This window comes from Pyrus communis, chromosome 1, assembly GCF_041283825.1.
Source record: "Pyrus communis isolate YQ-2024b chromosome 1, ASM4128382v1, whole genome shotgun sequence".
Classification (NCBI taxonomy): domain Eukaryota; kingdom Viridiplantae; phylum Streptophyta; class Magnoliopsida; order Rosales; family Rosaceae; genus Pyrus; species Pyrus communis.
In genome coordinates, this window is record NC_142565.1 from 16,480,881 (window position 1) to 16,552,969 (window position 72,089).

Sequence of the window (72,089 nt, forward strand, 5' to 3'; positions counted from 1 at the left end):
CCCGTTTCCCTATAATGGGATTTTGGGAAGGCCCTGGCTAGTGAAACTAGGCGCTATAACCTCCATCGAGTACCAGAAAATTAGATTCTGCATCCTTGGAAGAGGAGTCAGAGAGATTAAATTAAACTAGGCTGCTCTCGATGATGCATAATGCAAATGCTGAATAAGCCAAATAATAAGTCCTTCACCCCCATAGAGGCTACTGAGGTTCAGAAGGACAAGCCTGCTACCAAATAACAACGACAACAGGTGGATCAAGATTATGGCATTCAGGAAGGCATTCCGACAGAAGAAAAAGGATGGAAGCTAGAAAATGACACCGAATACATCATTCTTGATCCCAAACAGTCGGAGAAAACGACTATAATCAGGTCACAAATAAGCTGGAAGGAAAAAGAAGATCTCACGACCTTCCTTAAGGAAAACTATGATGTTTTTGCGCGGTCACCCTCCCACATGCCCAGCATTGATCCCAAGATAGCCTGTCATAAGCTATATGTCGAACCCACTGCCAAACTAGTGATCTAGAAAAAAAGACACTTCACTCCAGAACAAGTAACGATCATTGAGGCAAAGATAGACAAGCTACTAGAGGCCAGATTCATTAAAGAAGTGGCACATTCAACTTGGCTAGCCAACGTCATGTTGGTAATGAAGAAAATAAAATGGTAAGTGGAGAGTATGCGTAGACTACACCGACCTCAACAAGGCTTGCCCGAAAGATCGATTCTCTATCCTTCAAATTGACTTACTGGTGGACTCAACCACAGGGAACCAGCTGCTCCTCTTCTTGGACGCATATTCAATCTACAATTAGATCACCATGTTCGAACCTAATAAAGAGAAAACTATGTTTATGATTGAGTGAGGCACTTACTGCTACAAGGTTATGCCTTTTGGCCTTAAGAACACAAGAGCTACCTATCAAAGGTTAGTAAACATGATGCTCAAGAAGCAAATTGGGGTTACCAAATAGATCTACATCAACAACATCATGGTAAAGGTAAATCAGCAGTCAGACCATCTCATAAACTTGGCAGTCTTAAAGTCTCCTTAGGTCAATTCTTAGGGTATCTCGTAACCCAAAGAGGAATCGAGGCACATCCCAAACAGATCGAAGCAATCTTGGAGATGAAATCCCCCACCACTTTGAAGGAGATCCAAAGTCTTACCGGACAAGCACATGCGCTCAACCATTTCCTTTCACGCTCAATCGGTCGATGCAAGCCCTTTTTCAAGGCCATCAAGAAGGCGCAAAGAGACAAGTGGAGTGAAGAGTGTGAAAAATCATTTCAAGACTTGAAGAGATATTTGACATCCCCTCCGCTACTATCTAAGCCGAAAGTAGCTGAGGAATTATGCATCAACTTGGCAGTTTTAGATTTAGCAATAAGCTCTACCATCATACAAGAAGAGATGGGGGCCCAACTACTAGTATTTTATACTTCTAAAGCTCTCCTCGATGCGGAAACAAGATACCCGAGGATTGAAAAGCTAATTTGGCACTAATTGTTGCAGCCCGGAAGCTAAGACCATACTTTCAGGTGCATACAACCGTCGTTATAACTCATTATCTCCTATGATCTATCCTACATAGTCCAGACGCTTCTCAATGAGTGATGAAGTGGGCATTAGAACTCGGTCAATACAGCTTGGTTTACCGACCCCGCACAACGACAAAAGCTCAGGCCTTAGAAAACTTTATAGCAGAGTTCATTCCCGGCTTGGAAGATGTAACAACATAGCCTAAAGACACCATCAAGCATGCCTTGGCCAAACCAGCCCTTTTTTACAATGACTTTTGGTGCTTACATGTCAACAATTCATTCAACTATAAGGGATATAAAGCAGGCTTGGTTCTTATCACCCTAGACGGCTTAATACTCGAGCTTGGAACCACTATAGACTTCAAGGCATCAAACAATGAAGCAGAGTATAATGCCCTATTGGTAGGCCTCAATATAGAGCAAGATCTGGTAGTCAAGAAAGTCGCAATCCATTATGATTCTCAGCTCATCACTAGCCAGACTACCGAGGAATATGCAGCAAAGCATCCAAGGATGACACTATACCTCGATAAGGTACGAAAGTAGCTTGTGGCATTTCAGACTTACATCATCACACAGGTACCACAGGCAGACAACACTCACGCAGAGGCCCTGGCAGCCTTAGGTTCCGTTTTGGACTACCAGTTTAGACGCTCCATCTCATCAAGTATTTGAGAAAGCCGAGCATAGAAAAAGAACCGGTAGGCGAGGTGTTACAAGTTAATACAACCCTGAGCTGGTAAGATTTCATCATTGACTACCTAGTCAATGGAACACTCCCTACAGAAAGATAGGAAGCTAAGAAGTTCCAAATAAAGATAGCACACTACTACATGCGGAATGGCATTCTCATCCAACTGAAGATCATTTTTAATGCCACATATCCGCTGCCTAGCGCCTCCTGACGACTTGAAAGTTCTAAGCTTGATCCATAAAGAAGTTTACGGAAACCATCAAGGATGAAGATCTTTAGCACAAAAGGTCTTCAATGCCAGCTACTATTATCCCACCGTGAACCAAGACGCTAAGGAATTTGTTCAAAAGTGCGACAGCTGCCAACGCTTTAAGCCTATACTCACATTGCCTGCCAGCGAGCTCTACCACAAACAAGCCCATGGCCATTCATGCAGTGGGCAATCGATGTGGTAGGGCCCATGTCGTCTGCTACTAGATGCAGAGGCATGATGATCATGGCTATTGACTACTTCACCAAACGGGTAGAAGCTGAGCCCATGACCACCACTACTCAAACAGACATAGAGTGCTTTATATGGAGGAACATCATCTGCCGAATCGATATCCCTCAATCTATCATCATAGACAATGGCCTGTAATTTGTAGGCAAAGATTTGGCGAAGTTCTTCCACAAATATGGCATCAAGTAGCACATGTCTACACCGAGGTATCATCAAGGCAATGGGCAGGTAGAGGCATCCAATAAGATAATCCTTGACTACCTCAAGAAATCCTTATCAGATAAGAAGGTAAAGTGGCCAGGCATACTTCTTGGTTTTCTATGGATGTATCGCACAACCAAACGACGAGCAATCAATAAAACTCATTTCTCCTTGACATTTGATTCAAAAGAAATCATCATTCTTAATGTCATCGTGCCGAGCATCAGCTCTCTACTGCCAAGCATTGAGCAGAACAGAAAGTAGATGGCCACAATTTAGATCTAGTAGAAGAGAAACGCGAGAAGGTTATTGCCCACATTGCAGCTTACCAGCAATAGCTCATCTCCAGTTACAACAAAATGGTAAAGATCTAGCAATTTCAGCCTGGAGATTTGGTCTTGAGAAGAGCCTTCATCACTGCCCAATGACAAGGCTCCAAATAGATAAATCCTATTTGGGGAGGTCCGTACAAAATAAGCAGAGTAAGCGGCAAGGGTAGCTACACGCTCACCACCATGACCAACAAAAAGATCGACATGTAGTGGAATGCCTACAACCTTTAGAAATACTACACATGACCTCCCACTTCACCATGAGCCCTGCTTAGATGAAATAAAGCTCGAAGACTCAAGTAGCTCGACGAGCACTACCTCGCAAGCTGAGGGTTATCCAATTGTTATGCAGTTTCTACCTTGCAGCTAAGTTTAATATCTTGCCTCTCATTTTTCAATGAAGATTTCCGAAGTTATTCATCACTTGGCTAAATTGCATATCTGCAACAATTGTCTACTACTGCTCTCATTGAAGATCAAGCCCAATCAGGGACTTACTGGAGGAATTGCACCCCATTGGGACCGACCATGGTCTTCCTTTGGAGAGGTGAACTACATACTCCAAATATCTAGACGTGGATGGGTCAGGCTTCCCTGGTGTACCTAAAGCATGATGGCCTGCGATATCCCTAGAATTAGCCATAATGATCTTTTTCAAGGATTAACTAAACTGATGGATTTTAAGCTTTTGGCTTGATCCGTAGGGACCCAGGTTTTAAAGACAAAGGAGGCACGTTGTACAGCTCACCCTTTGGACATTTGCCCATGAAGATGAACCGAAGTTGAGCATCCTTGATGTAACTAGTTGCTGGCAACCCCGGCTAAGCATCCTGTATGTGACTAACTAGCGATCTTCATGTTATGGAATAACATTCCTTCTATCCGTTAGAGGGACACCCTTTTGAGCATCCGTGATGTGACCAAATAGCATTAACAGCTGAGCATCCCTAGTGCAATACATAGGCGATCTCTATGAGGATATGCAATTCTAGCTCCAATTGACGCACGGGATTCACGCGGTTAAGCATCATTGATGTGACTAACTAGTGTAAGTAACTGAGCATCTTGTATGTGACCAATTTCCAATATATGCGTATCCCTAGAATCCTAAAGTCGTTGCTAATCCACCGAGCAGCCTACGGTTTCTGGAAAACTGCCTACGGTACACCCTTCGAGCAGTTAGCCGCATAAACCTATACAAACGCACAAACTTGTGAAAGGTTAACATGTTAGCATGCATATACACTGCCTAGCGCAGAATAACCCCTTAGGTTCACACTGATTCCTAAAGTGATGTCCTACTTTCTAAGCAGCCGACGAAATTGGTTAATAAAGTGCAAAACGTTATTTCAAACTACTACCCACAAAATTCCATAAAACCATGCACTTTTGATGCAAAAGGGTAAAGAATTTCGTGTCCTAACAATCTTTAGTATGTTGTGATGCAAGCCACGCTGCTCAAAAGATTGGAGAAATGACAACCATCTAAACAACCTATGGTCAGGGGCAACAACGAGAGATAAAGCTTAGCAGTTCAACGCCCTAGAAGATCAAAGTTAACAACCAAGCAATCATGCAGACTCGTCGTTAACAGCTTTGCAAAGGTTTTAAGCCTAGATCGGCAGTCACTTATGTCATGCAAGCCCGTCTGCTTATTAAAAAGCAACACGCTTCGCTAACGACCTAATGATTAAAGATCTAGTGGATTATCGATACGAAACATGCAACTACGGAGGTCATTTGGCCCTACAAGTTAGAATTTTTGAAATATGCCCCAACCAAGTGAATATTTACACCAGACAACCTGAAGTTAATGCCAAAAACAATGCAAATGGGCTTGACTGTTTTGTTTAAAGCAGCCTCCTTAATTGTTCATTCTACGGCTAAAGCTTGAAGCAAGGCAAAGAGACAAAGATGAAGTAAAACGAAGAAAAACATTTTATTAATTTCTAGCAAATTGGTAAATTGGCTCGAAAGCCAAGAAAGTTCAAAAAAAGGAAAAAAGCAAGAAAGGAAAAGAAAGTAAATCCTAAAAGTCTATCTAAACAAACTACTCCTTAGTAGCTTGGACATCTTCAGCAACCGCATTGCTCTCAATAACATCGACCTTCCGCACTTCATCTACCACTACCTTATTCTGGCCAGCACTGTCACCATCAACCCCTGCTTGGGCAACACCACCTTTGGTTACAGCAGCCTGATCTTCAACTATGGTAGCATCCACCTTCTGCACTTCATCTACCACTGCCCTATTCTGGTCATGCAAGCCCGTCTGCTTATTAAAAAGTAGCTGTTTTTCTCAACAACCAAACAAGCTTCTGCTACCATAGCTGCTGTTATCTCCTTAACAGCCTTGGTATAATCATGCTTCGTATGTGTGTACTTAGCTGCCAGGGCCATAAATTTATGCATCATAGTGAGCAGGAAAGCCCTCCGTGAATAAGCCTCATGCCTCACAAAGAAGCTGGAGTCGACAACCTTGCTTATGCCATCAATGAACTTGGCACATGCTTCCGTGTCCTCAAGTAGATTGGGATTCAACAGGGCATGGATCTCAAAAAAACTCCACTTAGGCTGTTCACGACTGCTCATGCGAGCAGATGCTTCCTTCTCAACAGGAGGGGTGAGCCTTAATGTTTCCTTGGTAGTGGAATCACCATCCTCGCTCTTCGTCGTTGCACACTCCTCTAAAATCGGATTGGACTTAGACACTGAATGTTGTCTTAACCCAGGCACAGGGGGACATAGTGGAACTCCTCTGTGCAATCCTGCCAGCAACTGTTCTCACCACCCTCTGAGCAACAGGCTTCACAGGCTCAGATACAGCAGCCTCTCTCTTCCCTTTGGAAGAAGTTAAGTCAATCGTAAGCCTCCCAGCAATGGACAGACCCTCGCGGACAACGAATGAAATCTTCAGCTTCTTCTTCATCGATGACTTTCGAGTAGGCGACGAAGATCTCTTTCTCCTACCTCCACTAGCAACAGGTCCACGGTAACGATCGGACGAGCAAAAGCCTCATCCTTGATCTTCCTGATCTCATCCTTTTAGGGGCAGCCCACCTTTCTCCTAATGAAAAGGACTCAACAGCAAGCGCCACTCTCGATATTTAACAGGGATCCCTAAAGCAATGTGCAAATTCTACATAAATAGATGAGGACAAATCAGAAGGTAGCTCAACAAAAAGTATAAAGTGGCTTAGAGACTAAGAAACCCACTTACCATCGATGAAAGCAGTAGGAACACGCAGGCCAGACGAGGAGTTGGATTACCACTCTCCACTGATTTTTAGAGTCTTTCTAGCCCATTCATGATCCCATTTGCTTGAGTGGTTGAAGAGTCTATGGAAGGTCCTCAGCTGCCCAACACCATTAATGTGGCCTATGGCAAAGAAGTACCAAATCTCGTTGGCAATTAGGTCCAAGTCAACGAACCTGCTCAAATTATAGAACCCCACCATCATGTGAACCATGTTCGAATAACACTGAGCAGGAGCACACTTCATGAAGCAAATCACCTCCTAGAAGAATCGAGGCATAGGAAAGGTGAACCCCATCACGAAGTAGTAAGGGTGAAACTTGATAACTTTCCTAGACCCACATGCTTCATGGCTGCTACCCTTATTAGCCCGCTTCACGCGAACCTTAGACGGAATTGCAAGCTTGAACATCTCAAGGAAGTCCTTTAATTGCTCATCGAAACCTACCTTGACATAAGCAGCCCTGAAGTAGCCTAGCTTACTTGCAAATCCGCCTTAGCGATACAACGACGGAATAAATTCATCTTCTTGTGGCTCAAAGAAGATGTTCGAAAAAAAAATTCTATAATGGCGCAAGGAATTAAAATGTTGCTTAAAGACGAAATTGAAAAAATAAAAAATAAATAAATAAGGAAAAAATTACATGGAGCAACGCACCAAGTCGCAACCCACCTAACTACCCCACAAACCCAGCGCACCATACCCTAGACACGGGCCCAGTATATCAGGCCCTATCTTCCTCTCAGCCTAATAGCGGCATGTCACCTCCAGCCTCTCTCACAGCTTAACGTCCTCACGATACAATCCAAGTAAGGGGGACGGCGCCCTTGCTCCTCCCTCTCTCTCCTACATCTTTCAACACTATACGGGCCTAAGCCCAGCAACCCAAGACCGATGACCTAGCACCAAGGTCCACGTGCACAAGCCCAAGCCTAGCGCTCTTGGCCCACGCCAGCCAATAGCCGCCAACCTTTAGCCTGTGCCAAGCTGAGCCACCTGCAGCAACCTAGCTACCACTACAGCAGCCCCACGACTGCAATGATTTGTCCTACTCCTGATGCTCCGAAAAATTCGAGCCCTGATCCTCCGAAATATCAAGAAGAAAGAGAAAATTAAATTTTTCTTACCTTGGAGACAAAGAAAAGCAACGAAACACAATTCTTTGAACGGACAAATGAAGAAGATTGCTAGGGTAAAGGGAACAAATATCCTCTAGATTTTTTTCTTTCTTATAGGAATTTTAATTTATCTCCAAGTTTATTTAATATCCTACTTAGGGCAGGCTTAAATAGATTTTGGTGGTGATTAAAATCTCTTTCCTAGAAGAATTTAATTTCTAAGTCAAAGTGGGAATCTACATCAAATTGGGACACAAACTCCATGTCTACCCATGCAGCTTTGGATTACTACACCTCCTACCCTTTCCTGGGAGCAGCCCAACAGGTGTGGGGGCATTTGTGGAGCCAAAAATTATTCCAAAAATCATGGAGCTAACACGTGGATTATTTCCCAAGAAGGATAAGACTGCCCCTATTGAATGAGCAGGAAGCATTCTCATTCACCACTCGCAATTGAGGTAGAGCAGGCAGAGATCAACGACTGCTCAAGGCACCCTTGCCCATAGAAAATGTCAAAGGTATTTATGATAGAATAATTCCTTATTCTTATCAAAAATACATTCCTAATCGGAGAAGACTTCTTTTAAGTAAGTAATCATAATTCCATCTATTTAAGATAGGAAATATTAGGTTCCCATCCCTATTTTTCCTACTCTATTGATTAAAACCTTATTCCTTTTCAAATTTTATCAAGGTCCTTAGATTTTAATAAAAGTCATTAATTATTTCAATAATAAAATATTTTTTATTTCTAAATATATTCATATAGTATTAGAAACGTTACATTTGTCATATTTATATTCATGGCTAAATTTTTTATCATATATTTTTCTTTTTAGTTAGTACCCATTTTTAATTTGCAATTTTTTTTTTAATTGTACCAATTTTCTTTTCAGTTTCAATTTGTACCCATATATTAATTCCTTTTTGTGTGACAGCCCGTCCCGGGAATTTTAAAACGTACGCGTGAAAAGACGATTTTACCCCTAGTGCGTTTCCTTTACGTGTTGTGGTTGTTTTGGGTTTTTGTTGGCATGTTTTGGGCCACACACACACTAACTTACACCTACACACTTTCCCTGCCTTGTACCCCCTATCCCGTGCCCAGTTCCCTTCCCCATTCCTCCTCTATTGTACGGACACACACACAAACACACTAAACCTTCACAAATCGAAGAAACCAAGCACATATCCATGCTCGTGAGGCTCGTAGGAGTCCAACCATACCCATTTCAGCTTGTAGGAAGCTTGGTGAGGTCCCTAGGAGGCTCGGGGTGGTTCGTTTGAAGGTTTTGGACGTCGGGATCACGAGTTTCGACGTTGGCCAGAGTTGGGGTGATTTTTCAGGTGAATCCTATCCCGAGGACGAGCGTGGTCACTCGAGGCAGGGGGGTTACGACCCTTCCACATACCAGTGAGTGGGCTTTTGGTTTTCCGTATATACCTATATACTTATATTTTCCCAGAATTGATTTAAACGTTTATTAGTTATATGCCATTTTTATATTGCCGGTTGTTATGCATGATTAGTTGCATTTATATATATATGTATGTATTGGTGTTGCGGACACACAGGTAAGTGCCAGGTAAGTGTGATTTATGTTTACATTCAGTAGTGATTTAAGATGCATAGAGAGCTCATGACCTGCACCCCCGGTGTTAGTGCTCCCGCCCAGAGTTGGGCACAGTCCTTCACGTGATGTTCACTTCCTGCACCACACGCTCAGCTTGGATCCAAGTTAGGTGCACAGCCCTGTCGTACAGACCACTCTAGGTGGTTCCGACTCGTAGGTGACCCGCGATTATTCGCCCAGCCTTCATGTGATCGTAGCACTTGAGCGTATATATACATTACACCCAGGCCTGTCGTACAGACCACTTTAGGTGGTTCCGACTCTTGTGCAGGTCTAGTTAGTGAGATTGAGATTTGAGCTCTAGATTCAGCCGTACAGGTCACATTAGGTGACTCCGGCTGACAGTTATATGATATTGATGTGATATTACCTGAGCACTTGCATTTCATTTTGAGGTTTTGGCATAGCACGTTCTTGAGCATGATTGGTATATATATATATATATATATATATATATATCTATATATCTATTTTCTGGGAAGTATACAGGTGTTACGGCGAGGGGTTAGAACTTATTTATTAAATGGTTTTCGAAAAGCTTTGTTTTTGCCCACTCACGCTTTTGTTTTGCGCCCCTCCAGGTTCTAGTTGGCTAGCACGTTTGGTGGTTTCCCAGAGGATTTTCCCGGCATTTCTGACAGACGATCACCAGCGTAGGGCCACCTTCGGGTGCACTGTTGTTGCGTCTTTTTCTTTTGGATTGCTTTAGGATTTATGCTCTGAACCTAGCGTCACACTTATGCTTGCACTTGTTATTACTTTATGTAAAACCAGTTTTTATTTATTCGTATTACTATTTTCATTATTATTTTATTAGCTTCCGCACTGTGCACATGGTTACGTCACTTCCACGTGACGGCCAGCATGCCTTGATCTCGATCGGGGTGTGTCATTTTGCGCCCATTTTTTTTAAACTCATATTTATATTTGTACCCATATTTTTTAATTTATTTGTACCTATTTTTAATTTTGCTAAATGTACCCATGCTAATTATATGTATTTATTTTATGTTCTAAATATATCAATAGTTATTTTTTAAAATATGTTAATAATTATGTGGGTACATTATTTTTTTTTGCTATAATTTTTGTGAAGAATAATATTACTCTAAAATTAATTTTTAAGTATTTATTATATTTAAAAATATTATTTGAATTTGTTTAAATTTCATAATTTGTGGGACATTAAATGCATAAATGCATGAGTTAAATCTTTTAAATTAGGTTAAGGACCTCGATCAAAATATTTAAACAGATAATATTTCAGTCTAACGATTAGGTTGATTAAGGACCGGAACCAAAATGACCCCTTAAGATATTTAATTAGTTACTCCAAGATATTTATTTACACAAATATCTTGGAATATTCCCACCTAAAATACCACCCTAGGGCTAGCTACCCATAAACCCTAGAGGGCCGGCCCACTTCCTCCTCTCCTATAAATACCCATTTTATCTCCAAAATTCTGGAGACTTTTGCTACCGACAAACTCCTAAGCACATTCTTTTCATAATTCTAACTTTGGTATCGAAGATTCTTCGGCCAAAGCCCCCCATTCATCGTGGGCTGTGAGACTTTTGGCCTTAATATTATGTATTATTTTGCAGATGATGGTGAAAATTTGTGTCTGCATTATCTCTATTTCTTTACATATTACCTTCACTTGATGACTGGAGCAACCTTGTTAAGGTCACACCTTGACATTTTACGTCATTTCAAAATCAACCCAGTTTTGTGCATTAAAATTAATTATAATACCAAATTTTATGTGGAGTGCCATTCATAATTTTATGCCTTGTAGAGCAAATCTTGGCAAGAGGAAAATTGTGTATTTTGACGATTTTTACTCGTTATGTGGAGTAGAATCTGACAAATTTATGCATGCAGTTTGGCGCTGTTCTTGGGCTCAAAAAGTGTGGGAAAAGCGAGGTTTAAAAAAGTTTTCACAGGGCTGCTGTTTGCTTCTTTTGGTCATTCCCTTAGTTAATTTCTCTCACATATGGAAAGTGAGATTATTTGTTTACATTTTTTTTGTCATTGGTGTTAGAGAACAATTCAAAAATAAATAAAAATAACATAACTTAAAATTCTAAATCTTTATTAACGAAAACTACTTCCAATACAGAATGAAATAACAAAAATAAATACTAAAATTAAATGGTACTAACTTACTGAATCACAGATAGAGGCTAGCACAAAAGATATGTACTTCGAACAGTATTTCTGTCCCACTCTTGTGCTTGTGGTTCTACGACGTTTGCTCGACCAGGATACAATTATCTAATTCTACAGCCTGCACTAGATTATAGAACTTTGGCGAATTGCTGGAAAAAGATAATGTACGATGGAACTGAGTCTTTAGTTATATAGGTTATTTCATATGTTTTCAAATACCTTTTGAATGCATCTGCAACCACACAACTCTTTCCAAACAATGGTGTCTATTAATCAAAACGTTTTTTTTTTAATTAATTTAATTAAAAAAATTAATTCTAAATTAAACTCTAATTAATTTTAACGGGCCCAAGGCCCTTGTCTTGATTAATTAATATTAATATTATAGTATAATCATCACAAGCCTAATCCACACAATTAGTGGCCCAAACGTCAATTCTCATTCCAAATGATCCAATACCTAATCACGAATAAAGGTGACTAACCTAATACGAGGACCTCTAGCAAACTTGAGTTCCCCGACGTGGGACTAAAGGAGCTCAAAACTCCAACAATTGGAACAGTACAAACAAATCTTCTTTAAAATGAGGCAATTATTAACCAAGCCGCTTTCTTGGCGAAGGAGGTTTAGTGTCTTCAACCATTTGAGCTCGTATCAATCGGGGAAGCAAAATAGTGAAGTGGTCTCCTTCTCCAATTGGTAAGTATAAACTCAATGCAGATGCCTCTTCATACTTGATACAGAAGACGTGGGATTGGCGCAGTCGTTCGTAATGACCCCTTCTCTAGGCATCGCCATCCCACCGAAGCATGCCGAAATAATAATGGCAGTTCATCATGGGTTGTGCTCCGGAGTACCCAAAAAAGTCTCTTACTTGTATAATGGCAGAATCATATTCAAAAGAAGTAAGGCTTGTTTGGAAACTTTTTCAAAATGATTGAAAACGCTTTTAGGGAAAATATTTTTGTGTTCCAAAAGCACTAGTTATGTACGCTTCTAGTGATTATCCAGGATTCACTTGTATTTTTACTAAAGATTAAAAATTATTACTAAAGCATTTTCAACCATTTTAAAAGCATTTTCAAATGAGTTCGTAATCAATGAGGTGAATTATGAAGAAGTGGAGTCGTTGACATCATACGGGCATCTCATTCATAATGTTAAGGAGATTGTTCATGAGTTTAACAAAGGTCTCTGTTTCATTTATTTCTAGAAGTTGTAAGCAAGTTGCTCACCGATCTAGCCAAGTTTGCTTTAATTTGCAAGGTCATCTCCAATCGAAGGGTTTATGTTTAGACCCCATTCTGATTATAATTCTGATTATTTTTAAATGAATAGTATGAAGCTATATTTATGTACCATCTCCAATCGAAGGGTTTATGTTTAGCCCCTATTCTGATTATAATTCTGATTATTGAAAAGGGCTATATTTTAGCCCCATCAATAATTTATTATTTTAAGTTTGTTCTTTAAGTTATTGGATAACTAAATAAAATAAGGTTTTCGGACATATTTTGAGTGCCAGTTGAAGATGTGCCCATTTGAAAATTATTGAAACAAATTAAAGGAAATATTATTGGGAGATGTAAGAGAGGGGTGTGTATGAAAAGAGCGTTCGAGGATAATAGAATGTGAAAAATTGAAATAAAATGAGGTAAGATAGTATAGAATGGTGAAAATGATGTGAGAAATGGTGTAGAAATGTCTTAGGTATTTATAGCAAAAAAATTAGAATTTTTAAATTTTTTTCCTAAATTTCATCCTAAAAAAATAAATAAATAAAATCTAATTAGTCCCAACTGAATGGGTTGGCAAGCTGGCTAAAGATGGCCAACCCGCCGCAAGCCATATGGCTAGATTTTGGCCCTGTGGGTTCCAATGTTTTTAGCCCAGACCTCCATTGAAGATGGATTTTGTGTCAAAAAAGACTATTGCTTGGCCTATGGCCCTATGGCAGACCTGGTTGGAGATGGCCTAATCATGTTAGTATTTGGGTTGAAGAGATCAATCATCAGGAAAGATGTTGATGCATCTCCTTAGCCCTTTTATTGAATTCCTTGTTCCAAAAGAAAAAATAATAATAATTACATATAATACCATTATTCCCCTCTCGGGGCCACTGGATCTAGGATTCAAAGGAGAGTTCTAGTGTTAAAGGTCTAAGTTTTTAATAAAAGAGCACGAAGCGCACAAAAAACTTCAGTTTTCAGTGAGACATTTCGTCGAACACATGGTAGACTTGTTGCTGTCAACCGAACAATATTGCGCATATGTCAACAGATTTCAACATATGATGAAGAAATATGATGAGTGTATCAAGAGAATTTTTCGACTGCTCTCAACCCAACTTGTCGAGTGCTACAGCTTGCCAAGATATGCCTAATAGGCATTGCGCACAAACGGGCCCATATCAGACATTCGAAGGGTCTTTAGAAGACTTTCACATGTATATTTCCCAATGTTCATATGCCACTGCTTAGGGCCCTTGGGAAATGAGTTCATTCCCCACCTTGCAAATAACGTATCTTAACTGTACAAATTTCATAATTGGACTGTTTAATTTATTAATCTTCATTTGAAGATCAAAGACTATAAAAATAAAATAAAATAAAATCATCAAAGATCATTTAGTCGTTCAAATGAATACAACAAATTCACTATGTAGGTACTAAGTAATATATTCATGATGATTGTCCACTTATATAAATACATTTGAATAATTAAACGGTGTCCCATTCGAATGATTTTTATTTAGGATTGCGCTCCTTGTTCGGATCTTAACCGCGCTTCAAATCAAGATTAATAAATTGAACGATTCCAATCATTAATCATATTCGATCAAGATACATTATTCGCAAATGAAAAATATGTGCATCCTCTCATTGGGGAATACAAGTATTATCCACACAAATACAAAATAAAACTAAAATACCTAATCAATATGCACATATGTGTAACGCATTGCATTGCCAAGCCTAAACTTGAGTTATGAACCCTCGTAATGTTTTTCCCCCTTTTCAAAAAATAAATTAAATTAAAAAAAAAAAAAAAAAAAAACCCTTGTAATATTTTCAATTTTTTTTTAACACGATATAGTAACATAGGGGATTTAGCTACATGTATTGTAGTCAGTCTCATATATTTGTACGATAATGTAAGGGATTTAAGTTAAACCACACGATTAGTCTGTCCTAACAAATGAATATTAAACTTGTTTTTTATAAGATTTGAATTTAAAATCTCTCGCTTACAACTCGAAGAAAAATAAAACTAAACCGTAAAATTGAGTGACTTATAATATCCTCTGCTTAACTTTGGCAAAGATAATCTCTTCTCCAAGGTTCAATATTTTGTCTGTGCGCTTGCATTTTCTGATAGTTGGGTGTGTTTTGGAATTAGGATTTTAGTTTGTTATATAATCTTCGGCTCAAATTGTGTGATCGGTTTTCTTGCTTTAAAATTTTGGAATCAGTTTAATTCTCTTCGAATATGTATTTCTTTATGCAACATAGATACCTTTTGATTTCTTTATGCAACATAGATACCTTTTGGTTAGTCGATGAGGCATTTTGAATGCTTATTAGTTATTCACTAAAGGTGGTTTTATAGGAACCGTTTAGGAAGAGAAGAAGTTTCAATCTTACAGCAACGTGCGGGCACAAATTTTTAATTTTTTTTTTTTTTTTGCGGGGGGGGTGGGGTAGATGGATGGGGGTTTAAATTAAGTCACAATTAGTTTGTTTTAAAATGAATTTACTTATTATTCATAAATATTTGAACTTAATACATCTCGCTTACAATTGGAAGAAAAATAACAGTAGATCATAAAATTAAGTGACGGATAATAACATCCGCTTAACTTTGGCAAAGATAAATGGGACATGTGAGAGGTAGGAACAGAAAAATTGTGGTCCTGAATCATATGCTGGCAACTTGGCATAAAGATTGAGAAAAAAGAATCACGAGAAAAAGTGGGTATCAGCTATCGTGCATTTTCCTGAAATACAACCGAAACCAAATTCTGCCTCACCAAGACTGAAATTGATAGTGTTGAATAAAGTTAGAGTTTTAACATAAAACTTCACTAAGTGGGTACCATAAATCAGGTGACGTGAATCACTTGTGATTGTTGGACTTCACACATAGGACAACCTGTTCTGATATCATAAAGAAAGTTGGATTCTGTTAAATAAGTACATGCAAAGTCCCTCGTTTCTCCGATGTCAGAATCCTACTCTCAACAAGTGTCCATGACAGCTTTCTCTTATTGACATGGACCGAGGAGTATTCAAAGATGGATCAGGATCCTCTCCTAAGCTAAGGATGAGGATCCTCTTGACCAAGGAGTATGTACCGTTGGATTTTCATCCAACAGCTACAAATAGGAAGATCCCTTTAATGTTATAATAACTATAGCCGTTGGATTTTTATCCAATAGTCCACACTCTTTGATCAGGAGGATCCTCATCCTTAGCTCACGAGAGGATCCTGATCATTCAAAGATGACCCTTTAGCCACCAAACAACCGTTAACCACATAGAATGGCTAAAGAAAAAGACTTTTGAGACAGCGACAATATTGAAATAGATCAATTTGGGGACCAACAAGTACGAGCAAAAGAGAAGACCCACATATTTCTAGACCACTGCCCCCTTTTCGCCTCGTGAGTTATTGAACAAATTTGTGGACCAAAATACAAATCTGCGTGTACACTGCATATAATTTGATTTTTGGTAACTTAAAGAGTGCAGAATTAGGCACATAACAACTAATGTCCAATAATATTATAAAAAAAATTACTTCCATTACAAGAGAGAGTTGATTGCTTCTGAACGAGGAAGACGCAACTGCATTACATATTGGGATCTTCAGGAAACAGAAAAGGAAATAAACAGATCAAATAACACAAAAAACGGACTACTCACACAATCTGCAAATATTACATTAACAAAGGAAACAGAGAGGGATTGGGATTGGATTGGGATTGGATTGGTTTCTTCGACTTCTTAATTTGCTTCACTTCACTTGTATTCCAATATCATGTTGTTCTCGGGAGCCAGACCAACACAAGCCCTCAGTATGTTCTCCAGCATTGCCCTCTGCTTTGACAGTGCATTCACCACGGGTGTACCCGGCGGAACCTGTTTTCCCAACACCATCACAAATCAGTATTTCACCGCAGTTACATATGTAAACCAAATTACCCGATGACAGCGAGAAAATCATTCATTTCAGAAAGACTGGAAACAAACAACTAATATTTGACTTACAAGAGGAGCCTTGCTGAGGTAACTGAGAATTGTAGCCACAGGGTGGAAAGAGTGGAACTTGGCCTGCAAGCACACCAATATAGTGATATTAACTAATGTCACATTTACATTTCCACATCACACCTTGTAATTATATTAGTTAATGTCAGTCACAAGGCAGTTAACTAAGCATACCTCTGCTTCAGATTTGAGCTGGATACGGGTGCTGAGTTCGGCGAGGAGAACCAAATCGAGGATGATAGGAGCAGCCAAGAGGGAATCCTCACAGGTGTTGTGCAACACAATGGTGTTTTGCCCACCCATGAAAATCTCAGAGGTGTACTCATCTAAAGCTCTCTTGCTGTCCCCAACATATGGGACATACTTGATCACCACAACATGGTCAGGGTGCTCACCTGGCCCGTAAAGTATGCCATTGCTGGACACCATGTCATCCACAACATTGCTCTTTGAAATCTCCTTGGACCGGAAGGTTTGCGGTGCAGAAAGATTCATGCCGTCATTGTTTCCAAGATGGTTGTAGCTCACAATGGCTGTTGGCTTGATTCCAGCCCCAACAAGGAAATCAACCAACACAGACTTCATTTTGGTCTGACCACTCTTAAAGTCATCCCCACCAATCAAACTGTTTCTCCTAATTGCCAAATCAATCAGCCCTGCCAAATTTCCAACACTCATTCAAATTTCCACTACACACTTTGCGACTAAAATTTTCGAAATTACAAAAAAAAATTAAAAAATAAAGGGGTTAGTATTTTGTTAGCTAAGGGATAGGGTAGGGTACCTGGGACAAAAGTGTTTTGTGGGCTTCCATTGATGAAAGGAATATTTTCAAGAACACAAGCTATGGCATACAATGTGGAAGGAGATATCTCAGCTTCATTCTTGTCCACTGAACCCAACAGGTTCTCGACAGTGTCGTTTAGCCCCACAACAACATTACTATACCTCTCAGTGTTGGCAGTCCACAGCACAACCACCCTGTCCACCTTGTTCTTCTCCTTGAATTCTCTGTTTAATTAAATTAGCACACGATCAAAGCATTATTTGAGCACCAAATTAAGTTTCTTTCCTCGAAAGGACATACATTTCACGGTTAATTCTTAGGCTAGTAATTAATTAACTTATTACAACATTAGTATTGTTACCTAATGTCTTTAATGACTTGTTGGAGTTGTTCCTTCTTGGTGCCCTTGATGACGTTGTTGGCACGAGCACCTTGGTTGGCAGCGATGAAATCGGGGTCGTAGATTCCAGGGAGTGGGAGCATAGACTCCATGTATGGCCTCAGTTGCTTTTGCAGATCAATGTCAAGGACCTTTGCCCTCGCCATTGCATCTGCTAAGTTCATGTCACTAATGTCCCAACCCCCAAACACTATGTCATCTGGGTTCACCTGAATTACCAAATCTCAATTAATTAACACTACTATCTAATAAACCATCAATTAATAATAACTAGAAAATTAAATATATAAAAAATAATAAAAAATTACCATAGGGAGGAGGCTCTTGAATGGGGCATAAATCTCCTCTCCATTGAAAGACCCAACACGGATGGATGAGGCTTGGGTCAGTGAGCCAAAGTAATTGGCTTGCTGCACCTTGTCCTTGGTTGCCCAGGAGATTCCTCTGAAATTTTACAAAAACAATATCTTACAATTAATTAAAAATTCATGTAAAACCAAATTCGTCATCTGAGGAATCCAATTTTAAAACCACACAAAATTTAAACAACATATCGTAAATATTAGAGCTTCGATTTTATCATCAAAAGGAAAGGGTTTCTAAATGCAGAAAGAAAACGAAGAAATTGAAAGAACTACTCACTCTCTGTTTGCAATCACACCAGCAGTGAGGGTTGAGCCGTTGTTTCCACCCCACCCCACAAGCATTACCCTGGACACCAAAAATTAACAAACGCAAATTAATGGATGAAAAATTCAAAATTTTAAGACCAACCCAGAAAAAATATGATAGAAACAATCACAACCCAGAAATTAATTAAATTCTTTTTTTTTTTTAATTTTTAAGGAAAAAAATGAAGGTGTGGAATAAATGGTGCCAAACCCTAGTTTGGGGACATGGACATCAGTCTTGAATTCGTATTTGATAGTTTTGGGTTTCACTATCCACTGATACGTTCCATTTCTGTTCTCATGGACAAGCTCAGTGGTCTCGTAGTTGTACACCGAATGAATCTCATTCTCTGTGTACTCTACGTTTGGGGACTCTACCTTGAAGCTATCGATGAACATCTTCTCTGTTTTTTCCTTTTTTCCTTTCCTAGGAAATTAAATTTTCTAGGGAACCAAACAAAATTGGGGAGGAGAGGAAGATGAGGGTGTAAAACTATTCTGAAATCTGAAACCTAAGGCTTGCGCTATGTCATCGACTTGCTCCAGTGCATTGTATTTATAGAGTGGATGTGACACTGCAGGTACACGTGGCTCGGCGAAGTGGACTCTAGTGCCCCTATGATTGGTAGAGAATATCCACGTGCTGTCAAAATATCCACAACAGCTATAACAGTAAAAATTGATATAATTTGTGTTTTTCAACAAAAATACCAGTTCTTAGAGCAGCTCCACTCCTAAAGACTTTACGCCAGCACCCAGCCCATTTATCCACTTCAGTGAACAGTAATAGACCCTAATGAACAGTAATAGGCCAAAGCATCTTCACCCCAAAAAAAATATGCTTGCACCCAGTCTAAAAATGCGCTGGCACAAACGATCTCCACCCCTACAAAATACGCTGGCACCCAGTCCATTTAAAATATTAAATAATTTTTTTATAAAATAATAAATAAAAAAATAGTTTTAATTTCGGATAGGATTTTTAACCAATCTCGTCACGTCACGTGTCATTATCCGAACATACTATTTTGTGAATAGATTTCTGCTAAGATTTTCAACCAATCTCGACAACCCACATGTCACTTCCTGTTTACAATAATTTAGGCAAGATTTCGATAAGATTTTTAACCAATCTTGTCACGCCACATGTCATTATCCGAACGTACTATTTTGTAGATAGATTTCTGATAAGATTTTCAACCAATCCCGACACGCCACGTGTCACTTCCTGTTTACAATCATTTAGCCAAGATTTCGATAAGATTTTCAACCAATCACGTAGTGCCACGTGGCATTGTCCAGAACCTCATCTTCTCTTTTTTTGTCCATATAAACCTTACATCCCTGCATCCATCCTCACACTAAACTCAATCCTTTTTTTTAGCTCAGAATTCTTCTTTATCGTTTTCAAATCTTGAGTTCTTACAATGTCTTCTTCAAGGAATACGAGCAAAAAGTTACAAGAGCAACAAAAAAGGTTGTTGGCACAACAGGAAGAATTGGTCAATCTTGACCAAGGTGGAGGTGGAGATGAGGCATTCGCAATGGAGGAGGATGAGGATGATCACCATAGAAGGCGGAGGGCCTCACATTCCCGTCGTATCATGGAAGCTATGGGTCAGATAGCCAAACCCAGACGTGCGACAAACATCGATAGAAGAAGGGAAAGACGAGGTAAAGATCTCTTGGAAGATTATTTTATTCCCAACAGCGTTTTCCCTGATCATGTTTTTAGACGTCGTTTTAGAATGCAACGAAGTTTGTTCGATAAAATCATGAGTGATGTTTGCAACCATGATCCATATTTTGTGCAAAAAGATGATGCTTTTCATGTTCTAGGTCTTCTTCTTGAGCAAAAAATTACAGCTGCCTTGCGAATGCTTGCATATGGAGCATCTGCAGATCAAGTGGATGAGATCGCAAGGATGGGAAAAACAACAGTTCTGGAGTCCCTGATGCGATTTTGCTCTGCAATTGAAGCCCTCTACACCAATAAGTACCTTCGGCAACCCACGCCAAGGGACATGCGAAGGCTTCTGAGGAATGGTGAGATGCGAGGCTTCACTTGGACATGGAAAAACTGTCCAAGTGCGTGGCAAGGAGCTTATGGCGACAGAAAAGGAGCCAAAAGCATCATTTTGGAAGCGGTGGCTTCTTTGGATACATGGATTTGGCATGCTTTTTTTGGTGTTCCAGGACCTCAAAATGACCTAAATATCCTTGCCCAATCTCCAGTGTTTGACGAACTGCTACAAGGAAATGGGCCGAGATGCACATATTGGGTTAATGGTAATAAATACGAGGGACCATACTACCTTGCAGATGGTATTTACCCAAGGTGGTCAACATTTGTCAAAACAGTGCCACATCCGCAGAGTGAAAAAGAGAAACACTTCGCAAAATGTCAAGAAGGGTGTAGGAAGGATGTCGAGCGTTGTTTTGGTATCCTGCAAGCTCGTTGGGCCATTGTCAGGGCTGCAGCTAGAATGTTTGATGTCGAGGCTCTTCGATCCATCATGATGACGTGTATTATTCTCTACAACATGATTGTTGAAGGTGAGTATGATTATGATGTCGTCGATGAATACAAGCCGGATCCGATGAACAACTCAAGAACATAAATCTACTATGCTCATGATCGGACCGAAGATCCCGTGCAACACGAGCCGTTGGAACGGGATGGACGTTACAATGAATTAATCGTTCAGCGGTACACTTCATTGCAAAAGCCATACTGGCACATAACCCGCCAGAATGACTTGATTGACCATCAGTGGGGATTGCACGAAGGCGAAGATAATTAAAATAAGGCTTGTGGTTGAAGAATAAAGTGTATTGTTTTTTAAGTAATCTTATTTAGTGTGTTTTTTTTTTTTAAGTTTAAATGGTGAGATTATGTAATTTTATTTGGTGTTTTTTTTTAAATGTTTATTTGGTGAGTTTATGTAATCTTATTCAAATATTTAAATAAAGTACAAAAATTACATAAGAAATTAAATAAAGTTCTAAAAATAAATAAGAAATTAAATAAAGTTATAAAAATAAATAAGAAATTACATAAGAAATTAACTAAAGTTCTAAAAATAAATAAGAAATTACATAAGAAATTAAATAAAGTTCTAAAAATAAATAAGAAATTAAATAAAGTTCTAAAAATAAATAAGAAATTAACTAAAGTTCTAAAAATAAATAAGAAATTACATAAGAAATAAAATAAAGTTCTAAAAATAAATAAGAAATTACATAAGAAATAAAATAAAGTTCTAAAAATGTTAAGAAATTACATAACAAATTAAATAAAGTAGTACAAATAAATGCGAAATTATACAAAGTCTGTGGAGTTAGGATATGTGGTGCTAGGATCTTGGTTGCTAGGATTTCTGTAGCTGGAACCCCCTTGACCTGTTTTGGCATCTCTTGCACGCCTCCTTCGCACGACATCTCTTTTTTCTGATGTCCAAAAATATTTTGAATTCCGAGACAGTCCTACTAGAGACTTGTTCATAGTGTCACGATCTGTTTGAGCCATCTTTTCTTCTCTAAGCATCTCATTCTCTCGATGAAGTGCTTCTCTAATCATCTCGTTCTCTCGATTAACTATTTCTCTTTGTTTCTCAGCCGCCGCATCACGAGCCTCAGTAGCTGCTATTATTGCTGCCATAGCAGTAGCTTTTTCCTCATCTCTAGCCTTTTCCCATGCCATGTTCATTTCACCTTGACGAGCAAGTTCCTCCATATATTTAGTGTAGTCATTTTTGGAAGAACTACCTTTTTTCTTTGATGCCTTTTTACCTTGAGGCCTGAGGGACTGACGAGTCGGTTGGGTCTCTGGTACTTCTTCAAGCGTCCCTTCCGTGTCTTCAAATGTGTTGGCTTCTTGTTCGGCTGTATCTGCTTCTGGGGAACTGTGTAGACCCATACCGTGCATGACAACTTCTGGACCGGTTGCCACAATTTTGTATCCAGGGCAATCTTTGACAATTTGCCAACATTCCCATTTGTTGAATGATTTGTTACAGTTCTTTGCATTGTAGAATGCTTGTGCTTGTAGTGTCTATAAAAATGTGGGATAAGATGGTATTAAAAAATACGGGTGTAATACAAATAAATAAATTAAAATATTGATGTGGGTGTAACACAAATAAATAAATTAAAATATTGATGGGCGTGGAATGCATATTACATAGAAATTACATAAGAAAATAAATAAATAAAAATATTGATGTGGGTGGAATGCATATAAATAAATAAAAATATTGTTACCTCATCCGCTAAACTTGTCCCACTACGCAGATTACCAGAAGCATGAGAGATGGCTTTTTTCCAACAAGCAAAGGATGCGTTGAGTTTTTTCCAACGACCTTGAAGACCTTGACTAGATCTGGCATCTTTTCCATGTACATCGCAAAACGATTTCGTAATTTTACTCCACATTTCTCGCTTATCCATCTCATTACCCGTAATCGGGTCATGAGTAATGCGAACCCAACATTCACACAAAAAATTTAATTTTTAAAAATTTTTCTGTATTTTTTAAAAAAATTTCACAATTTTTAATAAATTTTAATGTTGTAATTAATCTGGACCCTTGGATTTGAAAAATAATCAAATCCAACAGCCAATCAGCTGCCACGTGGCCAACAGTCAAAATTTTGACCGTTGGGCCTTTTTTTTTTTGTGAAAAAAATGTGGACCGTTGATTTGTGATCGGACGGTCCATTTTAAAAGTCAAATTTAATTTTTTTTTACTATTGGAAATCCAACGACTCTGAGGAGGGCCACGTAGCCCTCAGTTTTCGAAGCCCACTTGAGCTGAAACGCGGGGCCTGCCGCTGCAGCGCTGTCTCCTACTCGCGCCCAGTCGCTAGTGTTGTGCAAGCGCCAGCGTTTTGGACTGGCTTCTGGGTCTGTCCGAAATGGGCTGGCCTGCTGCCTAGCATGGGCTGGGTGCCAGGCTGTTTCACGGGCTGGAGCTTTTGGACAGCAGGCCGGGCTGTTAATTGGACAGGGTGCTAGGCAAAAAAAGCTCCGGTGGAGCTGCTCTTATGTGATACAACCTGGATTCACAGCAAAGACCGAGTTGACAGTATTTCAAATTCATTAATAATTGTTTTTGATCATTTTTTAATATATTACAATTTTGATATGTAAATAACGTAATAAATAATCGTTAGAGAATAAAATTTAAAAAAATATTAAAGTACCACATACGTTTTCAAATTAAAATTTATATTAAAAATTTGACATTTCATTTGAAGTAAAAAAGTCTAGCCAAGCAAAATCCCAAAAACTCAATATAAGAAAAAGATGAAAATGAAAAATAAATAAATAAAAAAGAAAGAAAATGTCCACTAATACAATAAGGTTTCCAAAAAAAAAAAAAATACTCAAAATTTATTTTGCACAATGACACATTTACACTAAGAGGTCAAGAAGAATAAATTAATATCAAACTCACAATCCACGAAATTTAAATTTTAGACATCTTACTTATAAGTAAAGAGATATATTGCTACTATGATCAACTCCAACTCTTGAAGTAAAACTCAAATTTTGGTTCTAAACCTCCTCTAACTTGCTCCAACCAGTGGGCCAAATATGATTTTTAACACAAAAACTCATTTTTGGGAAAATTTAGTCTAGTGGGTTGGTCCAACATATATTTATATTTTTTTTAGTTTTATATTTATAACTTCATTGAATTCAATGACTAAAATTTAATATGATCAAATCTAACAGTAAAAAGAAAAAAAAAAAGATTTAATGGTCCAAATTTAAATCAAGCAGCTAAATAATTAAAAAAATTTATTTCATGTGTTTCATATTCTTTCATGTTGTTCCACAAGTTTCATGGTGTCGATTTAATGATTTTTCAATATTTATTGGAATTTAAATATATTTAGTTTAAAATGTTCATAAAATTAATTACGATAGTCTACATAATTTTTTTTTTAAGTTACTTTAAGAAAAAAAAATTATCATAAATTCATTCTTTAATAAATTTGGGCTAAAAATATAACTCATAAGAGTTAGAGTAAAAAAAATTGTTTATGAATTAAAACCTAAATTTTCTGGATTAAAAAAATTTAAGTTTTAACATAAGGTTTGAGAGTCTCACTATTGAGACCTCTAAGTTTTCTATTATATTGAATTCTTTTTTTATTTTATTTTCTGAAAAAGCTTAATTACATCTACATACTTGAAACTTAACCTTTGATACTAAAATTTTACCACTTGTTTTTTTTTTTTTTTTTGAAACTTTAACGAAAAGTTTCTGGTACTGTTTATTTTAGCGAAAAATCATATTTTTACACTAAAAAGTCAATCCTGGTACTATTCACTTTACCTTTTATTTTGTCCTTATCATTAAAACTTAAAGTTTTCAAGAAATTTTCTTTAATTTTCCATTTGTTTTTTTGGTGAACAATATTTTTCCACTTTAACCCTCTTAACCCAACTCATGTCTCATTATATTGCTGAGATGCGTACTGCTGAAAAATTATAAAAATTATATTTTTGTTTTTAAGGACACTTGATAAATATCTTAGTAATAATCAGTCTTACACGTGGCTTGGCGGAGTGGCCTCTAGTGGCCCTAGGATTGGCACTATGTCATCGACTTGCTCCAGTGCTATGTATTTATAGAGTGGATGTGACACTGCAGGTACACGTGGCTGGGCGTAGTGGCCTCTAGTGCCCCTATGATTGGTAGAGAATATCCAGTCAAAATGTACACAACAACTATAACAGTAAAAATTGACATAAGCTGTGTTTTTCAACAAAAATACCAGTTCTTATGTGATACAACCTGAATTCACAGCAAAAACCGAGTTGACAGTATTTCAAATTCATTTATAATTGTTTTTGATCATTTTTTAATATATTACAATTTTGATATGTAAATAACGTAATAAATAATCGTTAGAGAATAAAATTTTAAAAAATATTAAAATACCACATACGTTTTCAAATTAAAATTTATATTAAAAATTTGACATTTCATTTGAAGTGAAAAAGTCTAGCCAAGCAAAATCCAAAAAACTCAATATAAGAAAAAGGTGAAAATGAAAAATAAATAAATAAATAAAGAAGAAAGAAAATGTCCACGAAATGGGTCTGAGGTAATATGATGCGCCATGCATGCACATCGAGTGGCCAAAGAGTAGGGTACGTGGAAAATGGTATACCTAGACTCTACCTTTGTTGGGATAATGATATATTACATGTTATAATATAAGTAAAAATAAATTCATTTTTAATACTTATTTACATGTCTTATGACACGTGGTATAACACATTATCCAAATACACTAAAAAAATTCGTTGGTGAGAGAGACCCCTTCCCTCCTCTCGTCTCACCTCTATGATGCCGTGATGGATGTAATCCACGTTTGCTTTCTTGCGGGTTGGGGACTTTTTTTGTCTGTCTTTCTTTCTCAAGTCATATTCACTAATATTATTTCCCTTCTTTCCCTCTGCAATATTCGCGACTATTTCCTTGTTTACTACTGTAGGAAACTTTCTAGCAGTCCCTTGTGGCATCACTTTCATTTTATTTGGCCCACCTCTTAAAACTAATGAAGAACTGGTGGTATTAAGGGTATCTCCAATTGAAATGGTCAAATATAATTTTGTGAAGAATTATAGTCCTGTAGAATATTATTTTTTAAATAAACAATGTGAGGTCAATACTCATATAACATCTTCAACCGAATGAGCTAAATATAATCTTCCTTAATAATTTATTAGTTTTAAGTTTATACTTTAAATTTATTAGCTATTTAATTAAACTACCTTTACATGTTTTCAAATCTAATTGTTAAGTTTGAATTAATTATTACAACTGAGGAGTTGTGCTAAACAAAAAAAAACTAAAATTGGGGGTTACATTTGGCCAGCCCAATGTCCCTTTGGCCCAACAATGACCTGATGGACTCTAAGAATTGTAGCTTAGCCCTTAGTTAGAGATGATTTTTTGCGCAAATTAAGTAATTTTTTGACTTTTGGAACTTTAGCTCTCTCCATTCGAGATAAGGAGAAATTCTTGTACCGTGTCATCTGTACCTCAGCGACCGAACTAAGTGGGAGTTCTTTTGTAATGGAGTTCATTGGAGGCACACTTTCACCAACTCTAATACGAATGATCCACTTAGGAGCGTGTAAGTTTACCGATGAAGTAGTCATCTTAATTTGCGAACACATAATTCTCTTACTGAAGAGATCCATTGTCGTATCGTTAGTTATTTGAACTTTGTATCAATTTCCCATCACAATAATATATTATTTATGTCTAAATAAAATTAAATAACTGGTTCTCTTTCTTTCCAAGTTTCATTTGTTTGCTTTAAGTTGAATAATGTAACTGAGGCTCGTGACTAACAAAAACAATTTCTAATAGGAATTACAGTTTCTAGACTCTTTTCTATATGAATAAGAGAAAAGAAAATGAAAACAGCTTAAACTCAACACCACGGGTTTTGATCTGACGTGGACAACCCTTCACATCCTCACATACTTTCTTTGTTATAAAATATAAGATAGCCAAAATGTATGCTACTACTATGTCGTGGACATTGATTTGTCGTTGTTCAATCATTTCTAAGAAAGACAATCGACAACCACAGATGTCCAGGGACTGATCAGCCGTGTGACTTTTGTTTCGCTCGTATGTCTCCATCTGAATTTTGTTTTACATTTAGGTATGTATTTCTTAACTTGCTGCTTCAATGTTTCAACAATCATGCCAAGCACTGATCAAGTATATATTGGCAGAGATTATATATTTCAATTAATTATAATTCTGTAAATTATATTCGCTTGGAAAAGACTTTTGAGACATCGACAATATTGAAATAGATCTTTTTGGGGACCAACAAGTACGAGCAAAAGAGAAGACCCACGTGTAGTTTCACGAAGAATGCCATTTTTTGTTTAAAAAAAAAAAAATGAGAAAGATCGTGATTGAGATACTCATCGTCGTTGTCTGACTGAAGCATTTTAATAGGGAGTGAATATTTAGTATAAACCATGTGATAAAACTTTTTGAAGATGCCACCCACATCACTTTTATTTTTCATGTGGTACAACCAAATCATTCTAGTATAGTCATCAACAAATGTTACAAACCAATGCACACCATACTGAGTAGTAATCGGAGATGGCCCCCACATATCAAAGTGATTTAACTCAAACGGATTTGTTCTTTTATTCAAACGTGGAGAATAAGAAGCTCGATGACTTTTAGCTAATGTACAAACATCACACCTTAGTGGGGTCTCTAGAATATTACTAAATAATGACAGAAGTAATTTTCGCAAATAACCAAATCAGGCATGACCTACCTGACAAAGCCACAATTGAACAGTTTTCAATTTTGCATTGTCAAGACCTTGAACTTGATGAACGAGGCCCTGTGCAACATCAGCAAGATAATGCAACCCCCTCCTCTTAGGTCCACATCCAATGATTTCCTGAGTCCGAATATCAACATAAGGACGGAAACATTTGTACAACACAAATTCACTATGCAGGTACTAAGTAATATATTCATGATGATTGTCCATTTATATAAATACATTTGAATAATTAAACGGTGTCCCATTCGAACGATTTTTATTTAGGATTGTGCTCCTTGTTGTTCGGATCTTAACTGTGCTTCAAATGAAGATTAATAAATTGAACGATTCCAATCATTAATCATATTCTATCAAGATACATTATTCACAAATGAGAAATATGTGCATCCTCTCATTGGGGAATACAAGTATTATCCATACAAATACAAAATAAAACTAAAATACCTAATAAATATGCACATATGTGTAACGCATTGCATTGCCAAGCCTAAACTTGAGTTATGAACCCTCGTAATGTTTTCTACTCTTTTCAAAAATTAAATTAAATTAGAAAATTAAATTAAGGAAAAAAAAAAAAAAACCCTTGTAATATTTTCAATTTTTTTTAACACGATATAATAACATAGGGGATTTAGCTACATGTATTGTAGCCAATCTCATATATTTATACCATAATGTAAGGGATTTAAGTTAAATCACACGATTAGTCTGTCCTAACAAATGAATATTAAACTTGTTATTTATGAGATTTGAACTTAAAATCTCTTGCTTACAACTCGAAGAAATATAAAACTAAACCGTAAAATTGAGTGACTTATAATATCCTCTCCTTAACTTTGGCAAAGATAATCTCTTCTCCAAGGTTCAATATTTTGTCTGTGCGCTTGCATTTTCTGATAGTTGGGTGTGTTTTGGAATTGGGATTTTAGTTTGTTATATAATCTTTGGCTCAAATTGTGTGATCAGTTTTCTTCCCTTAAAATTTTGGAATCAGTTTAATTCTCTTCGAATATGTATTATTTCTTTATGCAACATAGATACCTTTTGGTTTGTCGATGACGCATTTTGAATGCTTATTAGTTATTCACTAAAGGTGGTTTGATAGGAACCGCTTAGAAAGAGAAGAAGTTTCAATCTTACAGCAACGTGCGGGCACAAATTTTTAGTTTTTTTCTTTTTCTTTTTTTCTTTTTTTTTCCCCCGGGTGGGGGGGGGTGGGGGTAGATGGATGGGGGTTTAAATTAAGTCACGATTAGTTTGTCTTAATTGAACTTGTTATTCATAAATATTTGAACTTAATGCATCTCGCTTATAATTGGAAGAAAAATAACACTCGACCGTAAAATTAAGTGACGTATAATATCCTCCGCTTAACTTTGGCAAAGATAAATGGGACATGTGAGAGGTAGGAACAGCAAAATTGTGGTCCTGAATCATATGCTGGCAACTTGGCATAAAGATTGAGAAAAAAGAATCATGAGAAAAGTTGGGTATCAGCTATCGTGCATTTTCCTGAAATACAACCGAAACCAAATTCTGCCTCACCAAGACTGAAATTGATAGTGTTGAATAAAGTTGGAGTTTTAACATAAAACTTCACTAAGTGGGTACCATAAATCAGGTGACGTGAATCACTTGTGGTTGTTAGACTTCACACATGGGACAACTTGTTCTGATATCATAAATAAAGTTAGATTCTGTTAAATAAGTACATCAAAGTCCCTTGTTTCTCCGATGTCAGAATCCTACTCTCAACAAGTGTCCATGACAGCTTTCTCTTATTGAAATGGACTGAGGAGTATTCAAAGATGGATCAGGATCCTCTCCTGAGCTAAGGATGAGGATCCTCCTGACCAAGAAGTATGGACCGTTGGATTTTCATCCAACGGCTACAAATAGGAGGATCCCTTTAATGTTATAATAACTATAGCCGTTGGATTTTTATCCAACGGTCCACACTCCTTGGTCAGGAGGATCCTCATCCTTAGTTCAGAAGAGAATCCTGATCATTCAAAGATGACCCTTTAGCCACCAAACAACCATTAACCACATAGAATGGCTAAAGAAAAAGACTTTTGAGACTGCGACAATATTGAAATAGATCTTTCTGGGGACCAACAAGTACGAGCAAAAGAGAAGACCCACATATTTCTAGAGCAAAAGAGAAGACCCACATATTTCTAGACCACTGCCCCCTTTTCGCCTCCTGAGTTATTGAACAAATTTGTGGACCAAAATACAAATATGCGTGTACACTGCATATAATTTGATTTTTGGTAACTTAAAGAGTGCAGAATTAGGCACATAACAACTAATGTCCAATAATATTATAAAAAAAATTACTTCCATTACAAGAGAGAGTTGATTGCTTCTGAACGAGGAAGACGTAACAGCATTACATATTGGGATCTTCAGGAAACAGAAAAGGAAATAAACAGATTAAATAACACAAAGAAACCGACGACTCACACAATCTGCAAATATTACGTTAACAAAGGAAACAGAGAAGGATTGGGATTGGATTGGTTTCTTCGACTTCTTAATTTGCTTCACTTCACTTGTATTCCAATATTATAAGTCATTTGATCAGTGGCTCCGAAGTCAATGATCCAACCTATATCAAGATAAACGGATGCAGCTAAGACGTTGCTCGGGTTACCTATATCAAATTCAAGAGTGATAGCTGTGGGCCCAGTTAACCCGGGTCTGGGTTAAATTCCTGATGAATATTTTCTGGGGGCTAAGCTCCTTACGTGCTTGTTGCCCATTCAGATTGTGGCCCCCGGGTTTGCATGCTTGTCGCCTAATTGGGTTGAGAATTCTAGATGGACCTAGCTGTCCAATTACCATGTGGGCTCTACAATTGGCCAACCCGTTTTCTTTTCTCCTGGAGATTAATGTTACAAGCCCATGTCCAGCGTCAACAAATTCGGCTTATGCTGGGTGTCCAGCTTTGTTTGAAGCAGGGATTGAACCCACAGTAGGAATCATGGCATGGCTTTCAACTATTGAAGGCAGCGGTTGTGTGGTTGTACGATCTAAGTTTCTAAATTTAGGCTCAAGTGTGATTCTCTTGTTTAGAGATCGCACTTTAGTTGTATTGCAAATTGCTATTTTTGCCGGCCAACAAGAACTCTAAGTCGGTAGCAAGGTTGCATTTGGTTGCTGGATTTTTGCCCGTTCGGGACATAACGCAGATGCTGGGAGTTTGGTTTGAATATCTGGAGAACGATACTATATGCCGAAGAACCCGACTCTAATGCCAAGTTAAAACTAATTTTAGGATTTAAGACTGATTTATTCTTCTCCTTCTAGGAGGCCATATATATATATGATACAACTTGTGACAGAAGTAATATCAAAGGAGTTCTAACCAAACTAGGAAACATAATTATACTCCTAATCTAATAGGACTCACACTAAAATATTATGTCTGGTTTGGTTTTAAACTATACGATACAATTAATGGGTTTAACCAAGTCGATGATGTAGCTCTCTCTCTCCAGCATGTTGGGAAGAAATGGAGTGGTAGAACTATTTTGTCTTTTTACTTTTATTATGTTTAATTTTTTCTAGAAGACTCTTTACGAGAGTTTTTTCTTTTTAGTTTCTGTTTCTGTGTGCTTACTCTTTTAGATCTATGTGTGAAGAGTTGAAGAATGATGACACCAAGAATCAATTGAATTACATCGATATGGTGTTTGCTAATGGGTGTTAAATGCTTAAATCGGAAGGATATTTAAGAGAAACTAAGGAGCTTGTTCAGAATTAATTACCAGTTCCATGAATGACTTAGTTATTTATAGACGCGACGATATAGGGTCGGTTTACTATGTAAGGTGACATGTGGCGTCATCTCGAAACTGAGAGATAATCTCTGGTGGAGGAGTATTCCTTTGGTGGATGGATGACAGGAGAATTATTAAGGTCTCTTACACTCAGCATAAAAGAGAGAATCTCTGACTTTGAGTTGATCTAGGAAGTGTTGGACCTCATTTGAGACTATAATTAGTCAATCCCTCATTTTTCGTGTGCCCTACAAGCTGTTCTATGATCAATCGATTGAATATCAACAAACGAACACTTGATATGGGCTTAGGGCATCGAGAATGTTTCACTATCTAAAATCTATATCACATGAGAGACCACGCGCCAAAGCACGTGCCGACACACACAGTGGTTTGTTAAACAGAAACTCAGTTTTTTGACCTACTCCTACCAAAGTTCACAAATAGGTGTAACTAAACACAACGAAGAAAATTTATACTTGAGTCAACCCCTAAAAATGTCCAGAAGATGATCAAAATCACTGAAAAAGTCGTGGTGACCAAATCTTTTAAGCCTTGCAATGCTGTCATCAAGGGTCTAATAACATTCATTTTGGTTGGGTTTTACTCTTGGGAGGATGGACTACATAACTCGGGCGATGTGTCACTAAGATCGTTGTTGGAAATAGTGATCTTGAAACTGAGAGTTCCAGGGCTAAATTTGAAAATATAGTGCTACAAGACCAACATAACGCCACTAGGACATCAATGCTATCGAGGGCCTTCCATGGACACCAAGATCACCCAAAAGGATGGCCGAATGAAGGAGATACGACCAGGTCAAAGTTCGGGTCGCAGTCAGGTCGGTTTGACTCGATCTCCATAAAATAGTTCTCCTGGTTTGAGGTTTCTATTTAGGGAAAGTCTAGAATTTTTTGAAATTTCTAAGGTCCGGTTTCTATGTATAGTATGGCCAAAAGATCAAAGTACTCTCTAACTTAAAACGCTTTTAACTTCTTCGTCCTAAATCTAAATTAGGCAACATTTGTGTTAACTTGGTCCCGTTTACACCCACCCAAGGACATAAGACCAAGGAAAGGCCAGAAAGCCCAAGGCCCATGGAGTTTGTAAAGGGCCAAATCGAGTGCTCGGGCGACCAAGACGAAAGAATGACTACCAGACCGTGCAGAACACATAGACGCATTGATAGCTTTATGGCACAAGTCGTCAAGAACATAATTACTTAAGTGCTACACTAAAGTAAATTTTAAAATGACCAAAACACTCTTTAAATCACTTTTCTCAAAATTGTAAAATAAATAAATAATAAAGTTCGGACGGGATATCACAATTTTGATTCAGATTGTCTGATCATTAGAACGCTATGTGTTGTGGGCATTCTGGTCACTCTGTCTACTCGGTGTAAAATCATGGTCACACAACAACACCAAACAAGATCATAACCCTTAATGTTAAAACGTTCCCAACTTCGCTTCCTGCTTCTTTCTTCTCCATCTTCGTAGTTCATCGTCTAAACCTTAACCCATTGTCTTGCCATCTTTTAGTTTTCTTCTTTCATTTATGTTCATAATGTTTAGACTTTATCCATTTACACTAGTAGTTATATATTCACATTTAAGGCATCTGCAAAGTTACCAGATGAATAACCAATATAAAGGGAGTTTTGATGAAAATAATGTTGTAACATAAATCCTAGTATAAGTCTGATTGTTTAAATCCTTGGTAGATTTGGTTTACACTTTATGAGGTGATTGTGCTACTAGAGATGAACACTAGAAGGGTGTATTTATACTAGTCGAGATAGAGACCTTTTATGATATGGAATTCATATTAAACTGGAAGAATCCCAAATGATATCTAGGAGTAGATATTGCACCCTTTTAGCAGTATGATGACTTACGGCGCGCACCAATTTTTAGATTGTAAGGACTCCAAGTATGTAGGAAACTAATAGGAGCATATTTATGCAACTTAGTTAGCTTTTTTTCTTGCATTTATGTTGTTAGTTTCTAGTTATTTTAGTATTTTAAGCTATTTTCGTGTGTTTGTAGGTCCACTTGACTAAAGTAGTAAGAAAGTGCAATTTGGAGCAATTTGGAGCAATTTTGGGCTTGGAATGGATAGCACATGCATGGAGCAAGGTGGATGGACGAAATTGAAGACCAAAGGAGGCTAGGAATCTGCTAAAGAGATGGAAAATATTAATTCAAGACTTGGAAGAAAAGGAATCAACTACAAAGAAGGAAACATGAGTCAACCTTCCTTATTTTGACTTAGTCAATCCTAATCTTTTCCTACTTATGTTCCAGCTATCAAAGGGGTTCCTAATCAATTTAGGACACTTAAATATAAGTTCTAGAAGCCCTAATCCCAGTCAAAGAGGGATGCCGCACCAAACCTGCAAGGAATCTTTCCTTGTCGTGCAAGGCATGACCTTTCCTTCCCTTTCCTTGCAGCAAATCCCTTTCCCTTTCTCTGTAGGACCTTGCGGCTTCCCTTCCCTTTTCCTCTTGGCATTCTGATTTGTTACCCTTTTCTTGGAGGATTTGGAGTCTTAAAACCTTCCCAAATTAATTAATTAATGCCTTGCCCTTTATCCCATTATTTTAGACAATCTGCCGCACAAAATAAAGCCCTACAACCAATTACCCATTCAACCATCATTCATCCACTCTTCATCACCAAAATCCGCACCACCTATTCACCATACACCACAACCCAATTTCATACCCATTCACCCTTGTGCTGCAGCAAAGAAGAATGAGAGAAGACCCCTTGGAGCCATGCTTGCCATTCAAGATTGTTGGATTGTTGGAGCGTTTCTAGGTGTATTCAATCTTTGTTTTCAATGTTTAATTTAAGTTTTCTTTGTTTTGCTGTGAACATGAAAGGTTAAACTCGTTTTAGCTAGAGGAGACTTTGAAACCATGATTATATTTGCAATATGAATTGATTAACTCCAGTTGTGATTTCATAAATCGTGAATGCAATTTGCTTAACTGTTTTATTAAGAACTTATTCTTGTATGTTGATTAAGGGTGCACACTTAGTTTGCATGCATGAATTTGATGCTAGAATATAAGGGAGTTTCACATAATCGTTACAAACTTATATTCACAAGTAGTGAAGGTCGCTGGTCACGATCGTGTTAAGTTAAACTCCTGGCATGAGTATCATGATGTCATAGTTACGAATGCCTTATCAATGCTTATGATTTTCACAAAGCTTAATGATCTTTGGTTGTATCTCTATTATGTTGTTCATGTAGGGAACTATTGAAGAATAATTTGGTTGCTGATGCGTATTCCATCCAATTCAACGACTTAAGGAAAATCTGAGGGTTAATTAGTGATGTCACGGTTAATCTGGGGTGTTAAGGTTCATGGTTCATTGAAAAAGCAACTGGAAATCAATTTGTATGCAAGTGTGTCATGTGTGGAGAAGGACCCTCTAGCTAGCTTATCACCCATCAATTCACCTAATTTTGTCCAAAGTTGTTTAAGTCTTTAAATCTGTTTGTTTTACTTTAAATTCATGAAAACCAATCCCCCCCCCTTTAATAGTTCAACGTTTTACTTAGTTGGAACCTATTTTAGTTTGTTTCCTTAAGTGTTTTGAGTCAAAGTTAGGTTAGAATTCGTCCAAAATCATTCTTAGTTTCTGTTTTGTGTCTTTTTTATTGTTTTGTGCTGTTTTGAGTCTCTTTAGTTTGTTTTGAGTCATATAAGTCTAGTTAAGTGTTTTCAAGCCTAGTTTTATGTTTTAAAGTCAGTTTTAAGTAGATTAGCAATCCCTCCTAATCCCCGGCCTAAAACAATCCCTACTTGCATCTTTACTACAATTGTCAACAAAAAGGTTTAATTTGAGTACTAGTTTATAACACATTAGAAACGTATTGATTCCTTGCTGGATTAGGTTTTTATCTCTTGCAAAACAAGCATACTAAGCAGTTCTTGATGATGCAGGCCAGTCTCTATAGTCCTGCTAACTAGTATTCCTGAATGTCCATGTTAGTAAGAGCGTAGGTATGCCAAACACAAAAGCGACTATGGAGAGATGGTGGCCTGCCATTTTTGGACCAGGTATGGTTCAATCGCATGACGTATTATGGGCAGCCCATAGAGCCCATGGTACTTTAGTGATATAAAAGCTCAATTACCTTAGGGCAGACTACGTCTTATTCCCTTAGGTAATTTTGTAGTTTACTCACATGGTCAAAGGTAAAGCCGTCATATTGAGCATATAGTCCATGTGTCATTCTCCTATCGGATGTGTTTAATTTATATCTCCACAAATGCCCCCACATTTGCTTGTGCTTAGGTACGAAACAAAGGGAGATGCACTTCCTAATTGAATAAGACTTCCTAAATAAATAAGCATTTTCTTCCAAGATAAAGTAGGTTTTCAACGCCACAAGGATTTAGTATAAATAAGAGATAACCATTACTTGAATTTTAGCAAAATCCTTACTTAGAAAATCAGGGATTTGCATGGAGAATTCACGAGAAAAAAAATATTAGATATGAAATTTGCCCATCTTTCTCCATCATTTGTTTCGTATGTAGTAGAGCATCGAGGATGCCTCCTAGTTTTCTCAACCTAGACTGCACGCGAAGTGCAGCTAGCCTACCCATATAGTAGCATTAAAATGTTAATTGACTGGACCCAAATGCCTAGTTTGATGCTGCTTAGATTACTTTGGGACACACTAGGGAAACTGGTTTAGTGAGGCACACTGTCTAGCGTTAATGCTAATGCACAACTCCAGAGCTAGTTGCTACACAGGTCGGGGGTCAAGTCGGGCCAATTCAGTATGACCACTTCGGCGATTTATGGTTTTTTTTCATCGTTCTTACTCGTTCAATCCAGAAGCTAATCTATCAACAAAAACAACATTGGATTAAATTAAGGTCTTATGAGTATCTTTTAGGATTTCTTTGTTCCTTTGGCATGTAGAGCGTGATGTTGTCTTCAAAAAAAAGTTGTGAGTTACATCTATGTTCCAAAGTACAAGAAGAAAGGAAACCTTATTTGAACTAGGAAAATTTTCCCAAGTATGACGAGGTTAGATACGAAAAAAAATTTCAAGGCTTATCTAAAAGGTTATGATGCGGCTTTCCTTTTGGAGGTTGGTGTGAGGCTGGTACATGACAATTGATAGGAGCATATTTATGCTACTTAGTTATGTTGTTTCCTTACATTTAGTGAGTTAATTACTATTTAGTTTAGTCTTTTAAGCTATTTTCGTATGTTTTTAGGTCCTAATGGCAAAAGGAGCAAGAAAGGGCATTTTGAAGCTAAATGGAGCAGTTTTGGGCATGGATTGGATAGCTTAACTATGGAGCAAAGAGGATGGACGAAATTGAAGTCAAGAAGGGCTAGGAAAGGCTACAAACCTAGAGAAAGAAGTCCAAATGCAAAGAAGATAAGGAAAGAGCAAGAAACAAGGAACCTTATCCAACCTTAACTTATCCTATCTTATCCAACCTTATCCTTTCCTAACTCTAACATTATCTTATCTTACCCTATCCAAATCAGGTTATGCCTTAAAAATAGCTATTTAGAAGGGATTAGATGTATATTTAAACACATAGAACAGATTCTAGAAACCTCATTCCTTTGTATGCCGCGTAGACACCATTCCTTGTAGGTTTAAGAGTTGTAATCCTTCCTCTATACCTATGTGTGTGTCCTTGTCCATTTAGGTTTAGGAATCTGCACTAAACACTCTTTCTAGAACACCTTAGCTTCCCCCTACAAGTGTGCCGCACCTATCCTTCTAGAACCCCCTAAAACCATGCCGTGCATTACCTATCCCATTCCCCTTTGGTTACTGCCTAGACTTAACCCTTTTCCCATGGAATTGTGCAATCCTTTTCCTTCACTAATTATGCATAATGAGCCTATAAATACAGCCCTATGCCACACCATTCAAATCATCCACTCACTCTGTGATATCCCGTCCCTAAAATTATTATTTTATTTTATTCTTGACGTATTTCGAAGATTTGATTGGAATTAGTTCTTTATTTCTCCAAATTTAAGAAAAACGAAGTGAGGGGTACTTTAGTTATTTCAAATTTTCTCGACCTTTTCGGTCAACTCTTGAATTGGTTAGGTAGAGTTCGATTTCATGAGCGCGTAGGCGTAAACAAATCTTATTTCTGAGTCCGAACGGAGAAGTTAGAGTCGTTTGAAGTTGGTGGTATTATGGTAATTTTACCAAAATGCTATATTTGGAGTGAAACCTCCAGAAAAGGGGGACGTTTTCAGAAAATAAAAAGGGGGGGGGGGAGCTGTCTAACCTGTTTTAGGGAGAATTGGATCCATAAACCCACCAAACTTGACCCGCTTGTATCTTCTTCATCTGAGCTCCGTTTTGGGTGATTTTGGTGTCAATGGAAAGCTCTTGACGAGCCCTACATCTCTGTGATGTTAGATTTCCCCATTTCTTTTCCATCTTTGCAGTTCGAGGTCGCAAAGCCCACGACTTTTCCGACGGTTTTATCATTTTTCCGGCGATTCCGGCAACGATTTCCTTCAAGTGAGGTATGAAACTTCATCTACTCTTCATAATCTTCAAGTGGGTATGCTTAGTTTGTGCTTTCGTATTCATTTTAGAGTTGGGTGTTTAGAACCCTAGAAATCCGGTTTTCTCCGGTGAAATTGGACTGTTTCCGGTTAAAATTTATCGTCAGCCTAGTTGTGAAAAGTGTTTCCCTTGTTGAGCTCTAGCTACCACGTAAATTTGAGCTCGTCTAGTTAATGTTGAAAATTCGGGGTTTCTAAACCCTCCATCTTGACTTCCACCACGTGTGGCGGTGCGTGGGATCGTTCACGAGTGTTGTCTAGGTTTCAAATACCTTCTAGTGACCATGTGAACCTAAGTCTAGCTCAGTTTCCAAAGATTCAATTGTTTGGTGTGGTGATCAATTTGGACTGCCACTTGTTTGTGTGATTGACGACAATTCGACCATTGGATCATAATAAAACTTTAGTATGTTATTCTTGAAGCATAATGTCGACTTTGGGAAGTTATGGATCATAAATCTAATTTGCGGATCGTTGTGGACCCCATCGTTGACCGAGAGTTGAATTATGGTCAACATGTCTCGGAACGTTCTAAATAATAAAATTAGTACTATGGGAGACTTAAGTGAAGTCTAGTGGGCCTACATTGATTAGAGAGTGACTTGAACATATGTGATATAGTTATTACCTTGATTTCTTATATTGGTATCATCTGTGAATTTGACTTGGTCTTATAAGGTGATTCTATTGAAATGTGATTATATATATATATATATATATATATATATATATATATATATATATATATATATTTAGCCATAGACCTATGTTTACTAAACATGATTTGGCTTGTGTACTGATGATGATCGTGGTATGTGATTTGACATGCATATTCGAAAGGTGGTTGATTTACATAGATGGTATGATATGATGAAATGTGAGTGACTTTAATATATGTGAATTTGAAATGGTTTTATAATCATTTTTCCTATAAATTGTTAATTTTCATATTTAGCCAATGATATTGTTATATGAAGTAGGATTTGACGTGCATATTGGAAATATGGTTTGTTTTGTATGATTGGCTTGATTTGATGAAGGTGAGGGCTAGTGGTGGACCGTTAACCCATTGTCATGGGGTTTGTTGTTTTGAAACATGTGTCAATGCTCGTTTCATTATTTCATTTCTTGTTTCGTTGAGTCTTTATAACTTGAGTAACTTGATTCATGTGTTGTTTCATTGATTGGTGGTTATGCAATGTACTCCTTGATTCCGTTGAGTGATGGTCCGAAATCGTATCCTGGTTTGGATTCCGTTGAGTGATGGTCTGAAATCCTTCCTACTCCACTCCGCAATTCCGTTGAGTGATGGTCAGGAATCGTATCTTAGTTTGGGTTCCGTTGAGTGATGGTCTGGAATCCCTCTTACTCCGCAATCCCGTTGAGTGATGGTCCGAGATTGTATCCACCCTGATTCATTGAGTTTAGTTTGAGATGGTTGCAAAGGTGTAGGCTTTGGATGAACAGTGTTGCTCTAATTCTACTTTCATTGTGTGTATGTGAATATGGGTGTGAAATGTTATGGTTGTTTGAAATGAACTTTTGGATGTCTGGGTGACTCCCTCGGAGTTTTCAAAAGTTTGATATTGATTTCTTATGAAAGATTTATATTCAAGGTTTTAAATTATGATTGATGGCTGATTTTATTATTGTATCACATGCTTATTTTATTGTCCCTCACCAGAGCCTCTCAGCTTATCTGAGTGCCTGATTTGCCAATGCACCAATTCCATAATATTGGCATTGACTTTACATATGACAGGTCTGGGTAGATTATGTGAAACCGCTTGATATTTTGGTTCCGTTGAGTGGTCCAAAACCCAATGTTGTTGGATTCCGTTGAGTGGTCCGGAATCCTTGCTCTTGTTCATTCCGTAAGGTGATCTTAGAATCCTAAATTCGAGTAGATGGGAATTACCCACAATAGATATTGTGAAAATAAATTAGAATTACCATGTTATTATTCATAACCCAAGTTGGGAAGTATGTAGAGTTCTTTAATTAAATTCGTGAAAGGATATGTTATCTCACTGATTGATTAACGTAATTAAATATTAATATTGTGCTTCGTGATTCCTTGATATGTTACAAGCTATGTATTGAGATATAATGTTGGAAGTATAGTGATTAGTATGATGAAGTGAAATGTGATTTGACTTGTGTATTGGGAATGGTTGTGACATGTGATTGAAATGCATATTGAATTGCTTGGGAGATGTGAGGTCTAGCAAATGACCGATAACCCATTGTGATGTGGATTTATGCTCAATATTGCTTCGTTTCGTTGAGTTTCGTGAATTGGGTAACTTGAATCATGTATTGTTCCTTCGAGCCGTTGTTATGCTTCTTGGACTTCCGTTCAATTCGGTTAGGAGGTCTGGAACTGAGTTCTGTTTGGATTCCGTTGAGTGATGGTCTAGAATCCCCTTTGGAGCCTTGGTTCGTTAGGTGGTCCAAAATCCCTTTTTCCAAAGATGTAGTCTTCAACTGAATTGTGTTGCTCTAGCCTTGCGTTTCGACTTGTTGTATGTGTTATTGATGATGTGATGGTTGACATTATTGATTGATGTGATTATGGAATGACGTTGGATATGAGTGTGGTTATCATGAGTATTTTAGTTGATTAATATTTCTAGAGAATAATGTGTACTTTGTTAATTCTTAACTATGTTACACACTATGAAATGCGATTTTATGTGGGAAACGTGATGAATTTTGTGATGGATGAAGTGGAAATGTTAATCGTCATGTGGGATTGTTATGTTGGATATCATGGTTATTGTTATGATTAGACTTGTTGATAAATGTGGCTAGAGAATGGTATTGTGCTTCGTTGGTTCTTTGAAATGATATATGTTGTGAATTGCGGTATCATGTTGTGACATAATGATTTATATATAGATGGAGGGGAAATCATGATTTTCAGGTAGGTTTGTTATGTAACCCTGAGTCAAGAAATTTCATGCTTGTCAAGTTCTATTGATTGATTGAGAAACGTTATGCCTTTCGACTTAATTGAACTGTGTTATATGTCAATTATTGTGCCTGACAAACTACGAATGGCTTGATCCCTGTCTAGGGTACGTAGGCAATCTAATAGGGAGGTTAGATGCAGCCATAATGCATACGAAAAATAACTATGCAATTCGATTATTGAGTTGTGCTTGCCCATATCCCGGAGGGTGGGGTATGATAGATACAGATTTTTGGTGTCGTCACATGTCAATTCTGGACGTATGTCGGGATTGGGGTGTGATACACTCATTCATTCATTCATACTTTCAGCCATCAAACACCACAATTCACCTTACACCACCCTAGTGCCGCAAGCAAGGAAGGAAGGAGAAGAAGACTTATGCAATCTGCCATCGAAGGGCGTGCCGTGCATGCCATTGGAGTGTGGAGAGTTTCTAGGTGTATTTTATCCTTCGTCTTAGTTCAATGTTTAAATTTAATTATCTTTGTTTTGCGAACATGAGGAACTAATTTCTTTTTAGTTGGAGGTGAATCCGAAGCCATGATTATATGTTTCATATGAATTGATTACGTCCGGTTATTGTTTCTTAAGGCATGAATGTGATTTGCTTATCTAAGTTATTAAAACTGGTTTAGTATGTGGGTTGGGGGTTGACACTTAATTTGCATGCATGAATTTGATGCTAGAATATAAGGGGGTTTCACGTAATAGTTATTCACTTATATTCACGAGTAGTGGAGGTTGCTAGTCACAATTGCGTTAAGTAAATCCTTGGTATGAGTCTCATGTGTTTCTTAGTGATGAATGCCTTGTCAATACTTATGGTTTTCACAAAACTTAATGACTTTTGATATGTATCTTTATTATGTGTTTCATATAAAGAACTTGAAAAAGATAATTTGGTTGTAATGCGTTTTCATTCAATTCAATGAAATAAGGAAAACTTGAGGGTTAGTTGTGCGATGCAACTAACTTGGGGTGTTGTCATTCATAGTCTAAAGGAATAATAACTAGAAATTGGTTCGTATGCATATATCATGTGTGGAGAAGGACCCTCTAACTAGCCTTTCACCCATTTAATTCACCTAATTTCGTTTTTTACGAAGTGTTTTCTATAAAGTTTTTGTTTTAAGTTTAAAATTCGTCAAAAACAATCCCCCTTTCATTTAGTCTTGTTATTTGAGTCAAAATCTGTTTTCCTTGAGTCTTTTGAGTCAAGTCAAGTCCTATTTTCGTCCAAAACACTTGTTGAGTCTAAAATTGAGTCTTTTTGATTGTTGGTTGCTGTTTTAAGTGTCTAAAGTTAGTTTTGAGTCTATAGAGTCTAGTTTAGTGTTTTTGAGTCTTATTTGTATTGATTAGCATCCCTAGTTAATCCCCGGTCTAGAACGATCCCTACTTACATATCTACTACAATTGTCACAAATAGGGTTTAATTTGTGTGTCAAGTTAATTTACACATCAAATTTTGATCCCTTTCATATTTCTTTGGGCTTCAAGCCTCTAATTGCTGGGTTGATCAAGGATGTTAGTCTAACTCCGTTTGTTTCTTCTTCTTCTTTTGAACCTAAAAAATTGTGATTTTTGTTTACTGAACTGATCGACAAATTGAAATAATGTCGACTTTACCTATTTTCGGTAAACTAAACATTTTTGTTTGGTTTATGTTTTCTCTTCTTATTTCTGAAAAGTTTGGTTTGATTTTCAATAATCTGTTTGGTTTATGTTTTCTCTTCTTCTTATCTCCACCAATCCAAAATCGCCATTGGACCAAGGGTAGCAACTCGTTGAACTAGCCAGAGTCGAATTCTCAGGCCTTAAGCCCGTTGGCAATGACAACGTCATCTTAGCGAGATAGTGGGGCCCGCGCACATGTTGTGCTCAAATTCAATCAACTACATTTTTTGTGTGCTACAACCACTGGATTTCTAACGGTTAATTGATCAAAGACCATTTGACTTCCAACAATAAAAAATTAGAAAAAAAATTTTGTTGTCCTACGTGACATAATTTGATAGTCTAATTTCAAAAAATTTAGAAATCAATAAATTAGCAACCAGGATAGGATTAATCTAAATGGTAAAAATCTTTTAAAAATATAAAAAAATTGCCTAAAAATACCTTCTTTTTTATTTAATTTTATTTTTATAAATACTCAACTATCTTCTTCATTCCCCACACCACACCTCAATATGTATTTTTACTACAATCTCCTATATTTAATTTTTTTACTTCCCAAATTCTTTTGTTACATAAAAATAAAAAAAATAAAAAAATAAAAAAGAAAAAAGGAGAAGGCAAATTGGTTGATTGGGGAAGAAGTTGGTTTGTTTTAGGCTTGGGTGCTTGTTATTCATGATCCGATCATGGCGAATGACATGAGGGTACAACATTTGTGGAAGAAGATTCATGCACAATTTGCTGAGTAGATTCAAGGAACATCCCAAACTAAGCAATCTATTAGGTACAAACATCTATATAAAGATTTGAAAGGTTGGTAAGAAGCCCCTGCAAAAGCGGAAAGAATTTATCGAAGTGGCGATAATCTAGCCAACGAGGTAATAACATTTTATTATTAAGTCATGTTAAAATGTAATTTATGTAATTAAAAGTAATAATTTAATTATGTAAGTTATGGTATTGTTTCACATTTCTTTTTTCAGCAACTACAAACATAAATGTAGTCCAAGCTTGCCAACCAGGAATCAATCACAAGGAACAAATGTTGGAATATTCTGAAGCATAGTCCAAAGCACAACGTTATGCCAAGTGGTCCACAAGTTGTGTTGAATAAGACTCCTCTGTATGAATCAACCACTGAAGAGTCGCCATTGAAGGCTTTAATTGAATCGGTTGCACAAACTCAAGAAACCTCAAGGCTAATTGGTAAGAAGATTGCTAAGAAAAAAGTTGTAAGATAGAGTTCTTCGAATACTGGTTATTCATAGTTAGTTGAGGAAATGGTTCGCCAACTTGCATTGGATATGGACCAAGAAATGTTATGTTAAGAGCAAGAGAAGACTAGAGATGAAGCAAAAGCGAGAGAAATGGAGTAAACGGGCAAGAAAGGCAAGAGGAAAAGGATCGTGATACCATGTCCTAATGTCCTGATGGGATGTCCCCTAATTCGAAACATTTTTTTGGATTGAAAAAACTTGTGTCATAATGAAGAAGATTTTCCTTTAAAGATAAGGAAGTTTCGTACATTCCAAAGGAAGACAGATTGAGCCACACTGATTTTATCTCCTAGGTTTTATTTTTTATGTTTGTTGTAATGCTATGCTTTTGTCTTGTATTTGAAATAATTTATTGGAATTAAACTTTACTCGATAATTAGACATTATTTGTGAAATAATGATTTGTGGAGGATAAGGACTAGAAAACATTAAAATATATATATATATATATATATATATATATATATATATATATAAATATATTTGTAAATAGTAATTGCCCTTGCACCTTTCCTTTGTTAGGGCGGTTTTGTGTCAAAAGCTTTGATGGGCTTATGTTGAAAAGAGACGAGCCAAAACCTTCACGTTCCCTATTTCTGAGTTAGCAAAGATTAGGCCCAAAGCATCCTGAAGGAAAAGCAAGTCCTAGGGAATGCTTTGTTCTTGTTCTAGTAGCTATTAGGTGTTTGGTCTAGTGTCTGGTGTTATGTTGAGTGTTTTCGGCACTGAAGTGCTTCCAGTGTTCATGAGATGCTTACCTTTGCACTGATGGAGTGTTTCCCTATGAACTGATGAAAGATTGTCCTAGGCAATGATGGAGTGTTTTCTTAGGCACTGGTGAAGTGTTTCCCTAGGCACTGATGAAGGGTTTCCCTGAGCGTTGATGGAAGGTTTTTGGGCATCGACGAAGTGTTTCTCTAATGTTGATGAAGCATCTCCCTGGGTGCTAACGAAGTATTTTCCTCGCTGGTTTTGGCGGCTTGAGGACCATTTGTTAAACTAACAAATACTGGGAGTTAAACAAATAGGCTTGTCATGAGAGCTTATGGTGTGGGAGCTAAAGACCCACAAGTTTAGCAAATGAGATGGCATGATCGTTTTGGTGAAGTTAGTATGTGATTTAGGAGAATGATTCCTAAGAGACCTTGTAGTGGTTGAGCTTCTAGCCATGGTGGCTGGTTGAGGCTTCTAAGGTAGAAGATGAGTGGTGAAAGGAAAAATCTTAGAGCTGGAGTCTATAGCTTACTGGATAAGGGTTGCATTAGAGGAAGGAGAATGAAGAACTTAAGGCTAGGCTTGAGGCTGGTGTAGAAAGCTTGTAGCATGCAAGAGAGATTTCCAGTAAACGGGGGAATATGTTCTTCCCTTTTGCTTGCAGTTGAGCATGGTGTGTCTCTCTTACATATAATTGAACTGGTCCCCACTCTCTAATCTAGGCTTCCAATTTATAATAGGTGATGGTTATCCTTAATTTTTGTTGACTAAAAGGATGTGCTGGAAACAACTTATCTCCAGCGGGTAAAACGATGCCTTATGTCAAGCAAACAAAATGGGGCACTGGAAATAGCTTATTTCTAATAGATAAAAGGATGTAAAGGCACTTTTGATAGGAAATCATTAAAAATCTTTCTCTAATAGTGAAAGCCAAGAGTTCATTTTGTGCTTACTTTTCCATTGAGCTAAAAAGGTGAAACGGTCTAGTGTAGGGATTGGTTCATGAATAGACAAGTTTTTGTGTAGGGAAATGGCAAAATACCTTGGTTAGGGAAATGGTGACATACTTTGGTGAGGGAAAAGAGTGAAATACTTTGTGAAGATAAGTTGTTGTGAAGTTGGGATAATGACATTGCACGGCTGAAATAACGTGCAAGGAAATATCTCATTTGCTTACCTAGCATGAGATTACTCTAAGATGGGTTTGGACTTTGGTACTCCCATCAAAGAGTTTTCCATAGGCCTTGTGGACCTCCGCAACCATCCACACATCAACCCTCAAGCAAGCCCCATTAACCACATGTCTCGGGTCCATGTGGGCTTGGTAAATGTTAGGTAAAAGAACATGCTTGGCATGGCATGATAATTGAATAAAACATTACTTAGTGTATAATATAAATAGGATCTAGGATGGAATTCCATATACCTTATAGAACGATTAGGCCTTCGATCTTCTTGAGCATTGCATGACAGTTTTGGGCCCCACATTAGCCCCCTTGATTATTTGGGTTGTGAAATAATTGAATTAGTCCAAAGAATCAGACTCTGGCCCAAAACTTCAAAGTAAGTTTTGCTTGGTGGGACTCTTTCCTTGCGTGCAACCTAACGACAACATAATGATCTATTTCATAGTTTCCCGTGCTTAGCTCATTCTCCCAGGAAACTTTGGGAATTCCTTTTGATTGATGGGTTGCAATTTATGTTCTTCTTTTCTTAAGTCAAATCCTCGTTCTTTCCCACTTCTCCTTGTTGATTTTCATGAGGGAATTGGGCGTGCTTTCTCTTTGGAATTTTGCTCCCCTTACTTCATTGAAGAAACAATTTTCGTAAAATTTTCTTTGATTTTTCCTCTGCTTGCATGTCTTTTGTAGGCTTTATTTTTTTTTTTGGTTGATGCATGCCAAATTTAGGCCTATGTTTCGGCTTGACTTCTTGACTATAGTTAGCTTGGCATGATTAGTTTTTCACATGCTTGTTAGCTTGCTTTTGACATGGGCATCCATAAGGCATGCTTCTTGTTCCCTTTAATGGTTATTCAAGTGCTTATGAGATGGTTGGAAAGAGGAATAATAACATAGAATAAGCGTATGGACGCAAGGAAGTCCCCTTGATAACGTCTTTGTAGACATAACACTCTAGCATAGGTCAGTTGAACTTTCACGCTTTAACAATTTCATTCCTTATGTTCTTGTTCGTCCTAAAATCCTTGGTACGTCAAGCTGGGGCTATAGTAAGGGAAGTTTGGGTTACCATGATTGAAGTTTGCTTATGGAGGAAGTCTGCATCGATATTATAAATATTTTCTTGAACTATCTTAGGAAAGCACGATTTCAAATTTTAAATATGATTGCCGGTGGAAAGGGTATCGCATAAAGTTGCTAGTGGAAAGGGTAGTCGCATAAAGTTTCTTGTAGAAATTGTGTTTTTTGGATATGAAGGCATAAGGTTGCTTAACATGTACAATGTAGTGAAATCAGTTGGATAGGAAAATAACTAAATCTAGGCAGAGAAGTGATGGCTATAATAAACAATCAACATAGTGTAACCAACTCAAACCTAAATGGAAAGGTTGTAGGCATTGTTGACCTTGCCTAAGATTTCCTGTGTTAACTACAATGCAAGAATTTTTTGAATTGTATGGTGCTGATAATGCTAGAGACTTGCTGGATAAGTTGAAATACTGACATGCTAAAATTCTTGAATCAGCATGCTTGCATGGCATGATCCTTCCCTTGGGAAACTGAGCTTGCGCTATTCAGTAGTTTTTTTTTTCCTAGGAACCCTGTTTGCTTGCCTTTTGTGATTTTTCTTCTTGTTTTTCGTTTGTTTGTCGCATGATTGTTGAAGCCCAACTTGATTGCTTGTTGATGCTTTCTCGAGTAGGCTTAGTTTAGGTGCATTGTTTGGCTTTGCATGATTGCTTGGTTGTATATATCTTGCCCTTTTGTGTGGACGTTTGTGTAGCATTCTTTCCTTTAGTTAGATTTTACTTTCTTTCATAGCTTGTTGGCATGGCATGACTAGGGAAATGTATATGGTAGCATGTAGCGAAACTTTTCATGTGATAAAGCCTCGTTGAGTGTGAGTTTCTACACATTGAATTGAAAAGCTCGCTTGTTTTCTTCTTTTCGGCAGTAAATGTGTATGCTTGTAGTGGAGAATATATATATATATATATATATATATATATATATATATATATATATATATATATATATATATAGCATGGGCTTGGGGCTCAAACTATTCATGGAAGGTTTTGCTCCAAACATGACCTTAAAGATATATTTAAGCATTAACGAATATATTGGTCACATGAGGAAACTTCTAGCATGTAAGTTAACGCATGTAATGAGCAATTCATAAGAGTGCACTGCATCATGTACTAAGTGGGCATGTTAAGCATCAAGTGAAACCATGAAATAAAAATATGTGTGATCATCTATAGAGAGAACAATGCAAGTCTTAATTATTCAATGATACTTAGATGTGATAAGTGCGCGTGAAGAATGAATTTATGCAGGTTTATGCACTTTCTTGACAAAAGAAACTAATACACTCCAAATTAGATTTTAGGTGAATTTATGGCATGACATATATAAACTTGATAGTAATTTGTATTATGCCCATGTTTTATGTGTATAACTAGCAATTTATGCATTAAAGATAGGCATGTGATTGACTTCACGAAAATATGTTAATGAAATGAAATCAATGGAAGATAAGGTTTAAGGATTTTCTTATCTTTTGGGTAGACATAGGTCATATGTGGTTAAGGTCTAGCAGTGACAACGGTCAACAGGAATGACTTCCCATCAAGATTGTCTTCTGGACAATTGGCTTGTTTCTTGGGATTGAGGCCATGATGCGATGATTTTTTTTTTATGTGTGGATCTCTTTGCTAAGGCATGTTTCTATTATCTCTGAATTCCTCTGAATTCTCCAAGTATGAGCGAGAGATTCTCTTTAGGCCTTGAAATGCGAGTTTGACCATTTAATTGTTTTCCTAGGCAAGGATGAATGCTTCTGTTACCTTGCACTTTGCTCGTGAGTTTCCTTGAGGAAAAGAGGGAATGCTATAGGCTAACTTCCCCAGGGAAATAGAGTGCGCTAGGAAAGCTTGTTTCATTGATTCTTTCTATACTTGTTATAGGAAAAAAAAGATACATTTTCTCCTTGCATGAAATCTTAGATTTGCTCAAGATGTGCGTGCATGTGCATGCTATTATTTCAATCCTGGTTTAGGATAGCTTGGGTTTTTGTTATAGCCTTGGGTTTGCTTAGCATGTTGGTAATTTAATTTATCTTTGAATTACTCAGTTTGTCTTACCTTGCATGTTGCATGTAAGAGATTTTGTTGTACGGGTGGATTTTGCTTGACTTGCTTGACATTGATTGGCTTGATTTTTTAAAAGTTTTCCTTGCTTTGTTAGGCTTGGCATAGATTAGCATGATTGGTTGGAATCTTTTATTTGCTTGGCATAAGTTTGCCTTTATTTGCTTGACTCAAATGTTTGCATGGCGTGTTGTAATTTAGCTTGGCATGTTGCATGGACATTGCTTGAACCATTGTGAAGCTTGCACGCAACTTTGTAATTTTTTCCTTGGCTTGGCATGATGCATAGATTATGCTTGAACCATTGAGCAGCTTGCTTGGTATATTTCATAGGCATGGCTTGATAGTTGATTTAGCATGCTTCAAACTTTTGCTTGAGATTTCTTAATTTATTTTTGCTTGGCTTTGGCTTGCTCGAATGGTTTGCATGACATATAAAAGAAGATATTCTTCTTCCGTTTTGTATGGCATTTTGTAATTTTTGCATTGGCATGATGCGTGAGGTTCTGGCTTCTTGTTGGATGCTTGATGAAATAATAATTCCATGTAGAGAATTATACTGCGGTAGCTGGAAAGAGGATTTGTTTTGCTTGGAACACTTCAGGACTTGTATTGGGATTTCCTTCATGAGAATTGGATAGATGATGGTGATAGTAAGTAATTCAGATAAGTACACAACAGTTTGAAGGGCAAAGTGTAAGGACCTTTGGTTAGAGGATAGTGTTATATGGAATCACTAAGGCAATATGGGAAGCATAATGGCTCAGGAAATGTTATGTGGCAATGAAGTGAGTATAGATTTGGAATAGAGTGTTGGATGGTAAGCTTGATGGTCAGTGGAAAGTAGTAATGCGAATACTAATTCTGATGCAAGGGATAATGGCAATTCCCATGCCCTTTCCAAGGGTAAGGCTGTTGGTGGAAAAGTTGGCGTAGACTATTTCCAAGGCTAAGGTTGCTAGTGGAAAAGGCAGTCTAGGCCTTTTTCGAGGTTGAGCCTGCTGGTGAAAAATGTGGTCAGGCTCTTTCTAGGGTTGAGACTTATGGTGAAAAAGGATATCCATACCCTTTCCGAGGTTGAGGCTGCTGGTGGAAAAGGTGATCTAGACCCTTTATGAAGCGGAGACTATTGGTGGAAAAGGCAGTGGCGATGTAGAATCATGATTGTTGATGATGTGGGTATATATGTTGGTGTTCCTTAGTAAGTTTTGTACACTCAGTTACGGTAGGAAATTAAGGTGCTATGTTTCCTCCGGTAGGCTAAAAATTGCCCTTGGAAAGTCTTATGGAGGTAATTATCTTTTCCTAAGACAACATTGCATAAGAGTTTATGATTGCTTGTGCAAGATTGCGTGCGCATATCCAAGTATTTCTAAACATGATTATGTATTCTGGCTAAATATTGTCATGTTTGTTATCGCCATATATGTGCATGCATGAGTTAAGCTGTTTTCCAGTGTGAATTTTCCATGTCCTTCCATTGTGATTTTCTTCTTCTCTAATTTCCTTTAGTTTGTACAATTAACGATTTTCCTTTGCAGGTGGCTAACGACACCTCGAGTGTGAATATCCTTTTGCTGGCACTAAGTTGAGACAGGTCTTTAGTTATGTGTGAGGATTTTAAGTTGGTAATGCCTATAAGGCATTAGATATCCAGCCCTCAAGTGCATGTTATTAGGAATGGTTTAAGTCGTTACTAGCTTCCAAGCTTGATTTTGCATGACAATTGCTTATTGTATTTAATGTTTTTACTTGAAATTGTATTGTCTTTTATAGCATTGAACGCTTGAGCATGTGAATGGAATTGAATTTGGCTTTGATAGAAAAGACTTGTAGTTGCTGGAGGAAGCTTGTGGCACTGCTGATTGAAGTTTTAGTTCCTGGGAGAAGCTTCCAACACTAGTGAACGAAGTTTTAGTTGCTTGGTAAAGCTTCCTGCACTGCTGAACAAAGTTTTAGTTGCCTGAGGAAGTTTCCAGCACTGCCAAATGAAGTTTTAGTTCCTTGGGAAGCGTCATGCACTGCTAAACGAAGTTTTAGTTGCACGTAGAACCTTCATGCACTGCCGAATGAAGTTTTAGTTCCATGGGGAAGTTTCTTGAACTACAATCTACTGAACAAAGTTTTAGTTATCTAGGGAAGCTTTTAGAGCTCTTTTAGCAACTAGAGATTTTCGAGCGCTGAAAAATTTTAGCTTCGTATAGATCTTTATGCGGTTATTATTGGAGCATGCTTTCTTGATTGAGCGTGAATTCATCGTTGTGCTTGGCGTGTTGCATGGAAAGCTCACTAAGTCACCCAAACGTGGCTTAACTTAAGAGCATAGTGATGGATCATAGATGAGCGAAGTATTACGGGATGGGTTCTTCGGTGATAGGAATTCGGCTAGGGTATTTTCTTCGTTTTCTTTGCTTTGCTTGGCATGAGTTCGATTAATCCCTAGAGCATGAGTTTGTCTATTTTCTTCATTGGTTTGGCATGTCATATTGAAAAGTTTGCCTAAGTAGTTCAATAGAAGAAAAATAAATTATTGACTCATTAATGGCCAAAAGTGATCTTCAGGCCGATGATTTTGAATTTCTTGTCAGACTAATGGATTGCTGGTCACTTTTAATTAGTTCAATAGATCAGGACCATTTGAGGTTGATCATGGTAGCAAAGTAATGATGTTCAAGTCATATTGGCTTTAGTTGGTAGCAGGCCAAGCGACAAGTGAATTATAACTTAATAAGCGTTAACCAAAAACGTCCCAAAAATTACATTTGGGTATGGTTAAGAAGCAAGGGATGTAGCATATAGCATCGAGTCGAAAAAATAATGTGGCTCAGCTCACGTGGGCTAGCTGCAGTAAGGGACAAGGCCCCGCAACTCCACTACAAGCCATTGGGCCACCGGGAAGGGGAAAGGTCTGCAAAAGCAGCCTATATATGGCTGCAGGTCATGGACCGTGGTCTGAGGTAAAGCCCAGCAGCGCAAGGCTGCTGGTAATGGGCTTAGGCGCGAGAAACATAACGCAAGGTTGGCTTCTGGTCGCAGGCCGAGGCATGGGCTAGCCCAGCAGCACAGCAGGCTTTGCTGCAAGTGGGTCAAGACGTGGGGATAGAGCCTAACAAGCAGCAAGCTTGCTGGAGTTGGGCTAGGGGCACGAGAGCACGCCCAGCAGAGATGGAGGCTTTTTTGGAGAGGGCTAGGGTTGCAGGCCAGCTAACTCGATTTGGTGCCAGCGGCGACGCGACATGTGTGTGTGTGTATATACATACAGAGGAAGGAAAATATAAATATAGGGGATTCATGGAGAATGTTTTCATGTTTCATAGTCGTTTCAAATATCTCAATTTATTTTAAAAGAACTTGATTGGTGGAAAACAACTGAATCTTTGAATTTGTAGAAGATCTTTCTCTAAAAGCCATAATTGCATCTCCAATACGTTTTATCATATTCAACAAAGAAAAATTAAATTAAATCAACATCATGTTGATCGATTCAATAAAATAATACATTAATGATAAGAAGAATGATTAAAAACGCAATACTCCCCTAATTGAAGATCAAAACTCTCTTTAGCGGAGCATGGAGATCATGCTGATAACATATTGTAAGCCTATTTTACTGAACAATTATAAGGAACAGACATGGGGTGGTTGATAGCATAGAAAGAGATGTGTAATTGTGAGGTGTGTGTTATTTCACTCCATTGTACATTTATTTATAGTACTAGGGAAGGTAAATTTCATGCCCCAATAGGATTACAACTTTAATAGGATAATATCTAGTCTTAAGAGATATGGTAAAATCTCATAAGGATATTTCAAATAAGATAAGATTTATATAATCACATTCCTATAATAAATAGTACTACAACAGTAAATAATTTTCTAATCCATGAAAAATGTGTACAAACATGTATAAAATATGTGTGTTGTATGTCTTTTTAATCAAAATACATGTACTATACGTTAAAATATTTTTAAAAACGTATTATTTAATAAATTATTAATATGTGTGAAAAAAGGAAAATTTTAAACGTGATTGATAATCTTAAGGCTAGGTATTGCTCTGCTTTTTTTAAAATTAAAAAAAAAAAATTTGCTGTGTTGTGAGAATTAACAATTGAAAAATAAAGTTGCTCAGTGTTTGATGAACCATTTTTTTTTTTTTTTTTGTAAAAGTACTTTTAACAGAAAAAGAGTGTCTAAGTGTTTGGTAAAATTTTATATAAATTGACACACCCCGACCGAGATCAGGGCGTGCTGGCCGTCACACGAAGGTGACGTAGCCATGTGCACGTGCGGAAACTAATAAAGTAGTAATATAAAAGTACGAATAAATTAAAAACTAGCATACAAAGTTCTAGAACAAGTGCTAGCATAAGTGAAACACAATTCAGAGCAGGTCTACAGCAGTCCAAAAGAGATTGCGACAATAGTACACCCGAAGGTGACCCTACGCTGGTGAGTATCTGTCAGAAACGCCGGAAAAGCCCTCTGGGGAAACCACCGAAACTGCTAAGCAACTAGAACTTGGAGGGGCGCAAAACAAAAGCGTGAGGGGCAAAAACAAAGCTCTTTGAAAACCATTTAGCAAAATACATTCTAACCCCTCGCCGTAAAACCTGTGTACTTCCCAGAAAATAATCATATATACGTACGTATAAAAATGTCAATCATGCTCAAGGGTATGCCAAACATGCTCAACAATGTGTCATGTCAAAGTCTCATAATGATATGCAAGTGCTCAGGTATGGTTCACATCAATAGCATAACATCTGGCAGCCGGAGTCACATAACGTGACCTGTACGGCTACATATAGAGCTCAAATCTCAAAATCAATAACTGAACTTGCCCACGAGTCGGAACCACCTAAAGTGGTCTGTACGACAAGCCTGGGTGTAATATATATGTACGCTTTAGTGCTACGATCACGTGAAGGCTGTGCGAATAATCGCGGGTCACCTACGAGTCGGAACCACCTAATGTGGTCTATACGACAAGACTGTGGACCTAACTTGGATCCAAGCTGAGCGTGTGGTGCGGGAGGTGAACATCACGTGAAGGACTGTGCCCTAATCTGGGCGGGAGCACTAACACCGGGGTGCAGGTTATGAGCTCTCTAAGCATCTCAAACTACTGCTGAATGTAAATATGAATACCACTTACCTGGCACTTACATGTGCGTCCACAGCACCCAATATGCATATATAAATGTATGCCACTACTAATGCATGTGATGATGCATAAACAATAATAATATGGTGCATGGCATAACGTAAATAGCCATTTTTAATCAAATTCTGGGAATATAAATGTATATAGGTATATACGGAAAACAAAAACCCACTCACTGATAAGTGGAAGGGTCGTAGCCCCCCTGCCTCGAGTGCGAACGCTCGTCCTCGGGGTACGTGTCACCTATATGCGAAATAACTATAAAAACGTTAACTTTAAAGCACATAACCTAACTTTCGTAATAACTTCTCATACATTGCTCAAAATGAACAAATGAATATACCAACGTGCTCTACACAACCTCAGGATCACAACCATATTTTTAGAAAAAATTTCCTTCGCCGCACGCGCCCCCACGCGCCGGCCAAGGCACGGCTACACGCGCCGGCCACGCGCAGGCACGTGTGGCGCACACGGACAGCGTCAACTGACGCCGTGAGGAATATTCTGTTATCTCTAACGGTATTCGTCAACGGCGTTAGGAATATTCCGTCAGATTTGACGGAATATTCCGTCACCTTCTCCGGCGAACCTCCAGCGACGTCGCCGGCGTCGGAAAACTAGAAAAACTTCAAACCTTGTTTTCTCGTTCGTTTTTCAACCATTTCTCATGATTCTTGGACCAAATTAAAGCCCTAGACTAGTAGAATCACGTTATACTACTTTTAAAGGCTAAAAACTATGCGATCATACATGTCTCAAAACTTAAAACTCGGCCAACTTCGAACCAAGCTTCTCCGACGTCAAAACACTTCCAACGAAACACTCCCAGGCTCCTAGGGACCTCACTAAGACACCTATGAGCTTCAAAAGTCCAAAAACATGCCAGAATAAGTTTGCATGAATAGTACTCAAATCGGAGCTTGTGAAATCGACGTGAAAACGTCGAAGTTCTTACCTGAAAATGGTACGATCGTGTTCCTCTCAGCCTCACGAGTCTGATGGTGTAATTAGTTCCCTCGATCTGCTATGGTTTGAGGGTTCTTGGTGTGTGTCCGTACGTTAATGGTGGATGAGAAGAGAAAGGGAGCTCGGGGGAGAGAGAGAGAGAGAGACAGGGAAAATGACAGAGGGAGAGGGAGAGTGTGATAGTGTGTGTGTGGCCCAACCCATGCCAACACCACACTAAACAACCATTAACGTGACAAAAACGAACTAGGGGCAAAGTCGTAATTTCACACGTGCGTTCTAATAATCCCGGGACGGGATGTCACATAAATTGTTGTGAATATGTTAAATGATTAAAAATGATATTTTATTTAACGTGATATAATAATTGTTAAATATGTGGAGGTATATTTGTCATTTAAAATTTTCATTAAATGGGTCTTGATTACTATGCTTTGAAAAAAAAAATCATTTTTTTAGAGGTATGGTAGATCCTGCTTTTGTTTTTGTATACTTCTCTACTGTCATTGACAGTATTTTTTTTCCTTCTAAAAATCACTTATTTTTTGTTTTACCAAAGACATTTAATGTTTCAGATTTTTTTTTTAATAAGCTACTTTTTTTAAAAGTACCATAATCCTAAATTAGCCCTTGGAGCCGATGAAGGAAGGAAATCCAAAGGTGAATATAGGATGATTCCCAAACACACCACGCATACAATATTCGCACCAATGATGCCACACCACGTCACCCAAGCCCAACCTAAACATGGAGAAATTTTTAGTTGTGATCGGAGCACGAGGGGTACATCACGTGTTTTTATATAAGTGGTGAAAAATTTTATTTTTTAAGTTAATAAATTTTTAACATATATATATCACCATTTATATAATAACACGTGGTGTATTATCTCATATACCGGTCACACTGAAAAAAATTTCCTAAACACGCGCTAAGATAATGTCATAATTGGTCAATTCTCTCCCTCGCTTTCCCTCTTTGTGTCCGTTCATCTTCCAAACCACAACAAACAAAATCCTGCTGACGAGGCAGCGCACCAATGACCAAACCCCAAAAGTCCCAAACCTTCAAAACCAAACCAAATCCAAATTTTAAAAAATATATACAATCTCAAATAAATAATCCAATTATTCGACTCGACCCAATCCTATCCAACTCAATTTTGTTTTGGAATTTCGAATATACTCTTCCCTTGTCGAATTGCCCAAAAAAATCATTGCATTTTTTTTTTTTTTTCTTTTTAAAAAGAAGACCAACTAATAACAAGTTACAATTATTTTATCTTTTGGACTTGGAGAGTTAACTCAATTTTGTTTTGGAATTTCGAATATACTCTTCCCTTGTTGAATTGCCCAAAAAATTCATTGCATTTTATTTTTTTTTCTTTTTAAAAAGAATGACAACTGATAGTAAGTTATGATTATTCAATCCGGATAGGTTATTGAAAAGTGAAGTAGGCATTGAATTGCATAATTTTAGTGTTTGCATATTCGCGTTCAGCTTTTCCTATTGATTGACGACCGTTGGATTGATCCAAAAATCGAAAGTGGGGTCGCACAATCGCACTACGTGCTGATTCGTCCCATTAGAAAATTCCATGATTTTATTTCTCCCTGTAAAATAAACCGGACAAAAGAGGGAATTAAGACAGCCCATAGCAACATCCTCCCCTCCAGTCTCCCTCCTCCCCCCTCCCCCCTCCCCCCTCCCCCCTCCTCCGCTGGACAGCATCTTCTCCGCTCCTTCTCCTCCGTATGTCTCCTTCTCTATCTTTCCTCAGATCTGACCTCCTTTTTTATATTTTGTCCTTATAAATTTCTCTGAATGTAGGGTTAGTGTTTTAATTTTTTGGTTTTTTTTTTTTCCAGATTAGGGATTTCGTTTTTCTAATTTAGGTATTTTATCCAAATTGTAAACATCATTCTGTTTAAACGTTGCTTTCTGTATGAATTCAGGTTGTCTTTAAATATTGATTGGCTGCTCATGTGTTTTTCCAGATTAGAAATTATAATCTTTTACATTGAATTTCTGTGTTGTGTATCTATCTCTGTATTTAGTGTGTGTTTACTCTCTAATCTGAATTTTACTGATGTGATGATGAGCTGCGTAATTGTTTATAGGACTCTACCGTTTTTGCATGGGTTTACAATTTCCACAATGTTTCGTATTAAATGAAGTTTGATGATTTATGCGATTGGTCACTAGTTCAGTAAGGTTGTTCTTTTGGGTACTCTCTGTGTATTTAATTTTCTGATAGCACTACATGAGCTTTGATGTTCTGTAAAAATGGATATCTATAGTTCATATTTGTCTGTTTCTTTTCCGGTTTCAGCAGTTTGTGAACGAGATAAAGTGTAAGAAATTTGGTTTGGACATTGCTTGGCGGGATTTGTAAGAGGGAAGAAAGAATATAGAGTTTTTCTGCCAGTTTTTGGGGTTCTTATAGGATTTGGTATTACCATTGCCTGTTCAATTGTCCAAAAAGTTCAACGCAGGTCAAATTTAATTGGACAGTGAGCAAAGAATCAAGGAATTCTGATACAAACCCAGAAATCAATTGAGTTTCTCTCATCGTTACTCAGAAAATTTGATCTTTTGCCTGGGAATTCTCTTTGGAGCTTGGATTGTTGACAGCTCTGCAACACCGAGTCAGATCTGTGCCTTTGGAGTTTTGGTTGTTGTTTCTTGTGAAGCTTAGACTTTTAAAACTGCATTCATGATCTGGCAATGCAATCTCAAAATCTGAGAATAATCCATCATCGAACGGACTGCGTTTGTATTTGACTGCAAGGCCGACACAATGGACCATGACGACTTTCGGACCATCTTAGAAAGTTCGGAAGTGGATATATGGACGTTCATGGACACTGCCATAGCTGTCGCTTCAGCTGATTATGGCACTGAGCTCAAGCACCGGAGGGATGGCATTGTCGAGCGCCTCTATGCCACAACTTCCGTTCCGCCTCAATGCCCAAACTGCGATGCTGATGGGCCTAATGGGCACAATGGTAACCAGCCCAAAGCAGTTTCACCGTACACTCCGCAGTCTGTTGGTGGAGATGGTGGTGAGGAGGATGAGGAGGAGTTGGATCCCTACGCAGGGTTGTTCGATGATGAGCAGAAGAAGATTCTAGACATCAAGAAGCAGCTTGAGGATCCTTATCAGGTCAATTTCTCTTTCTGTCAGTCTTCAATTCATTTCCTGTTTTGGTTTGGTTGTGTCTTGTCTTTTTTCGTCTCTTTATTATTGATTGTTTAAGCAACTTTGTTCATGTCAGTCTGAGGATACATTGGTTGAGTTGCTTCAAACTCTAGCAGATATGGAAATATCAGTCCAAGAACTTAAGGTAATTATGGGGTGTTCTTATTTATGCTCTTATAAATGGAAAAAACACTTCTCTCACCAATTATCTCTTGATTTGGTGATCTTAATTTTTTTCCTTCTCCAATTTTGAATCCCGCTCGCCATTTAATAAAGAGAAAAAAACTTCCGCCAAGTTTGTGATTTTTCGTTGTTGTTTGGGATTTTTAGGAGGCTGATATTGGAAAGCATGTGAGTCAATTGCGGAAGCAGCATCCAAGCGATGTTGTTAGGCGATTGGCAAAGCAAATTGTCAAGTATGAACATGTTTCGTTGCTCTTCACTTGTTGGTGGTGAAAGTCTTTTAGTTTCAACATTGAAAAAAAAATAAGAAGTTGATTTATTTTGTTGCTTTTTTGTTTTTACAGTAAATGGAAAGGTATTGTGAATGAATGGGTCAAGTTACATGGAGAACAACAATCATCTTCAACCATGGGTAAACATAAGATCCTTATTCCCTTATTAATTAATTTAATTCTGCTTCTTGCAAAAACTTCAATCGACGATAATAAGTTGGAATCCTGCCCTAGTTACTTTGAATCCTAACTCAAGTTGTTTGCAGTTGATGAAGACTCACCACAGCAGAAAATTCCCCACAACGGACTTCACCAGGTCAAAGAAAGATTTGTTTTTGATAAATTTGTGGAATATTCCGTCCTTTATTCTTACTTTCTAATATTCAGTTCTTTCGATTCTCAGGTTCCTGATTTTGCATACTCTCCAAATCCTCACAGTAAGTATAGAATCAGATTCTACACTTCCTCTTCGTCGTTTGCTGAAAATTTAGTTGTTTACAGTTTTATTTAGCTGGGTCTGTTTGTGTTACTATTAATCATCATCGTTTTCACACAGATGGGAGTTCTGGGTCAGACAAGAACAATTCAGAACCAGAACGCAAGTCAAAGGCAGTTCCTAGAAGGGATGCTCCAGCAAAACCTACACAATTGACCCCTGTGTCTGCTGCTGCTCCTCCTCAAAATGTATGGATACCAAATTAGAGTATTTAACTCTATGTTTGGATGCTGAAATTTTGAGGAAGATAATATAAAATTTGAAGCTTATGCTTCCAAATATAATAAACTGAACTCAACTAAGCTAACTAGTTCCGTTTATAGCTTAGTCGAGTGCACGTGTAAGTAATTTCAGTGCCGCATCATAACGTGAATTCCAAAACTATAATTCGAAACAAATTATTTCGACTGAGTGTTGTTTGTCACTTAATTGATTTTTGCAGAGACAGATGGGGCAGAAGGAAAGCAATTTTGACTCTGATAGATTGGCTTCTGCAAGAAGACGACTGCAGGCAAATTACAAAGAAGCTGAAAATGGTTGGGTCTTAAAACTATGGACATGTTGGTTTGTTTTTGTACGTTTTTGTTCATTACGTCGGTGTTTATGTTGGTTGGGCTGTGCCTTTTTTTGTGAAGCCAAAAGGCAGAGAACAATTCAAGTGATGGACATCCATGAGATACCAAAGCCGAAGAATTCTTTCATTGCGAGGAACAAAGGCGGCGGAGGAGGCGGAGGAGGAGGCGGAAGTGGCTCTCATCAAGGCAGGCATTGGTGAAAATGGGCAGAGCCTCTTCAGACTCGCAGATGTATAATATTATAATGCAAAAAAGGCTTGTGGGGATGGATTGGGTAACACGCACAAAAGGTGTTAATCTGCTTATCCTTTCTTATTCCATCTTCTTTTCTTGTATTAAGCGAAACAAGAAAAGCACAATTTTCCTCCTGTTATTATTATTATTTTTGCTTAATAAGAAACACAACATTTTTAATCTTCTTTTTCTTTTGCATTGGGGTTTGGATAAGACAATGGTGTCCCCAACAATTATGTTTGGGTATTGTTAGGAAAACTAAATTTGTAGATTAAATTTATAAACTAAATGATGTGTCACCAATAAGAAATAAGCACGTTAATCAAAGTTTAAGTAATAATTTAATCATTTACTTTTATTTCATTTAGTTTATAAATTTAATTCATAAATTTAGTTTTTATTTTCATGTCATTTAGTTTATAAATTTAATTCATAAATTTAGTTTTCGTAGCATTATCCGTTATGTTTTAAACGCGTTTTCAAGGATTAAGTTTTGAGAGAAATGTGCCGATGAGGGGATTTTGGGGTGTTTGGCTGGCAGGCTTTGTGGTGGATGGAAAGGTTGGTGCAGCCCTTGTGGACTTGCACTAGTCGCTCGCAATTAAGTATTATAGTTTGTTCTTGGTGGAGCCTTGGTAGAAGTGAAGTCAAAGGGAGAATTTTGGCTTTTCACGCTAGCCAAAGGATGAGAATCCTCGCCGAATTTTTGGACGATCATTTTTTGTTAGATACTGTTTGTGTTTAATTTAAATAAAATATTTAAATGATTTCTAGCAATATGATGACTAATAAACGGATAGGATGAACTGAGTCATCCGGGTAGAATCCTAATCCCTCATTGAAAGGATCGTTAGTTACGAAAAAAATGTTTTGGACTCGATTGGAATGGAGGACATTGTTTTACTTAATTTGGCCATATTTACAAGTTCGACTTTTCTGAATAACGAGTTCGATATAATCCATCTCATTGGGCAGTTTAATCCAAATCTCCACTCATAATGCTGTATATTTGAAAACAAAGAAAAGAGAAGACACATAACATAGAACTATTTACAGAACTTCAACCAAAGGTAGAACCTCCCACTAAAAGCCCACTACATAGGCAATAAAATATAGTTTTGTGGCCCCTTTGTACTATATTTTAGTAATATTTATCTTCACTTATAAGTAAAAATCTTATATTTGAATCTCGTAAATAGTGAGTTTGAAACCAATTTATTCTCTAGTCATAACATAATTGTATTGTTGTAGAAAACATGAAATAAAAAATAGAAAAAAACGTAGTTTCTGTTATGTTAACACTCTCCAATGACTCATCACATTTTGGACATGAATAACCCTCCACGCCATGCAATCTTTCCTTCAACATTTGACCCACCTTCGTAGGCATCCCAAGCAGTGGCGAAACTAGGAATTGTCAAAGGGAGTGGCGGAATTCAAAAGGATAAAAGGTTCCAAAAAAAATGTAGACAACTAAATCCTTTTAGATGGTGAACAATATTAATGTTATTCATAATTTATCAATATTTGCCGCGAGGTTTCATACTATGAAAACGTCGCATAATAGGCTCATTATCAATAAAAACAAAGTCATCTATCTCAATGTAAACAACCAAGCTATTACTCAACCATTGATCTCTCATTGAGCTTAATTGAGCTATTTCATGAGCCATAAATGGCAGGGTTTGGATTGCCAATGACAACTTAACATTTTTACAATGGGTTACAACTTAATATCGAACTCATTACTAAACGTTTTCTGACACTTTCTATATGAGTCGAATTTAAAACTTGAGTCATGCACATGTATAATATGATGGTTTTTAAAACAATATATTTGCATCAAAATTTTCTAATGCAATGAATATTATTTCATTTTTTGCATTGTGTAAATGGTAAAGTTGTGAGTCATGCAACAAACGTTTTCTGTTAATAACTAAGAAGGCCAGTCGGCCTAATTTCATTTCCATACAACCGCGCCCACAATATAAAAGAGAAAAAAAATCCCAGTGGAAAACCCTAACACTCCCCCGAAACTGTTTAGTAGCTTTCTCAGAGCATCCATGTGTCACGGGATGACTCTTTAAGCCTTCCGCCCGTGCGGCACTTAGACTTGAATACCTCGATGAACAAGCTAAGTAAGCCTTCGAAGCCTCGCTTCCCCGGATTGAATCACAAGAAAGCTAAGATAGCTTGGAGAATGCTAAAATCACCTAGAAGATGGGAGAAAGGAAGCTTTGTATTGAAACTTAGGAGAACTTTACAATTGCTTACCATTCTTGGATGCTTTTGGCCAAATGGCCTTGCCTCCTATTTATAGGCCTAAGTAACCTCCTCAATGGAGGGTTCTAGAATTCCCTACTTACATCCAAAAATATCTAGTATAGTTCTAGATCCAACTTGCCTAATCTAGATTGTTCTAGGTGAGGCTTGAATTTGTACACTTGTGTGGATTGTTCTGGAATGCCCTAGATTATCTTGAACGCTCCGCCATGTTCTTGATTTTTCCGGGATGTTCCAGAAGCTTCTATGAAGACAAGGCTTTATGGGCTTAGATATATGATGTCTTGGGCGTTTTCTTTGTTTGTAACATATGGCCTGTGACATCCTCCCCCACTTAAGCCGTCGACGTCCTCGTCGACTCTTGCCTCTCGAATGTATTAATCAGGTCCTTATATTGCCATAAGGACGTCTCCTTCTCCCATGTTGCTTCGGAGTATGGTAGCCATTTCCATTTGACAAAGTACTCCACATGCTTTGGTTGTCTTGGTCGCACCACGACACGCTTGGCTTCAATGCTCTCCACTTCTTTGTCAAATGCCTCCGTCATCAAAGGGGGTGCTCGATGAGACTCACCTCGGCTTGGTTCCTCATTGTCTGCATGATAAGGCTTCAAGTTGCTCACATGGAACACCGGGTGAAACTTGAGACGGGGTGGGAGTTCCATGACATAAGCGGCTTTGCCAACCTTCTTGATGATAGGGAATGGTCCCTCATATTTCCGCAACAAGCTCTTGTGCAAGCCACGAGTACTCTTGTGCTGAGACGCATTAAGCTTCACAAAGACTTGGTCGCCGGTTTGGAACTCCACATTCCTTCGCTTACGATCCGCCCATTTCTTCATCTTCTTTGAAGCCTTCTCCAAATGAGCTCGAGCAAGTTCGTGGGCTAATTGCCACTCCTTGGCGGTTTTGAAAGCGGCTGGACTATTCCCCGTGTAGCCAGTCGCGACCGTGTTCGGGGTCAAAGGTTGTTGCCCTATAGCTAACTCGAACGGACTTTTCCCTGTCGACTCCGAACGTTGCAAGTTATAAGAGAGTTGGGCAACATCAAGTAACTTAGCCCAATCTCGTTGATTGGCACTAACATAGTGCCGCAAATAAGTCTCTAACAATGCATTAACCCGCTCCGTTTGTCCATCAGTTTGGGGATGAAAAACGATGGAAAAGTCTAATTTTGAGCCAAGTAGCTTGAAGAGCTCCTTCCAAAATCTACCCGTGAAGCGAGCATCTTGATCACTGACTATGCTCCTCGGAACACCCCAATACTTCACCACGTGCTTTAGAAACAAGCGTGCAGCTACTTCGGCTATGCACTCCACCGGTGCGGGTATGAAAGTGGCATACTTGGTGAATCTATCGACCACGACGAAGATAGATCCACATCCATCAGACTTGGGCAGATGTGTGATGAAATCCATGGTTAAACACTCCCATGGTCTTAATGGGGTGGGAAGTGGTTCCAACAGTCCTCCCGGTTGCCTTTGTTCCACTTTGTCTTGTTGGCACACAAGACAAGTCTTCACGTATGAATCTACATCATCCCGCATTTGTGGCCAATAATAAGCATCGCTCACCAAAGCCAACGTGCGGTGAGTGCCAGAATGTCCTGCCCATATTGAGTCATGGCACTCCTTCAGGATTTCTTTCCTTAAGCTTCCCCACTTTGGGACGTAGATCCGCTTGCCCTTGGTGTATAGCAAGCCGTCTTCAAGCCAAAACCTTCTTGTCTTCCCCTCCTTGACAAACTCCACAATGTTCTTGGCTTGGACGTCATGTGATAAACCTTCTCGGACACGGCCCAAGAGATGGCTTTGCGGCTTGAGTACCGTAGCCATTAACTCTACTCGTCTACTTAGAGCATCTGCCACCACGTTCTCCTTTCCTTGCTTGTACTCTAGCTTGTAATCAAACTCCGCCAAGAACTCTTGCCACCTTGCTTGCTTAGGTGTGAGCTTTTGTTGGGTTTGGAAGTAGCTAGTGGCAGCGTTGTCCGTCTTGATGATGAAGGGAGTATCAAGCAAGTAATGCCTCCAAACTCTAAGGCAATGGACGATGGCGGTCATCTCCTTTTCATGGGTCGTGTACCTCTTCTCGGCATTGTTTAACTTGCGACTTTCATAGGCTATCGGATGTCCTTCTTGCATCAACACTCCTCCTATAGCAAAGTCGGAAGCATCAGTGTGCAACTCGAAGGGCTTACTAAGGTCGGGCAACCTTAGTACAGGCTCCTCCATTAGGGCCTTCTTCAACCTCTCAAAGGCCTCTTGACACCGGTCTGTCCATTCCAATGCCTTGTTCTTCTTAAAAAGGTCTGTTAAGGGTGCTGCTATGGCTGAATACCCTTTAATGAATCTCCGATAGTAGTTGGCTAGCCCCAGAAAGGATCGTAGTGTTGGTACCTTGGTCGGCGGTCCCCACTCTTGAATGGCCTTGATCTTGCCCTTTTCCATCATAAGTTTCCCCTCCTTTATCTTGTGGCCAAGAAATTCTACTTCTTTTGTGGCAAAGGAACATTTCTCCTTCTTGACATAGAGTTCATGCTCCCGAAGGGTCTTGAACACTATGCGCAAGTGCTTGACGTGCTCCTCCAATGTCTTGCTATAGATAACGATATCATCAATGTAAACCACGACAAACTTGTCAAGATAAGGATGGAATACCTTGTTCATCAATGTGCAGAATGTTGCAGGGGCATTGGTCAGACCAAATGGCATGACTTTGTACTCGAACGATCCATATTTGGTCACCATCGCAGTCTTCGATTCGTCTCCAGGGGCTATCCTTACTTGGTAGTATCCTGATCGAAGATCTAACTTTGTGAAGTACCTTGCTTCACCAAGTTGATCGAATAAGTCGGCGATCAACGGAAGTGGGTACTTGTTCTTGATGGTAATCTTGTTCAATGCTCTATAGTCGATGCACAACCTTAGGCTACCTTCTTTCTTGCGTTGGAACAAGACAGGTGCACCATATGGGGACTTGGAGGGTTGGATGTAGCCAGCATCAAGTAGCTCGTTGAGTTGCTTCCTCAATTCCTCCAACTCGGGTGGCGACATCCTATAAGGTGATTTAGAGGGAGGCTTAGCACCAGGCTCCAACTCAATCGCATGGTCGACCTCTCTCCTTGGTGGCAACTTCTTTGGCAGTTCCTTAGGCATCACGTCCGCAAACTCCATAAGGACTGCTTCCACTTGTTTCGGCAAAGGTCCGTACTTCTCCTCCCCTTCATTCAACATTAGGGTTGCAAGAAATGTGGCCTCGCCTTTCTTCCAGGACTTGGCAAATTGAATTGCCGACAAGTGCTGGGTACACTTCTTGGCTTGCCTCTCCAATGGCACCAGGCAAGGTTGTCTTCCGTCGTCCAAGATACAGAAAATATTGTAGAAGGGAATGGGAAAGGCTCGTACCTTGTCCATGAACTCTAACCCAATGACTACGCCATAGTCGTCCATCTTGACTATGGTGAAGTCGATCTTTCCCTTCCATGCGCCAATGTCTACTTGTACATTGCGCGCAATTCCGACAATGGGGGTGGCAGCGGAATTTACCGTCTTCACGCTACCGGGCTCCTTTGTGACTCGGAGGCCAAGCCTTGTGGCTTCCTCTGACGTCATGAAGTTGTGGGTTGCTCCCGTGTCCACCAACACACGCGTTGTCTTGTCACCAGTCTTGACGTCGACGAACAATGATCCTCCCTCAACTTGAGCCTTCGGTTGTGGGAGGATTGTTTGGATGGCATTCAGTAAACGAATGCATCCCATCCTTGCATCGTTACTCTCCTCGGCCTTGTCCTCCTTGAAAGCCATGGCCTTAAGGGCCTTCTTTTGTGGGCAATCTCGCATCATGTGAGGGTCGTCGCATAAGTAATAAGTGGGTTGCCAAGATTTACCCTGCTCTTGTCATGCTTATCGGCTTTCTTCTCCTTCGGTTTGCTTGTCTCAGCCTTATCCTTCGGCTTATGTTCTCCCCCACTTTTCTCATGGTTACCCCTCTTCCCCGTGGACTTGGAATCACCTTGGTGGCTTGATTTAAACTCAATCAAGGATTCGGCGGCGGCAATGGCATCAGACAATGTTTGCACGTGCCTCCTTTGTAGTTCGAGTTTTGCCCAATTTTGCAGTCCACTCATGAAGTACATGAGCTTGTCTTCCTCTAACATGTTGGGCACCTCGAATAACAAACTCACGAAGGTGTTGACATAGTCTTTGACGCTCCCCGTTTGCTTGAGCCACCTTAGTTTCTCCTTGGCTTCGTACTTGGCATTTTGGGGATAGAAGTGCAACATAAGATCTTTCTTAAATTCATCCCAAGTGGTGAGAGAGAACGTACCTTGCTCAATCTCCATGCTCCGACGACGCCACCACATAAGGGCATTGTCAGCTAAGAACATGGTTGCCGTTGAGATTTTGGACTCGTCATCTTCAAGCTTCAGGTACTTGAAGTATCGCTCCACGTTCCACACGAATGTGTTAAGCTCATTTGCTTCTCTTTTCCCATTATAGGATTTGGGTTTAAAGGAGTCGATTACCTTGGAGTCTAATGCCTTGATTTCCCTCGGCCCTTGCACGAATTGCTTCACGACTGCTTCTTTACAAAACGCCACATCTCCCTTAAGTTCCCTTGTGTCTTTTATCTCTTCTTGGAGCGCCACAAACCTTGCCTCTATGTTGTCAAGGTGAACCTGGACTTCCCTCCGCATCTTGTCTGCCATGGTGTTGAGGGCGCCAAGGAGCTCATCTCATAGCCCTTCCACCAATCCACGCAGTTCATCCTTACCATTGTCCACCATGGTTTGGATTTCCTCCTTGTCGACAACGTCCTCATCAAGTCGAGTATCGAACTCGAGTATGGTTCGTTCCACCTTCTCGAGTCGCTCCTCCATGGTCTCCATCGATGCTTGCAAGTCCTTTAACTTTGGCTTGCTCTTGGCAACGTCTTGGACCTCGGCAGTACGTTCCCTTAGATCGGAGACTCCGGACACCATCTCTCCACTTGCCATATCCTACTTTCCTTCAAGTGATTCACGAACTAGGCTCTGATACCAGCTGTCACGGGATGACTCTTTAAGCCTTCCGCCCGTGCGGCACTTAGACTTGAATACCTCGATGAACAAGCTAAGTAAGCCTTCGAAGCCTCGCTTCCCCGGATTGAATCACAAGAAAGCTAAGATAGCTTGGAGAATGCTAAAATCACCTAGAAGATGGGAGAAAGGTAGCTTTGTATTGAAACTTAGGAGAACTTTACAATTGCTTACCATTCTTGGATGCTTTTGGCCAAATGGCCTTGCCTCCTATTTATAGGCCTAAGTAACCTCCTCAATGGAGGGTTCTAGAATTCCCTACTTACATCCAAAAATATCTAGTATAGTTCTAGATACAACTTGCCTAATCTAGATTGTTCTAGGTGAGGCTTGAATTTGTACACTTGTGTGGATTGTTTTGGAATGCCCTAGATTATCTTGAACGCTCCGCCATGTTCTTGATTTTTCCGGGATGTTCCAGAAGCTTCTATGAAGACAAGGCTTTATGGGCTTAGATATATGATGTCTTGGGCGTTTTCTTTGTTTGTAACATATGGCCCATGACACATGGTCCATGGCAGCCAAGCACGTCCGAGCAAGTATGCCTGCAGACGATCAACCTGAGGTGGCTTTCGTGGCCGACGCAGCTGCCGAACTCGACAGGGCACAACTCAGGAGCTTTTTCGATGGACCAGATGGGTGGCTAATTGCTCATGGGTTTCGATTTTCGCTAATCGCTCATGGGATTCGATTTTTGGCGACAGGAGGTGCGACCGCACCTCCTTGTGCCTCTGTAGCTTCACCAGTGATCACAAGTATTTCTCTTGACATACTACTAGCGACATTCCTAATAACTTAGTTTTGTGAAATTTGGAAAACTAGCCAAAATTTGAACAATGAATATAATTTTAACCAACCTTTATAATTTGTTATAATTCTAACCCAAATTTGATATGAAAATACTATAACACCCCTCCTTAACTAAAATAATTACAGACTATATATTCTCTTTTGTTCAATTTCGCTAAAAATAGCTTCACGCCTAAATTAATAACAATCTCTCTAGGCAGCACAAATTCAGGGAAAGGCCCAATGGCCTCATCCGGTTTCGATGCAAAGCTATGATCTTCTTCCTTCTTCTCAACGACAAGTACCCATTTGAAAATTTCAAGCTCCAATTTTGGTTTCTGGAGGAGGACCTATTTGCGTTGACAGGTTTTAAAGCCGTTGGAGAGAGAGAAGTTACAGAGCAATGTAAGAGTAACCCCATTGAAGCAGTTTTGGAGCTTCTGATTCGAATGCCTATGGGTGAAGATATTTTTCCAAGGGAAAAAACTGCATAGTTTTGCAATTATTTTGGTTAAAAAAGGGTATTTTAGTGGTTTTATGTCAAATTTTGCTTAGAATGAGAATAAATTATACAGGTTGGCTAATATTATATTCTTGATTCAAATTTTGATTAGTTTTCCAAATTTCTCCTTAATTATAATCGTCTCGTCTCATCCACGTTATGAACAAAAGCTACCGTTGCCTTGGTAAGCCTCCTTGTGTTTATATTGTTAACAGTATCACAATCATCCCTCCAAGTTTCCAAAAAAAAATAACTCCATCACCAACAAAGAAAATATGTGACACCCTTTAGTCGCCACACAAACCCTCTTAGCGTTCCCTACTATTTCATCCTGCCATAACAAACCTGACAACCCTCAAAGACAAAAGAAAAAAAGAGAGGAGTATTAAACTATTACTTTTCACATACTTTTTTTTTTAAATTTCTATCATTTGATCTTTTTTAATTCAATCAATCTGACGGCTACAAACACCTCATTATCCTCTCCACGTGCGTAATCTGTTCATATGATGCGTCGTCTCAAAAGGGACTATGGCACTACCATGAATAAGGAAATGGATTATCTACGGATCTCTTCCACCAAATTCTTTCCATCAACTAATCTGAGTTCTTGAAATTTGATCCAACGTCTACAAATCGAGACCTATTTTAAAAATTATAATAATTTTAACCGTTAGAACAAAATTTAAGACTTCAGATTATTTAACGAAGAGTATTTGATGGAACGGATCTGAAGAAGATCCTTTCCCATGAATATCCCTGCCCGACACAAAGCACTATGCATTACGGATATGACCAACCCAAGAACTTGTTAAGACTGTACATAAAGATATAGGGATCAAAGCAATGACAGTGTGGTTGAATTCTTTCACACTATGATGCCCATTTAGCACTTCCACAAAGCTAGAAACGGGTACACATACAATACTGCAATATTTTTTATTTTTTTTTTATAAAATAGAGTTGGCATTATTGGGCTTCCGGCCTTGAGATTATTTTAATGCGAATAAATACACAGTGGAAAATTAAAAAATAAGCATAATATGTAATTCCAATTTACATATCTGGTTGGTTGTAATCGATAATGCAACAAAGAATAAGGATTAAGAAATTAAATTACTTGAACCTTAACATGTGCATCATTTGGTAAGATCATTCTTGTGTTTGTGTTATTCCTCGTCATGATTGATCACACAAAGCTTCACAAGTGTTAAGCTCCTAAAAGTATTCGCACTGATAAATCTAGCAACAAATTAAATGTGCTAGCATTATCTTTCACTAGGATCAATAGTGTTTGGACGAGACACGGGGTATTTTTTGGGTTAAGACTTTTCTCTCTTTTGTTTGAGGAACAAATTTTAGCATTAGCTTGCATATGAAACAACACATGGGGTATATATAATAACCCCTAGCCGCACCCTACCATTGGGCTTAGTGCCGGGGGCTTTACTCCTTGTGTCAAGTCCATTCCACTAGCCCACTTGAGCTTGTGGCTTGTACCCTTTTAATTAAATAAAGTCCAATGCTTATCTTAATTAAAACATGTCCATTCAGTCCAAGTAATTAATTCAATATAATTTACAATTAATTATCTTGTCATTAACCATTTAACATCGTTAGTACTATCGTAGGTGTGTGACCTCCTAGGTTCTAATTAAAGTTGGTAGTGAAATTAATTAATATATATATATATTCCAAAAGGCATGAGTTACACCTAGCAACATGCCATGACTACCCAATTAGATATAAGTATTTGTGATATAATTACGATATTCTTTCAAACCTTGATGGTAGTTACAATGCAATCAGGTTGTTCTATCATTCATATCCCGATCAAGATTAAGTGAGATGGATTTATATTAAATCACATGTAGTCATCTATGATCGACATGATGCATCTCATGTTGGAGCCGTTTTTACAAAGCCCTTGGGACATTGCTTCTCATGTTAAAGATTTATGTGATATGGATTTGTTCGGCAAGGAAATTGGTTTAAGGACTAAGTGACTATGAAATACAAGTCTCTCTGTCCTATCCTCGTTTAGGATGTTGCTTCCATACCTTAAATCCTACGGACTCATTCATGGTGTACTATTTATATAATATAAAGACAAACTCATGAATATGAGACCATGATTTTCAGATCATCGTACCAAGGCAAGGAAAGCTACGAAGACCAGACCTTGGAGGAATTAGCGGAGCTTTGGAAAGGAGAGCTTGGATCCAGTTTAGGATCAATGCGTTTCTAATAACCTATATGGTCCAATTGGATCATCTGAAGGTCTTATCGGAACATGTCAATTGAATGAACACCGAAACAATAGATAGAGTCCACCTACTCTTAGACTAGCCTAGGAGGCAGCCTATCGCCAATTCCTCCCTCTACTCTTAGCCCACGGAGTAGAGGCTGAAGCCTCTACTTCTCACTTTTTGATCCAATGAGGCGGGCCTAGCGACCCATCTCTTCTCCTTTAGTTATGCAGTGGGCCCAGCTTGGCACCAGGCCACACCCTGCGCCAAGCCCAACACCTAGCCTCAACTTGCCACGTGTCGATTTCTTGCCACCGTCGCCAGCTTCTCAGTTCGAACCGAGCCGACCTAATCCTACACCACGGCTCCATGCCACGTCGTTCTCTACCTCGGCTCTGTGCTGAGCCGACCCGATGCACGTCGCCACTCCCAATGCTGCTACAGCTGCTGAAAAATAAAAAGGAAAAGAAAAAAATCAATGACGGTGATCAACTCTTTGCAAGGGCAAGCAAAGAAACAGACTAGTAGAGGGACTACAATTTCATCTGGTTTTCTCTCCTTTTTGTTGGGTTAAAATTACTCTTTAAATTTATTTAACCCTCTACTTAAAATAGACTTAAATAAATTCTAGAGATAGTTGGTTTCCTTTCCTAGAAGACTTTAACTCCAAGTCAAAGCTGAAAGTCTATGGTGAATTAAGAAACAACTTTTGGCTTATCCACTTGGGACTTTTAAACCTTCTGCACATGTCTGTGAGCACTACACCAGGTGTGAGGTATT

The 72,089-nt window shown here is 38.3% G+C and overlaps 2 protein-coding genes across 5 annotated transcripts; one reads left to right on the forward strand and one right to left on the reverse strand.

Annotated features, from left to right (window-relative positions):
* Positions 1-16,215: 16,215 nt before the first annotated feature.
* On the reverse strand, positions 16,216-19,118 carry MIPS3 (myo-inositol-1-phosphate synthase 3). Its single transcript, XM_068458952.2, has 8 exons — positions 18,802-19,118; positions 18,562-18,630; positions 18,228-18,363; positions 17,881-18,128; positions 17,517-17,743; positions 16,907-17,388; positions 16,733-16,795; positions 16,216-16,603 (listed from the first exon to the last, which is right to left on the reverse strand). Exons 1-8 carry the CDS (start codon positions 18,987-18,989, stop codon positions 16,484-16,486), a joined length of 1,533 nt encoding a protein of 510 aa, XP_068315053.2. The 5' UTR covers positions 18,990-19,118; the 3' UTR covers positions 16,216-16,483.
* Positions 19,119-57,040: 37,922 nt separating this feature from the next.
* On the forward strand, positions 57,041-60,587 carry LOC137720188 (putative mediator of RNA polymerase II transcription subunit 26c). 4 transcript variants are annotated; one of them, XM_088699189.1, is made up of 10 exons: positions 57,041-57,197; positions 57,781-58,611; positions 58,724-58,792; positions 58,978-59,063; positions 59,175-59,242; positions 59,369-59,418; positions 59,506-59,539; positions 59,659-59,786; positions 60,041-60,134; positions 60,234-60,587. In XM_088699189.1, exons 2-10 carry the CDS (start codon positions 58,246-58,248, stop codon positions 60,371-60,373), a joined length of 1,035 nt encoding a protein of 344 aa, XP_088555315.1. In that variant the 5' UTR covers positions 57,041-57,197; positions 57,781-58,245; the 3' UTR covers positions 60,374-60,587. The 4 variants fall into 4 exon arrangements, with proteins under 4 accessions (XP_088555315.1, XP_088555314.1, XP_088555317.1 ...); XM_088699188.1 differs by having other exon boundaries at positions 57,043-57,197; positions 57,778-58,611; XM_088699191.1 differs by lacking the exon at positions 57,041-57,197 and adding an exon at positions 57,441-57,659 and having other exon boundaries at positions 57,778-58,611.
* The last annotated feature ends 11,502 nt before the right edge of the window (positions 60,588-72,089 follow it).

Excerpts from the sequence above, each read along its gene's own strand:
- MIPS3 (XM_068458952.2), bottom strand. The coding sequence starts at position 18,989 with ATGTTCATCGATAGCTTCAAGGTAGAGTCCCCAAACGTAGAGTACACA. Across the intron at positions 18,631-18,801 it reads GTCCATGTCCCCAAACTAGG|GGTAATGCTTGTGGGGTGGG; the intron begins GTTTGGCACCAT and ends TTTGGTGTCCAG. Across the intron at positions 16,604-16,732 it reads ACCTCAGCAAGGCTCCTCTT|GTTCCGCCGGGTACACCCGT; the intron begins GTAAGTCAAATA and ends TTGGGAAAACAG.
- LOC137720188 (XM_088699189.1), top strand. The coding sequence starts at position 58,246 with ATGGACCATGACGACTTTCGGACCATCTTAGAAAGTTCGGAAGTGGAT. Across the intron at positions 58,612-58,723 it reads AGCTTGAGGATCCTTATCAG|TCTGAGGATACATTGGTTGA; the intron begins GTCAATTTCTCT and ends TGTTCATGTCAG. Across the intron at positions 59,243-59,368 it reads ACAATCATCTTCAACCATGG|TTGATGAAGACTCACCACAG; the intron begins GTAAACATAAGA and ends AGTTGTTTGCAG.